Source organism: Myxocyprinus asiaticus, chromosome 8 (assembly GCF_019703515.2).
Source record: "Myxocyprinus asiaticus isolate MX2 ecotype Aquarium Trade chromosome 8, UBuf_Myxa_2, whole genome shotgun sequence".
Classification (NCBI taxonomy): domain Eukaryota; kingdom Metazoa; phylum Chordata; class Actinopteri; order Cypriniformes; family Catostomidae; genus Myxocyprinus; species Myxocyprinus asiaticus.
The window spans coordinates 12,079,583-12,138,527 of record NC_059351.1 but is presented as its reverse complement, the minus strand read 5'-3'; the positions used below and the strand labels follow the sequence as shown (position 1 = coordinate 12,138,527).

The window sequence follows — 58,945 nt, the reverse complement described above, 5'->3', positions numbered from 1 at the left end:
CATGGAACATTCGAACACACTTATGACCAAAATATGATGATTGAACATTTCAAACTCGTTTATGATGCCTGGAAAATGCTTTCAGCATTCTAAATTCTGTTCAAACGTTTATGCGTCTAGATGATGCCCAAAAATGCTGTGGAACTTTCAGACAGCTTTATGATCACCAAAATTCTGTTTAAACGTTTCAGATGTGCTTATGATGATCAAACAATGTTCCATATGTCCTTTTGATGCCCAGAAATTTTGTCCAACATTCCAAAACTGTCTATGATGCCCCAAGATGCAGTCATTCCAAACGTGTTTATTATGATCATGCCCAAAAGTGCTTCCGACTTTTAAATGCACTAATGATGCTGGTAAACGTTCAAACTTACTTATGATGCCCAAAATACTGTTGAACGTTCCAAATGCACTAATGGTGCCCGCAAAATTTTGTTGAACATACAAATGCGCTTATGATGGCCAAATATGCTGATCGAACATTACGCATTGGCTTATGATGCCTCAAAGATGCTTTCAGCACTCCAAATGCTGTTTGAATGTTCGTGCACCTATGATGACCAAAATTAAGTTCCAATGTTCCAAATTTGTTTATGATGTTAAAAAAAATGCTATCAAATATGACAAATGCTTTTATTATGCTTAAAAATGTTGTCAAAAATTCAAAATGTGTATATGATGCCCAAAAATGCTTTCAAACCCACTAATGATGCCCAAAATGCTGTTGAACGTTTCAAAAGTGCGTATGATGCTCAAACTGTCTAGGTATGCAACTCACTAGGTTTTGAGACACAACCCATGTGACAGATGACAGATGACATTTGCCTTGTCTGTTTCAGAGGTCGGTCATAATGAAATGGTTGTGAAATGAAATAGTTATTTTCAAAAGTGACTGATAGTGCTGATCTCTAATTGCCTCCCACCCCCCTCCTCTCTCTCTCTCTCTCTCTCTCTCTCTCTCTCTCTCTCTCTCTCTCTCTCTCTCTCACACACCATTCAGCTGCTGGGGGTGGCATTCCTATCTGTGGCTCTTTGGGCCTGGAGTGAGAAGGTGAGGGAAGCTTTCTTACATTGCACTAAATATATGAATCTGACATGTCATCAAAATGAGTCAGGTGAGATCTTGGACTCATTAACATGAAATCAAGTTGCATTCTTTCTCTCAGATTTGTCCCCATTTGTCTTTCCATCAGGGAGTTCTCTCTAACATCTCCTCCATCACAGATCTGGGTGGGTTTGACCCAGTGTGGCTGTTTCTCGTGGTCGGTGGGGTGATGTTCGTGCTGGGCTTCGCTGGATGTATCGGAGCGTTGAGAGAAAACTCCTTCCTACTCAAGTTTGTAAGTGCTTTTTTTGTCTTTACTAAAGCTTCGAGCAGTGCAACCCAGCAATATAATAATTGCAGTATTAAGAGATTTGTTTAGGCTTTGTACTTTAAACACTGTAGTTATATTTACTTAAATTTCACTAGGTTTGAATTGTGCTTGCACATACCTGAAATGCGTACTGTGAGTGCATTGTGCATTAAGTTTCATTACTTACATTGAGCGTTTCAATAAATCCCTCTCCCCACTATTATGAGAGGCCCACTTCCTATGTAGGGCTACAGAGACTTCTTAAAACATCTGAAAACACCAGATGAGCAGTGATGTCACTGTGGAATTATTTATTGCGGTCACATCGGCAAGTCAGTTGCTCACTGTACAAGTATTAGGATTTTTGTGTGCCATTAGAAATGAACCTTGTGAGGCAATGTTCAGTTTGTTTTGAGAGAAAATTGTGACATCTCTAAAGAATGCAAATTTGTCTGTAAATGTGTCGAGAGGGATGTTGGCAGGGTTAAGAATTCTTTCTTATAAAAACAGAGAAGATCAGCTTGGTTTAATCTAAGATCTACATTTAGGGTAGATATTATCCAGTATGAGTTGTGTAATCAAAGCTCTGCTGTCCTTTTCAGTTTTCCGTCTTTCTGGGAATCATATTTTTCCTGGAGTTGACTGCAGGAGTCTTGGCATTTGTCTTTAAAGACTGGATCAAGGACCAGCTCAAGTTCTTCATCAACAACAATATTAGAGCCTACAGAGACGACATTGACTTGCAGAATCTCATCGACTTCACGCAAGATTATGTAAGAGTATACACACTCACACATATCAGACCACAACCTGCTCTTCAAAGCCACTGTCAAAGTGTCTGCTTAAAGGAATAGTTCACCCAAAAATGAAAAGTCTTTCATCATTTACTCACCCTCATGCCATCCCAGATGTGTATGACTTTCTATCTTCTGCTGAACACAAACGAAGATTTTTAAAAGAATATCTCAGCTCTGTAGGTCCATACAATGCAAGTGAATGGTGGCCAGAACATTGAAGCTCCAAAAAGCGCATAAAGGCAGCATAAAAGTAATCCATACGACTCCAGTGGTTAAATCCATAAGTTCAGAAGCAAAATAATAGGTATGGGTGAGAAACAGAACAATAATTATGTCCATTTTTACTCTAAATTCTCCTTCCTGCCCAGTAGGTGGCAATATGCACTAAGAATGTGAATCGCCAAAAACTAAAGAATGATGTGAAAGTGAAAGTGGAGATTTATAGTAAAAAAATGACTTAAATATTGATCTGTTTCTTACCCACACCCATCGTATTGCTTCCGAATACATAGATTAAACCACTGGAGTGTTTCACTGTACATATTGCCATTGCAGTCTCTATTGAGACTTCACTTGCATTGAATGGGCGTACAGAGTATTCTAAAAAATACACATCTGGGATGGCATGAGGGTGAGTAAATGATGCGAGAATTTTCATTTTTGTGCGAACTATCCCTTTAAAGATATAGTTCACTCAAAAATGAAAATGTAGTCATCATTTACCTATCCAAACTCAACTTTCTTCCTTTTGTGGAACAAAAAAGGTGGAAGAATGTTCATGCTACCGTTTCCCATAATAATAAAAGCGTAGTGACTAAGTTTAAATATGCGCATGCATAAATGAGATTTTAGAGCTACGACAGAGGGTAAGATTTTTAGTGAATAACAAGTTCAATTTCAGTCTGCTCCTCACAAAACGCTTCAGAAGACTTATGTTGCGTGCAAGTCATAAGGTCTACTTTGATGTGCTTTTTTTTTTTTTTTTTTGTAATTTCAGTGCTTGACAGCTCTTTGGCACTGTATGCTTTCATTGTATGTGAAAGAACAGCATCAACATTCATCAGATTTGGAATGACAAGAAGATGAGCAAACAATTACAGAATTTTCAATTTTGGGTGAACTTTTCCCTTAATACCTAAATTCTCAGCCTGAAATTTGCTAGAATATGCAATGATTTTAAACATTTGGTTGGTTCACTGTGTGTGTGAATATGTAATGCATATACTGTATGTTTCTGCAGTGGGAGTGTTGTGGAGCATTTGGGCCTGAAGACTGGAATCTGAATATCTACTTTAACTGTACTGACACTAATCTGAGTAGAGAGAAATGTGGGGTTCCCTTTTCCTGCTGCACCAAGGATCCTGCTGTGAGTAAACACACACACACACACAATACACACTTTATATACGCATGTAGTCACACAGACAAGCATCTCCCAGCCACGTCACCATCTTGAATGTGTTATTGTCTTCTTCCAGAAGACCTGGGAACATAAACAGGATGTAATGTTGATCCTCCACAGACAGAACACACCCATATACGTTTCAGTTTCAGTGGTTCTCAAATGGTTTTGCTTCAGAAGACAGATTTTTACATTGGACATAAAATACAACATAGTAGCAATATTGTTTACTGTACAAAAGTAAAGAAAATTACTTTTAGAAGTTAGTAATGCTTATAAGTTAGTAATGCTCAAACTTTGTTTTCTGTCTAAATGACTGTTGAATTTAGCTTGTTTCATGCCCTGGGCAGCTAATAATTAGTCTCACAAAACAAATAGTCTGGGTTGTACTTTATTTTACCTTTAATTCTTTAACCTGTCCACATCTGTGCGCATCTGTGTCAGGATCCTGTCACCTTTGTCAGTCTGGTTTATTGTGGTGACAGGATCCTGACACGTATGTTCTATGTTTCTGTGTGATCGCACGGCTTTGGTTGTTTTCCTGGCCGTGTGCTCCTGTCTAGGCCTGGTTTCATGTTCAGAGCATGGTGTCTGGATTCTGACTATTCGATCTGGTTCGGTCTTGTTTCTGAGTTGGGATCTGGACACTCATGCTGCATGTCTTGTCTTTTTGTTTGAGCACATGGCTAATGGTGGCTTCATTGCCATGTGCTCTCCTGTCTCTCGTCCTGACCCCGCCCCCTTGTTACCTCGTTATTAGTTCATTTGCTTCACATGCTTTTCTTTTTACCGTCCTCGTTTTCTTTCCTATTTAACCCCATTGTGTTTTTTGTCTTGTGCCAGTTAGTTGTGGATGTTTCCCTGTTATCGGTGGTCTGTCCGTCTCTCTTGTCCGTCTCTCTGTCTGTCTGTCTGTCTGTCTGTCTTGTCTGTCTGTCTTGTCTGCCTGTCTTGTCTGTGCCACAGGAGATTGCTGTTTTGAGCCCGGACCTCAAGGCTCCCCTTCTCCAGCCCTGCCACCAAGTTCCTGTGTCTGTGGAATGTCGTTTTTCCCCTACGGGGTGGTTTCTGTTGTGTTTTTGTTTATTTTTCATATTAATAAAGCCCATCTACTCTGCTTTTGAGTCCTCGCCCTCTCAACCCAATCTTGACAGAACGAACTGGCCAAACAGAGGACTCGGCAGAAAATGGGCATCTTCCTTTTTCCATCTCCCACCACCGCTTACTCCATCCGGCAGTGTATGGCCCAGCTCATCCACCTCCATGAGGTCCGTCAGGGGGAGGCTGATGTGAGGGACTTTGCCTGTGATTTTCTCATCGCAGTGGACAAGCTGGACTATAATGAGACTGATTTGAAAGAGGTTTTCAACATCTGCCTCAATCAGCCTCTCAGCCAGCAGGAGATGGTATAGCTGGGGAATCTGGGATTCTGGGATTTAGTTTACCACATTTTTCATCGTGGGGAGCCCGAAATTCTGCTCCAGGAAGAGCTCCCCCATGTGGACTTTCCCACTCTCCTACACTTGGTCAGCCAGGTCCCCAGCCCTCCAATGACCCGTTTTAAGAGACGGAGGAGGAAGAACGGTCCCAGCTCATTCTTAAGCGCAGATGATCGCCAGGAGGCGGGGGAGCCGTTTGCTGTCCGCCAGGAGGCGGAAGGGCCCGTTGCACACCGCCAGGAGGCGGATGGGACCGCTGCTGACCGCCAGGAGGCGGTGGGGCCCGAGGTCATCAAATAGCCTGTCCAGTTTGCTGTGGCCGTCGACGAGCCTTTCCTGTTCTTTGTGGCCGACGACGTGCTTATTCTGTTCCCTGAGACTGTCGATGAGATTTTCATGTTCCCTGAAACTATAGTTGGTTACATTTTTATTATTTGCATTTAGCATTGGTTTTCCCTGCTGTCCATGACCCTATAAAAACAGACTTGCAATCAATTTTTAGGTTGCGACCCACAAGTTGACAACCAATTTCTCTTTTTTTTTATTTCCCCAAAAAGGGTCAAATCCTACATTTTGATAATGTTTTTCAAAGAACTAAATTCTTGCTTTCTCCCTGTTTTTTTTTTCCCAAAGGAGGATGTAATCAACACACAGTGTGGATATGACATTCGAGCGAAAAGTGTAAGTATACTTTAAGTATCACTGTTTAAAAAAAATATATAAATAAATAAAGTGAGTGCATATCTGGGGTAGTGCATATAAGAAAAGGCTTAAAGGGATATTTCATCCAAATAAAAATTATTCTGTCATAATCATCATGATCACATTGTTCCAAACGCATATGACTTTCTTCAGTGGAAAACAGAAAAGGATGTTAGGAAGAATGTTAGCTTCAGTCACCATTAACTTTCATTGTATGGAGAAAAAAAAAAGAGGCAATGAAAGTAAATTGTCTGGTGACTGAGGCTCACATTCTACCTAACATCTTCTCTTGTGTTCCACTGAAAAAGGTAAGTCGGAAGGGTTTGAAGCAACATTAGGGGGAGTAAATGATGACCATTTTTTATTTTTTTGGGTGAACTATCTCTTTAAAGAAAGACATTTGAGAAAATTCACACTAAATATGTGTAAGATAGAGATTGGAAGGGCTGAGGAACTTTCAGATCTTTTTAGACCATTTCAAGTGTTTCTAGTTTACATTACTCACTACTAAAATATGTTCGTAGTCAGCAGAAAAACTGTTAAGAGCAGGTGTCTGTAAGAGCACACAAACATATTGTACACTCCACATTCAGTATGTCTGCCATTTGACTTTTGGTAGTAAAAATTATCAATTTTGATGTTTTTGTGTTTTAAGGACAATGAACAGAATATGTTTATACATACAAAAGGATGTGTACCGCAGTTTGAAAAATGGCTACAGGAGAATCTAACAGTAGTTGCTGGAATCTTCATAGGAATTGCACTTCTGCAGGTGAATAAACAACATCGCTGAAGCACACAGCAATGTGTTTGTGTGTGTCTGTCTGTATGAAGTGTAAGCCTCACAATAAAAAAATAAATAAAATCTATAGGGAATTTCCAACGGAAAGGAATTTTGAAAAGTTAGTCAACATTAAAATACCTTCAAAAGATTTATTTGATTTACAAATACTACATTGAATAGTTCATTTAAAAATAACAAATTCTGTAATAATTTATTTAACCTCATGTCGTTCCAAACCTGTAAAAAAAAAAAAAAATATTTTACCACAATGACCAGAATGTCTGTGAACTCTTCTCCACTACCATAGCTGTAAAATCTCTTTTACATTTGAATATTATTCATTAATTTCACCTCATTTTAAGGACTCAGCAGTTTTGCCCATATTAGGGGTGTTCTTAAAGGATTAGTTCACTCAAAAAATGAAAATTCTCTCATCATTTACTCACCCTCATGCCATCACAAATAAGTATGACTTTCTTCTTCTGCAGAACACAAACGAAGATTTTTAGAAGAATATCTCAGTTCTGTAGGTCCATACAATGCAAGTGAATATTGACCAGAACTCAGAAGGTCCAAAAAGCACATAAAGGCAGTGTAAAAGTAATCCACATGACTCCAGTGGTTAAATCCATGTCTTCTGAGGCAATATAATGGGTGTGAGTGAGAAACAGATCAATATTTAAGTGGGTGTTTTTTTTTGTTGTTTTTTTTAAAAATGTAAATCTACACTTTCACTTTCACATTTAGCCACCTACTGGTCTGTTCAAAGATGGAGATTTATAATAGTAAAAAAAGGACCTGTTCCTCACCCTAACCAATCATATCAGTTCTTTTGGACCTTCCTAGTTCTGGTCACCATTTGCTTTTATTGTGAAGACCAACAGAGTTGAAATATTCTTTTAAAAATCTTCGCTTGTGTTCTACAGAAGTCATAGTCATACACATCTGGGATGGCATGAGGGTGAGTAAATGATGAGAGAATTTTCATTTTTTAGTGAACTATCCCTTTAATAGATTTGAATACTTATGGAAGACTAACATTAATTAAAGTCCAGAAAGTCACCTATTATTATTATTATTATTATTATTAAAGATGTGCCATATAATATGTGATAATGCGTAACTTTGTGTTTCTTTGTAGCCCTCTGTGACAGATACACTAACCTTTCTTTTGATTCTAGATATTTGGGATCTGCCTGGCTCAGAATCTCCTGAGTGACATTGAGGCGGTCAGAGAGAGCTGGTAAGAAACACCTCTCAAACAACAAGAGCCTTGTACTTGAGTCAAGTTTAAAGAGACAAAGTATGAAAGAATGAGAAGGCCGTGAGCTGTTCTACTCTATGCAAAAGGCGGGGTTTGTTACAGAAATATACAGCTAACTTTGCCATGTTTGATAAAGAAGACTCCAGTTTGTAGCTTTTTTGTTTGCTATTTATTGAAACCATCATTTATTGTTAACTTATTTGTTTAAATCACTGTAACACTTTACAATAAATTTCTATGTGTTAACATTAGTTATAAATGCATTATGTATCATTTAATATAAATGAACAATATTTTTTACAGCATTAATTAATGGTAATTAATACTGTTGTTCATTGTTAGTTAATGTTAGTTCATAATGCATTAGCTAATATTTACATATTCAGCTTTAATATGAAAAATGCTAACGTATATAGAAAGTAACATTAACCAAGATTAATAAATGCCATAAAAGTATTGTACATCGTGAGTTCAACTTTAAACTTGCGATAACTAATGTTAAGCTACGCAACCTTATTGTAAAGAGTTACCAAAATCACTTATTGTTTTTGAATTTCACATTTCAAATTTGAATGAATTGAATTTTGAATAAAATTTGTAAAATATTTATGCTGTGTCTACTATAGTCAATAGGATGCCCAGATTTAGGTTCACAGGATAGAGACAAGAAGAGAAAAGAGAAAACGATTATCAGTTTGATTGTAATAGTAGACTAGGCAGGAGGTTTAGGAGGTGTCATCTTGCCAACATTTGTATCTCTTTTTCATCCACCAGTTTGTTCACCTAAAATGCTTGAGCCGTTCCGCAGACAGAGCCTCCATCTTTCTGTCACTCAGCAACAGAACTGGCACATTGTCATCAGAGTATCCAAGCAACCAGTGAGGGAGTCACAACCAAATTCACATACCTCCTTTTTTACAATGTACAACGACATCTTAATGTTTCCATGATAATGGTGTACAACGTTAGATTTGTATTATTTTGAATTCACCTCTAATCCTTTTTCTAATCCTTAAACATCACACAAACAGTACTGACATGCTGACCCAACACGCAACTGATTTTTGTTTTTTTTTAATACTTGTTTGTCTATGTACATGTGCATCAGATGAATGTCTTTGACACCTTGAACGTTGCATTTTTAAAACCTGTCAAGTTGAAAATAGTTAAAGTTCTAAAAAGTATGTCTGGAGACCCCTGTGTTCAGTTCAATTCGATTGCACAAGAACTCATCCTGTGTGTAGAACAGCCCCTTACAAATTTCTGCCTAATTGCAACTGATGCAGAAGACGCAATTGTGATAAAGGTGTTGCAAGTCATAAGTTTCCATGTTTGTAGGCAAATACAAACACACTCGCTCAGTATTTAAAGGTTTTGTATACCCAAATGGTGTGTGTGTGTATGTGTGTGTGTGTATATATATATATATATATATATATATATATATATATATATATATATATATATATAATTTTTTTTTTTTTGGAAATTCTGCATTGATTGTGTGGAAAATCAGCAGAATTATGCAAAATGAATTCAAATATGGTCAAATGTGTTCAACGCTGTTGAGATTATTATACTTGTATTGGTAGCTGAAAGCGTTATCAACTCAGTTTGTTACAATTTTGTGAATGACGGGCGTTCACATTCTGCGGAGCTTTTAGTAGAATTCTGTGGCCGCGGTAATTCATTGAGACCACTTGTTTATTTTTTATTCACATTGTCACATTGTGTGTGTATATTACCTGTTAATGGATTTTATAAAAACACAGTTGCTTTTGAATCTAAGAGAAAATGCACTGCACGCGTATTGGAAAAACACTACATTTTCCCAGTGTTAAAATATTTTTGTGAATAGCTATGTTTATCTGTACTGGGCTTTGAAATTATAGCCACTGTGTAAGTAATGGTGACACTAGCACTAAAAATTAGCACTGAGATTTTGCTGGATTGACGGCTTTGAATCAAATTGGTTAAAACAGAATGAAACCCACTAAAGTTGGCATTTGAGTGAATCTCACAAAGCCTACCAAAAATATGACACAAAATAAGAAATTATTTTTACATAAAGAAAATAAAGCCTATCATGGTGCCATTAAGACTTTTGGTATTGTGACATTATCTTTATGACAACTAAACTCATTACATCACTGTAATGCTAAAAGCAATTATATAATATTTAAGTTATAAAGTATTTGTGCATCATGGTCGTATGTGTTGTACTGTATTTTATTTTATTTTATCCTTTTTTTTTTTTTTTTTATTCAAAAAAGAAACATTTTGTCCACACAGGATGATTTTTTATTACAGTAATGAGAATCTATCATTGAGAATGACCACTGGAAATAATGAGAATTACAAACAAACTCAGATGTAAAATATCTGATCGCATTACGGTAATGAGAATAAAGGGGGAAAATGAGCTAAAAATGCCCCATTTACACGTGTGTGTGTGTGTGTGTGTGTGTGTGTGTGTGTGTGTGTGTATATGTATATACAGTATCGGTCAAAAGTTTTGAAACACTTGACTGAAATGTTTCTCATGATCTTAAAAATCTTTTGATCTGAAGGCGTATGATTTAATGTTTGAAATTGGTTTTATAGACAAAAATATAATTGTGCCAACATATTAATTTATTTCATTATAAAACTAAAATTTAATTAAAAAAAAAAACGTTTTTGAAATTGATGACTTGGACCAAATAATAAAGAAAAGCAGCCAATAAGTGCCCAACATAGATGGGAACTCCTTCAATACTGTTTAAAAAGCATCCCAGGGTGATACCTCAAGAAGTTGGTTGAGAAAATGTCAAGAGTACATGTCTGCAAATTCTAGGCAAAGGGTGACTACTTTGAAGATGCTAAAATATAACACAGCTTTGATTTATTTTGGATCTTGTTTAGTCACAACATAATTCCCATAGTTCCATTTATGTTATTCCATAGTTTTGATGACTTTACTATTATTCTAAAATGTAAAAAAAAATTATAATAAAGAATGTGTAAGTGTTTCAAAACTTTTGACCGGTAGTGTATGTGTGTGCATATATATACTATATATACACATATTAACTATATATACACATATTAACGTTTTTGTGATATTCATTTTAATCTTGATTTATTTGTGAAATCATGCTATTTGAGTCATTGCCAGAAAGATTGTTTTTCTTTGATTGTGAAACAAATCTCTGCAGCCTGTTAGATAGTGGTTTTGTGACTTTTTATTTAATTTATTGTGTAAAAACAGGGTTTGTGAGATTAATTGAAACACAAGCTGAATTGAAGAATCCATGTGGTTGTGATAATGCCTTTCTCACTTTCAATATGTGTATAATATATTATATTTGTTTTCACTTGACTGAAGTTTAGGACAGCTTGTGTACACAGGGTGTCCAAAAAAATCGCAAAGACTGCAATTATACTGGCTTCCAGTGCTTTTGCAGCATGTGCACAGCTAAACTGGAGAACAGGGAAGTTTTATTATTTAGTATTACAAAGCTGCAGGTCAAAACCAACCCAATTTTTATTTATTTTTTTGTCTGGCACTTTTAATCTAGCCTGAATTTCAGCCCAGTGTCTGCAGCTCCGTTTAACCAAAAAAAATGGCATATTTTCTCATAAAAAAGAACTTCACATGTTCTAGTAATAACAACATGTTATGTTGTAAAAATGTCATTTTGTGATTAAAAACTGGAATATTGTTATGTTCTGGCTTGTATGATGTAAGTATCTTCTTATTACTATAAATTAGTTATTGTTAAAAAATATAATGGAAGGAAAAACGTACTGTATGTGGCAGCAATGCGCCACTGTACTTATTTAGAGAATTGTGTAAATTGTGTTTTATTTTGAGCATGTTGATACTAGGCTGGTTGGGCAGAGCTTTCTTTTGTTTTTGATAGCACTAATTTCCCTTTGTTTCTGTGTAATTTTCAAATATTAATTTAGAATTATCTTATTTAACAGGTGTAATAAATAATTTACGTCATTTCCCGAGATGGTGGTATTGGAAACCATAACTTTTTGTATGTGCGGTATGCCTGGGTAAATGCCTGTGACTCTTTTCTAGTACCTTGTGTATTCACTTTTCACTATTAACATATAATGTGATGACATTCCATCGATTGTTTATATTATAATAGCATCGCCAACCTGTGTCCAATATTATACATTTTATAAAGTGTTAATTTTTAAATTTTATGTGTGGAAGTGGAATATTTCTGTAACACTTTACAATAAAGTTCAATTCGTTAACATTAGTTAATGCATAACAAACAATGAACAATATATTCTTTACAGCATTTATTAATCTTTGTTAATGTTAGTTAATAAAAAATATAATTGTTCATTGTCAGTTCATGTTGGTTCATTGTGCATTAAATAATGTTAACAAATACAACCTTAATTTAAAAAAAGTATTTGTACATGTTGAAGCTAACCAACCAAGATTAATAAATGCTGTAAAAATGTTGTTCATTGTTACTTTGTGTTACCTAAATTAACAAATGGAACAACAGACTTTGTTTATTCATCACATATACATATAAGCAATAAAAATATATTTTATTGAAATGTCATTTATTGTCTCAAATATAAAAGCATTGTTAAAATACTTTATGAGATGACATAACCGGACAGTGCATTTAAAAAAGTAGAATATTCTATAAAGACCTTGGTTGGGGGCCTGGGTAGCTCAGCAAGTATTGACGCTGACTACCACCCCTGGAGTCGCGAGTTCGAATCCAGGGTGTTCTGAGTGACTCCAGCCAGGTCTCCTAAGCAACCAAATTGGCCCGGTTGCTAGGGAGGGTAGAGTCACATGGGGTAACCTCCTCGCGGTCACGATTAGTAGTTCTCGCTCTCAATGGGGCACGTGAGAAGTTGTGCGTGGATCGTGGAGAGTAGAATGAGCCTCCACATGCTGTGAGTCTCCGCAGTGTCATGCACAGTGAGCCACGTGATAAGATGCGCAGATTGATTGTCTCAGAACCGGAAGCAACTGAGACTTGTCCTCCGCCACCCGGATTGAGGTGAGTAACCGCGCCACCACGAGGACCTAGTAAGTAGTGGGAATTGGGCATGCCAGATTTGGGAGAAAAGGGGATCAAATTTAAATAAAACAATAATAATAATAAAAATAAAAAACATAAAGACCTTTTTAATTGAAGATGTCAGTTTTTAAATTGTAGCCAACTTTTTAAAGGTAAAATATTTCCCAAAATTATAACTGAGCAGTGGGTTAAAAATGGTTTGTATTAGACCTTGGAAATCGATTTAACCAATACATTTGCAGAAAATGTTAGCATAACAATGAGTAAGCAATTTGTAATGATCACAAATTGTTGCTACACCTTATAGCAGGCTAACTCATTCATTAATTTGGAGGTTTAAACTGTGGACAATAGATGGCGCTAGAGGTGTCCAACAGTACATGGCATCTACTGATATGTTGATGAAGGTCAGTATTTATTGTGAATATTACTGCAGATAAGACTATACGATAAATATGTACATAACATGTTCCTTGCTTTATGGAAATTCTCACCGTATTACAAACAATTTTTCAGTTATGATGTACTCAGTGATTTCTGTAACACACATGACACATGCTGACAGATAAACCTTTGTCTGTGACTTCATGTCCCATGGTAAAGTAGACTGCATTAATTTCAGTCTATAAACAAAACATAGATCTTGGCTCATTTTCTCTTCACCTATGTTTATCTCAAGAAGTAAAATTATGTATTTCACCGAAGTATGATAAAAACATTTAGCGCTCAATACCACCAGCTATCTTTGAAGTGTAAATATGAAACAGTTAATATTGTAACGTTATTACAGTATCATATACCCACACACATGCATACACAGGCATCTTTATTAAATTCCAGGCGTGTGTCCATCTGGAGACCTTGTAGGGAATGAAACTGCCATGCCTAAATCACCTTAAGTGCTTTTGCTTATACAACCCCCTTCTTCCTTTTGGATGCAGCATGGGTAATCTGAGCAGATTAGGATCTACTGTATCTTCTTAATCCCACCACGATTAAAATAGGATTAGATCTCATCTTCTGGACTCAGTATCACAGAACTGTTCTCTCTCTCTCTCTCTCTCTCTCTCTCTCTCTCTCTCTCTCTCTCTCTCTCTCTCTCTCTCTCTCTCTCTCTCTCTGTCTCTCTCTCAATTCAATTCAATTCAATTCAATTTAATTCAATTCAGTTCAAATGAGCTTTACTGGCATGACTATATACAATGTACAATGATGCCAAAGCATTCATTAACAAAACGAAAAACAAAAGCAAACATGTATTATATACATTAAAAATTCAAACAATAAAATATTATTAATAAGAATAATAATAAGCATAAAGATAAGTGCACAAAATTTAAAGAAAAGTAACTACAGAGAACAGTGAGTAACAGTTAATTAAACTGACACTTTCAGTCTTTAGTAAGGGGTCACCCTCTCTTCCTCAGATCATGACAAGGAGACACATACTCTGCTGCAAAATCTATACATTCAGCTTTCTCTCCAAGAACATATGAAAGTTTCTCAGCATTGCTCACTCTACTGAATTCAGGCAGAATCTGACCTATAACTTTAAAATATGTGTGTCTGATGGCCTCATATTTACTGTACTCAGTGAGGAAGTAAATTTCATCCTCTATGACTCCTTGAGTGCAGTGTGAACACAGTCTGTCCTCTCTGGGTCTCCAGTTCTGTCTGTGCCGACCGTTCTCTACAGCCAAACTGTGCTCACTCACACGATACTTCGTCAGAAGCTTCCTGTGATGGTAGTCTTTAATTTTGATCAGATATTATGCCAATTTATATTCTGTCTTAATTGTTTGGGAATAGGATAATTTGTTTATTTCTTTGAGCTTGCTTGGCCAATGATGAATATATTCAGCAGGTCGTCTGCATACAGAAGACATTTGATTTCTCTGTCCTCTAGATTGAGTTAAAGTTGGACTTAGGCTGCAGCCTTGACGAACTCCCTTATTTTGGCTGAAATATTCACTTCTTCTGTTATTTATTTTAATACAGCATTTGTTGTCTTTGTACATGTCCTTTATTAAATCATAAACTTTTCCTCCTATTCCACTCTGAATTAGTTTTAGGAATAGCCCATTATGCCAAACCGAATCAGAATCAGAATGAGCTTTATTGCCAAGTGTTCTCACATACACAAGGAATAGTTTTGGTGATAGCAGAAACAGAACATTACAGTGAGACACAGAATATAAAACAAGGGAAGAGTACAAATAACAAACAAATAATAGGACATAAAACAGAATGGCGTATGTACATGTGCAAGTGGTAATGTATGAGCAAGGTAGGGGTATGTACAGTTATTGAATTAAATATGTGAATTTACATATGTACATGAGGTATGTATTTACATTATTGCACTATGGGGGAGTCCTAAGGCAGTTAAATTGTTCATGTGGAAAATGGCCTGAGGGTAAAAACTGTTCTTGTGCCTGGATGTCCTGGTGCTCAGTGCTCTGTAGCAGTGTTAACAGTTCAAAGAGGGAGTGGGCAGGGTGTGTGGGGTCCAGAGTGATTCTACATGCACGTTTCCTCACTCTGGAGACGTACAGGTCTTGGAGAGTGGGCAGGGGGGCACCAATAATCCTCTCAGCAGTCCTGACTGTCCGTTGTAGTTTCCTTCTGTCTGATTTGGTGGCTGAACCAAACCAGACAGTTATAGATGTGCGGGGGTATTTCCACTATCATCTTCACTGTTTTGAGCGTGTTCAGCTCAAGGTTGTTGTGACCGCACCAGACAGCCTGAAGTTCAACCTCCCATCTGTATGCAGACTCGTCACAATAATGTACAGATTTTGCGGATGAGGCCAATGACCGTGGTCCTTTGCAGTGCAGTCATTCGTGTACAGGGAGAAGAGCAGTGGAGAGAGAACACATCCCTGAGGAGCACCAGTGCTAATAGTGAGGGTCCCGAATGTGAGTTTCCTCAGTCTCACTAGCTGCTGCCTATTTGTCAGAAAGCTGGTGATCCATCGACAGATAGGGGTGGGCACGGAGAGCTGGGTCAGTTTGGTTGAGAGAAGATCAGGCATGATGGTATTGAAGGCTGAACAAAAGTCCACAAATAGGATACTTGCATAAGTCCCAGGTCTGTCGATGTGTTGCAGGATATAATGCAGACCCATATTGACAGCATCATCCACAGACCTGTTTGCTCGGTAGGCAAACTGAAGGGGGTCTAGCAGGGGTCCAGTAATGTCCTTCAGGTGGGCCAAAACCAGTCTCTCAAACAACTACATGACCACAGACGTGAGAGCGACAGGTGTGTAGTCATTAAGTCCTGTGATTTTGGGTTTTTTGGGGACCGGAATGATGGTGGAGCGTTTGAAGCAGCAGGGAACTTCACACTGCTCCAGTGATCTATTGAAGATCTGTGTGAAGATGGGGGCCAGTTGGTCAGCGCAGACTTTCAGACAGGCAGGTGAAACATTGTCTGGGCCTGAAGCTTTCCTAGTCTTTTGTTTCCGAAAGACCTGGCACACATCTTCCTCACAGATCATAAGTGCAGATTGAGTAGCATGAGGGGGGAGGAGGGGGGTTCCAGGAGGTGTTGGTGTGTTTGTGAAGTGAAGATCAGAGCGGGGGAGGGGTGTGAGACTGGGCTTTTCAAACCTGCAGTAAAACACATTCAGTTCATCAGCCATTAGTTGACTATCTACAGAGCGAGGGGGAGGTGTCTTGTACTTAGTGATGCTTTTCAGGCCTTTCCACACAGATGCAGGATCGCTGGCTGAAAACTGATTTTCAGCTTTTCAGGGTAGCTTCTTTTAGCCACTCTGATTTCCTTAGTGTGTTTCTGGCCTGGATGTACAACATTCTATCCCCACTTCTGTAAGCATCCTCTTTGGCATGATGAAGTTGTCTTGAGTTTTCCTGTAAACCCTGGTTTATCATTATTGATGATAAAAATGTCCTAGTAGGGATGCACATATCCTCACAGAAATTGATATATGATGTCACAGTATCAGTGAACTCGTCCAGGTCCAGGTCCAGGTCTTCAAAAACACTCCAATCAGTGCAGTCAAAGCAGGCTTGTAGTTCCAGCTCTGCTTCACTAGTCCATCTCTTTACAGTCCTTACTACAGGCTTAGTTGATTTAAGTTTCTGCTTGTAGGTCGGAAGAAGATGAACCAGACAGTGATCAGAGAGTCCTAAAGCTGCACGTGGTACAGAGCGATATGCATCCTTTAATGTTGTGTAGTAGTTGTCCAGTATATTTCTGTTTCTGGTGGGGCATGTGGTGTGTTGTTTGTCCCAGAATAATAATAAGTGAGTCTGGGTGTTGTTTCCCAGTGTCTGTGATGTGATCAGCCAGCTGTTGCAATGCTGCGTTCACGCATGCTTGTGGCGGGATATAAACACTTACCAGAATGAACGAGGAAAACTCCCGCAGCGAGTAGAAAGGCTTATAGTTGATGAAGAGCACTTCAAAATTAGGGCAGCGCATCTTCAGCGCTGTTACATATGTACACCAACTTTCGTTGATGTAAAAGCATGTTCCACCGCCTCTCGTTTTCCACGATGATTCTGCAACGCGATCCACTCTGAACAGCTGGAAGCCTGTCTGGGATGGTTTATTCAACCAGGTTTCCATGAAACAGAGCAGCGGAGTTAGAAAAGTCCTTATTTGTTTGAGTAAGCAGAAGCAGTTCATCTGTTTTGTTGGCGAGGGAGTGGATATTCGCCAGATGAATACTCGGCAGCGGAATCCAAAAGCTGTGTTGACAAAGCTTCACAAGTGCGCCGGCTTGCTTCCCTCGCTTGCGTGTTTTAGATCGCTTTGGATCGCGCCTCCAACAAAGATGTCTAACAAAACGGCTGAATAATCAAACACTGGCAAAAAATTATCAGGTATGCTCTGCCGAACATGACAAAAATGCTAGAGAGCTCCACACCGAAGCAGCCATCTGCGGCGCCATCTTGCTATAATATGATCAAATGAATCAAATGCCTTTTAAAATCAATGAAACAACCAAATATCTTCCCCTGCTTTGTTTGGCGGACATATAGTATTTGTTTATAAGTGTGTGCGGTGTGTAGATATGATCAGTTGTTCTCTGTTTTGACATTAATCCAATTTGACAATTATGTAAAATCTTGTGTTCTTGGAAATATTGGGTTAATCTGTCATTTATAATGCAACAGAATAGTTTGTCAAGGTTGTCTACCTTTGCTTTGAGAGTGCTGTGCCAGGCTTATGACTGATCAGTGAAGAAGAGCAGGTTACACCGGATTCTGCTGGGTTCTGGTCCACTGTTATCAGACAGTAGTATCTCTGGGTTCTCTCTCATGATCATCTCTTTCATCTTCTTCTTATCTTTGTTTGATTTAACTTCTGCTGGATATATTATATCTAGCTCCTCTTCATTTCTGAAAAATGCTACTGTCATAGGCAGGCCCAAGCTGTGATCAACTGTTTTAACTGCCATGGAATGTTAGCCTGGCTAGCAGTTAGCATGATGTTTAAGTTATATATAATTTTTATGTGATCTTAAAGTTTCTTAGAGGTCTTACCTTAAAAATATTCTGCCTCTATTGATCTTAATTTAGTATCCAATCATTTAAGTAGTGTTGGAGTCATAAAAACATACATTCTCTGGCAAAAATTGAAGTTACAGCAGGAGCTGATATTTTTTGCTGCTAACTGCTATCGGAACTCTCTCCCTTATATGGACTAAAGGCACAGCATTAGGGGGTCACTGTGTTTTGACCTCTCATAATCAGGGGTCAATGTTCAAGCAGTAACATAACAATGCTGCCAAAATCAGATATTCTGCACATACCGTGTGCACAAGCTGCACTGGCATAGCCTTTAAATGTGGGTTTGGATTTAAGCGATACAATATCGATCAGGTTATAGGTTAAGGCCTTAATGATCATGTGGCTCAATGGGTTTTCACAAAAATGGTGATCACGACCCGATTTTAGAGTTCCCTGACCTGCAAAATGCCAATTTAATCCCTGCTTTTACACTAAAATATTTAGTAATTTTAATGGAAAATGAATAAAAAAATAAAATAAAATAAAAAAATGCTACACTAAAAACCTTTTAATTGGTTACCTCTAAGTTATCTTACCATATATGGTTAAGAATTATATTTAAAAAGACAATACATGTAATTGTACTCTAAAAAGTAAAAAGTTTATATATATATATATATATATATATATATATATATATATATATATATATATATATATATGATATTGATACTCTATATGATATTATGTGCATTTGAGTGTTTATGTTATGTAACATTTTTATGTTAATATTTTTTGCATTATATTAGTGTCATGTGGATTTGATGGTTTCATTTTTGTGTGAATAACACTAGGCACTTTAATATATAATTATGTTCATGGTTCAAAGGAATTGCCTTCTGTTGTACCACCTGGTCATTTAAAAATAAATATGAAACAAAATGAGAAATCTTTAGAAAAACCTTTAAAAAACAAAATGTGTCCAATTTGGTTTCATACATCTTTTAAAAACATCTCTATCATAAAAAAAAAAAAAAAGATTTAATGACTTTTAATGAAAATATCATGTGGTGTAACCATTAAGTGAAATGTATTAAATTACTTTCCTTGCACCTTGAATACATGAGAGCAGGGGCGGACTGGGACTAAAAATTGGCCCTGGACTTTCTGGCCCAGAGCGGCCCACCAAACCTGGCCTGCAACACACCACACCATAACACACAGGCTCATTGATTTTATTTTCTGGCTCAATTTCAAATTTTTGTGTGAAAAAAACAAAATAAAATAAATTTCTATTGACTGCAAGTCATGACAATGGACCCCACCAGTGCAAAAATTGTCATAATTTTTTAAACATATAAAAACACCGTAAATGTGATGAGTGGATTTTCTTTTAGAGAAAGCACTAAAAATAAGCACTTTATAGATCAGACAAATAACATGTCCGAAAACTTTTTTTCCAACATACAGATGTTAGGTTAAAATATACATGAACATACAAGGTAAAGTGTGTATTTTAGGTGCTGTGACAAGTCAGCATTTCTTCAAAGTTTTTAAAGATCTTTATCACCTTTCAACTTTTTTCTAAGTACAAATAAACTATTGTCTTAGTTAATATGAGGTTGTGGAAACAACAAGTATAATAATAATAATAATAATATATGATATATGTATTTATAGCTATACAAGATCATAAAATGTGGTTTAAAATAGTTAGATGAAGAAAGTGTCACAGCAGGACACTAATGACAATGCTTTAAATGTCATGTTAATGACATACATAACTATGTTAATGTTTATTTTAAAATATCAGTGAATTTTTTTTTGGCCAGAATATGTACATATAAAATATACAAAAATAAATATATGTAAAAAATAAATAAATAAACATACCTCTTAAAGTGTAGAGCTTTGCAGATATTTTGCAAATTAATTGCTCATATTTTGACTCTATATGAGTTTGTTACATCTTTATATCTGCAGTGTTTTAATTCCGTCCCCAGATTATTCTTTTTTATTTTTATTTTTATTTTTATTTTTTATTTACTTTTTTTTTCACCCCAATTTGGAATTCTCAATGCGCTCTAAGTCCTCGTGGTGGCGTAGTGACCTCAATCCGGTGGCGGAGGACGAATCTCAGTTGCCTCCGCATCTGAGACCGTCAACCCGCGCATCTTATCACGCAGCTTGTTGTGCGCATTACCGCGGAGACATAGCACATGTGGAGGCTTCACGCTATTCTCCGCGGCGTCTATGCACAACTCACCACACGCACCACCGAGAGTGAGAACCACACATTATAGTGACCACGAGGAGGTTACCCCATGTGACTCTACCCTTCCTAGCAATATATACACTGCAATACCTAAAGTTTGGAATAATGTACAAATTTTGCTTTTATGGAAAGAAATTGGTACTTTTATTCACCAAAGTGGCATCCAACTGATCACAATGTATAGTCAGGACATTAATAATGTGAAAAATTACGATTACAATTCAAAAAAAAAAATCAGAACCTCTTAAACTACTTCAACGAGTTCTCATCAAAAAATCCTCCACGTGCAGCAATGAAAGCTTTGCAGATCCTTGGCATTCTAGCTGTCAGTTTGTCCAGATACTCAGGTGACATTTCACCCCACGCTTCCTGTAGCACTTGCCATAGATGTGGCTGTCTTGTCGGGCACTTCTCACGCACCTTACAGTCTATCAGATCCAACAAAAGCTCAATGGGGTTAAGATCATAACACTCTTTTCCAATTATCTGTTGTCCAATGTCTGTGTTTTTTTGCCGGATGCTGAGCGGATGCTGAGGCGCATAGTGCACAGAGGTCGCCAACTTTCTGCAGAGTCAATCGCTACAGACCTCCAAAGTTCATGTGGCCTTCAGATTAGCTCAAGAACAGTGCATAGAGAGCTTCATGGAATGGGTTTCCATGGCCGAGCAGCTGCATCCAAGCCATACATCACCAAGTGCAATGCAAAGCGTTGGCTGCAGTGGTGTAAAGCACGCCACCACTGGACTCTAGAGCAGTGGAGACGCGTTCTCTGGAGTGACGAATCACGCTTCTCCATCTGGCAATCTGATGGACGAGTCTGGGTTTGGCGGTTGCCAGGAGAACGGTACTTGTCTGACTGCATTGTGCCAACTGTGAAGTTTGGTGGATGGGGGATTATGGTGTGGGGTTGTTTTTCAGGAGCTGGGCTTGGCCCCTTAGTTCCAGTGAAAGGAACTCTGAATGCTTCAGCATACCAAGAGATTTTGGACAATTCCATGCTCCCAACTTTGTGGGAACAGTTTGGGGATGGCCCCTTCCTGTTCCAACATGACTGTGCACCAGTGCACAAAGCAAGGTCCATAAAGACATGGATGACCGAGTTTGGTGTGGAAGAACTTGACTGGCCTGCACAGAGTCCTGACCTCAACCCGATAGAGCACCTTTGGGATGAATTAGAGCGAAGACTGCGAGCCAGGCCTTCTCGTCCAACATCAGTGTCTGACCTCACAAATGCGCTTCTGGAAGAATGGTCAAAAATTCCCATAAACACACTCTTAAACCTTTTGGAAAGCCTTCCCAGAAGAGTTGAAGCTGTTATAGCTGCAAAGGGTGGGCCGACGTCATATTAAACCCTATGGATTAAGAATGGGATGTCACTTAAGTTCATATGCGTCTAAAGGCAGATGAGCGAATACTTTTGGCAATATAGTGTATATATATTTACACTACCGGTCAAAAGTTTTGAAACACTTACTCATTCTTTATTATAATTTATTTTCCTTCACATTTTAGAACAATAATAAAGTCATCAAAACTATTGAATAACATAAATGGAACTATGGGAATTATGTTGTGACTAAACAAAATCCAAAATAAATAAAAACTGTGTTATATTTTAGAATCTTCAAAGTAGTCACCCTTTGCCTAGAATTTGCAGACATGTACTCTTGACATTTTTTCAACCAACTTCTTGAGATATCACCCTGGGATTTTTTTTAAACAGTATTGAAGGAGTTCCAATCTATGTTGGGCACTTATTGGCTGCTTTTCTTTATTATTTGGTCCAAGTCATCAATTTCAAAAACTATATATATATATATATATATATATATATATATATATATATATATATATATATATATATATATATATATATATATGTGACAAATCTCCAGAATCACAGGAGAATATTTCAACCTGCAGAACAGAGTTAGCCTCAGGTCAGGTATGTTTGCACAACCTACTTAATTTTCCATACAACCACAATGTCCAGACTCCTAGCCCATTTCCTGGAAGATTGTGTGGTTGATTGGAGGTGGAATTAGTCAATAGTTAAGCTGAAATGTCCTCTATGCAGGGCAGGGTCAGGTTCAGTTGCATCCAGCATGCCACGCTCATATGCTATTTAAAGCCCAGTGAAGGCTTTTGCCTTGCAGGCCTAATCTGCTCTTCACAAAGATGCAATAATCTATGGCTTCAATCTTTGTTGCTGGACAGCAGCTAGAGGTCCAGCGAGGGGGAGGGGGTAACCGCTGCCTCAGGACCATGTGATATTGGTGTATCTCGTCCTTGCGTGAAGGGCCACGGCTCTCTGACATGCATATTTCTCTAGGAACATGTAGGCCCCTGAGAGCAGCAATGAAAGTTTATCTGAAAGGGAGGGACACATTGGAAGGGGAGATTGCATAATACTTGCCATGGCTTAAGAGTCTCTGTGGCTAAAGGTAATCTTGAACTTGCAACAGAGATGACAAAAGGGTGAGATCACAGCTAAAGATTATGTTTTTGTTAATCACAGAAAGAGAATCATTTGAGCTAATTTAACATGTCTTATTTAGTTGGGTTTACTCAATTCAATTAGGTTACCTTTACTTGGAGAATTGAAATTGAGATTACCTGGTTGTTTCATTTTTTAAGAAAACTCAAATTAACACCTGGAACCACTGTCCATGATTCAATCAAGTTCAGCCAAAGAGTTATTTTTTTAGTGTGATAGTGTGTAGAGTGTAGTGAGTAATGCTGGAACACAATCTCACAGAGAGAGGTTGATTTAATTGTGTTTGAAATTCCCCTTAAAAAAACTGATGAGCAAGGATTATGGAGTATAGAGGTAGGCAAATAATGTACAGGCTATGTTCTTAGAGTAGAAAGGTTTTCATCTATACAATTTAACCATCAAATTGCTTCCTTTGAGTTATCTTCTAATCAATGGGTCTATAGACAATTTAACATTTCAAAAATACTCTACACTTTTTTAAAATATAATTTTGATAATTATTTTATCATTATTATGACTGCAGGTCCATTTAAAACAAACATATTAAGGCAAAAGATGATTAAAATGGTGAAAACTTGAAGTGAAAAACCAATATATTGATTAAAGTCCATGGACAGGTTATGTGTCAACTATACCTATAAACAGTATATATTCTTTACAGCATGGCAGGTTATGTACCTGACTTGTCAAGGACAGAGCAAATGGGTAAGGGATGGGGCGAGGAAGGAGAGAGAGAGAGAGAGAGAGAGAGAGAGAGAGAGAGAGAGAGAGAGAGAGAGAGAGATCAGACCTCCCCTTTGACCTGTGGCAGCAGCAGCAGCAGTATTCTTGGTCCATTACAGTGAAACAGCAAGGTTGGTGTCCATCATTCTGTGGGATTCTTATGGAAGATTCACCATACAGGGTCAACTATCAGATGCAAAGGTACATTTATTTATTAAATGATGTACTTTTGTTTTTCTTTGTTGCCGTCTTTTGTTATTTTGTCTACATGAAATGTTAATGTACAAAGTCAATAAAGCCAATTTCAGGAGAAATCTACACAAAAATAAATAAGATGATTATGTTAAATTAAAACGATGAAACGTATTTCAGATCAGAGATTTTCTGTAAATATGTCTTTAAATGAAGGTGACCAATTCAAACAGCGCTCACTGATGTGTGCATTCAGCAGGTCACTGGTTTCTTAATGCTCATCTCATCAGTCATGCAGTTGTGTTCATATACGTGCTGTATGTGTGATATATATTTAAAATACAAAATATAAGTAACTGTATTCCACTACAGTTACAATTGAAATCATTGGTAATTAGAATACAGTTACATTCAAAAAGTATTTTGATTACTGAAGAGATTACTTTGCATTTTATTGTCATTTGTTTCATTTAATATTCAGTCCTTTCAGATAAAAAACATTTATACATATAAATGATGCGATCCAAAGTGCATTTGAACAGCGGTGAAACACTTTCTTATGAAGTGTTACATTCATACGAGCAGACAGAGAAGTACGTTTGAAGAAAGTTTGGAGCAGAAGAAATAGAAATAATCCTTGTGTAAATTGTCAACTTTACGCTAAGCTAAAATGCTATTTCTAGCCATTTTACATGCACGTTACCAGGCACGGTCATAATCTTTATCAAGAAAATTCACATTAGATCATAATTTCTTTTTTTCTAGTAAGATCTTTGATATTAGGGCAAAAATCATATGCTTGATAATAATTTTTGTATTGTTTTCCTGTAAAAAAATATCTAAAAATCCTTAAAACAAGATCAATTTGATTTATCTTGTTTTAGAAACAACACTGCATAAGATATTTAGGTTTTTCAGAGAATGTATTTTTAACGTGTATTTTGTCTTACAGTACTGGCAGAGTTTTTATAGTCAAAACAAGTTAAAAAATCTACCAGTGCTGAAGAAGTAATCCAAAGTATTTAGAATACATTACTGACCTTGAGTAATCTAACGGAATACGTTACAAATGACATTTTACAGCATGTATTCTGTAACCTGTAGTGGAATACATTTAAAAAAGTAACCCTCCCAACACTGTATATATATATATATATATATATATATATATATATATATATATATATATATATATATATATATATATATATATATATATATATATATATATTAATAAATTAGGAGTTTGCAGTGGATAAGGAAATGCAGTGAGAATGTTGCTTTGTTAAAATTGTCAGGTTCAAGTGTCCCAGATTAGAACTACAGTTCAATGGCATTATTATGTTGCAAAAGAGATCTAGTTATGTGTGCCAAACCTAAATTAAAACTAAAATGAATCTGCCGTCTGAAATAGACTAATAAACCTTAACTAATAAGACTGAGAATGTTTGTTCAAATGAAATAAGTGTTCAAATTCTGCTGTTTATGTCATCTCATCAATATACTGAAATATGATTTGTGGTTTGCTCTAATCATAGACATACAGTGATACATGTAATTCTTATTATAGACATTATTAAATACATAGATGTAATTCTTATCATAGACAAAGTGATACTTTTGGCAATAATATTTTTGAATAGACTCTCAGTAATGTATTATTTAACAGCTTTAAATCAATAGCCATATGGAACAGGTGTGGGATGAATCTTAGAAACAGCCCTGTCCTCCTATGCCACTGCTAACAGACACACACTGGAAGTTAATAGGTTACAGTAAGTTGACTGACAGCCAGCTTCCTGATTGGCTGAGGAAGCATCTATTATGTTAATCCTTTGGCATGAGAACTAAAAATGTTGTTAGGAGTATTTTATTACAGGAATTTTCTAACCATGCAATATAATTACTAAACTGACTTTTTGGTATCACCGAACTGATATTTTGGTATCACAGATAGATAGGCTAATGATGGTATTTGTGATTTATTTTATTTATTTATTTTCAAAATTATGAAGTAAATCAAATCAACGGTGGTCCCTAAATAATATTTGGACACTTAGGCCACACTTTAAAATGTATGAATGTCATTGCATTACAAAAATATCAAACCAACTGTCATTTATTTTAAAGACATGAAAATATTTGGACACTTTCGACTTGTCAAATGTCAATCTGTGTGAACTTGAAGATAACTAAAATACCCATGGGAACAGTTGGGAAAAATATATTTTAAAAAATTGCTAAGAAGCGTTTACTTAGTTTTGAAAAAGGTCTAGCATCATTTGTTTGCAGATGTCCCCTGGTTTGATATTTTGTTAATAATGCAATACAGTTCATACATTTTTAAGGCCAAAGGTTCCAAGTGTACTTTTTGGGGTCCCCTTTATCTTTTTAAAGGAAATTTACAGGGAAAAACATAGGCTGATTCTTTATTATAGTCCAAGACTAATCTAAACTTGTTCTCTGTCTCTTGTTCACACGCTCACGTTTCAGAGATTATTATGAGGAAACCATTAGAGACTGTGGACCCTGTGAGGAATCTGGAGTGTGTTGTTCCTGTCAGGTTTAAGTTGAGTGGGCTTGTAACCATGCCCAGTGCTCCATAGACTAAAGACCTTTGGACCCTGACCTGCCCATCAACCATGGTTCCCATGCTCCCCAGCCCCAAACTGGGATCAGATTCCACCCCTCTGGAGCGGAACTGCAAACGCCACAGAGTGCAGCATGTCAGGAGGAAACTGCGTCCTTCGCGGATATTTGGTTTTATTGTTAGCATCTCTGCCCTCTCACTGTTCCTGTCTTGGAGTGCCTTCACTTTTACATTGGGCCCATTCTCAAGATGGATGCCACTCACCTCACTCACCAACCATGAGGGACTAGCAGAGCCAGTGCCACCTAGAACTGTCCTTTCTTTTGAGGAAGAGCACAATGTTTTGGCGGATGTGCCCGTTGCCATGGCGTCATCTGACGAGCAACATCAAGGGGATTACCCTGAGGATCTTTTCACACTGGAGGAGAGAAGACAAGGGGCTGTGGTGCTGCATATGTTCGGCATGATCTACATGTTCATCGCCCTCGCCATCGTATGTGACGAGTTCTTCGTCCCTGCGCTCACCGTTATCACAGAAAGACTTGAGATCTCGGATGACGTGGCTGGTGCCACCTTCATGGCCGCTGGAGGTTCAGCTCCTGAGCTCTTCACTTCTGTGATCGGTGTGTTCATCTCGCACAGTAACGTGGGCATTGGAACCATCGTGGGTTCTGCTGTCTTCAATATCTTGTTTGTGATCGGGATGTGCGCACTGTTTTCACGTGAGGTTCTAAACCTCACCTGGTGGCCTCTATTTAGAGATGTCACCTTTTATATTATTGGACTAATTATGCTAATCGTCTTCTTCCTGGATAACTACATTACCTATGTTGAGAGCATTGGACTGCTGCTCTGCTACGCTACCTATGTCACGTTCATGAAGTACAATGTGACTGTAGAGACTTTTATCAAAAGCAGACTAAACATGAACCAAGTGGACGACACTGAAACTCCACCTAAGGTGAGTTGTTATTCCAGGTGTGCTGTCTGCTTGCCAGGTGAGTGAGAACCAGGGTTGGGCAAAATTCAGAATTTGAAATTCAGTGGAATTTACTGAATTGCAATTAAAAGAAATTCAACACACAACAGAGAAATGTTATTAGTTCAACTTTTGTGATAAAGCATAAATAATTACATAATTTTAAAACTATGTATGCCTATTTATTCCCTGATTTGTATAATACACTTTTCTCAACTGATTAGTTATATTTCCCTAAAATAAGTTCAATACTATCTAAACTATTTTGATTATATATTAATGTTTGGCTCTCTTTAGAAGACTTTGATGTAAATTAAGGTTAGGGAAATTAAGTGTTCTTCCACCATGGTCCATAAAAAAATATCGAAAACACACATACATTAACCAACATGATCACACAGGAAGGCATGGCGTTCCAGTATCCTAGCATCGAACACATTATGCCGACTCACTGACAAGCACCATCTCCAATCAGACATTTTGTACATTGGCTCAAACTTGTTTACCTTCTCTTGTGGTGCATCCAGAAGCATGTTGCATCAGTAGTGTGGGAGACCTGGGTTCGGATCCCATGTTGAAACCAGGAAATAATCGTGTTCATATAATTAGTGACGAGCATGGTTCGGAGGTTGCATTTGTCTCTATAACAGAACATTTTTACTCCACTGTTGGTTAGGTTTAGTTTTGGGGTTTAGGTTGGGGAGTAGGGTTTATAAAAAATGCATTCCTCTTCACTGTATTACGTCCTGTACAGTACAGCTGAAATCAACTCGCCTTTGGTACCCCTCTGTGGACATTTCACCCAGAAAATGGAGCTCACACTGCTTTTGCTAGGGAACAGCTTGTCACTTAATGAATTGACTGCCTGTCTGCTAATCTTCAACATGCTTTACACTAAACAGTCCCTTTGGAATGAACTATGTGTAAAGTTTACTATGAAAAAATTGCTTTTTTATTTAGAAGACACGGACAGTTTGTGACAGGTTGGTGTCAGTTTACGGCTCTCCCCATTGATTTAAATGGTATCTGCAAATGGTTACTTACTGTCGTAACATGCTAGTTTAGCGTTACGCTCTCTCCTATGATAGAGCTGAGGAGGTTGTTATCTCAATAAATAAAAGAATCTCTACATATGCTCAACAACACTTACCGGTTTGGCCACTGGGGGCAGTGTTTCAAATTTTGGTAAGCAGAGACCTACTTTTTGTAGCTCCAAAAATCACAGTCAGCATAAACATCATCCATACGACTACAGCTGTTAAATTAATGTCTTCTAAAGCGACACGATCATTTGTACTTTTTTTTTATGTTATTCGCGAGAACTGAGACACATGAGTCACACCTGGAAGAGCAGCGCCGTTTACAAGTGAGAAGGAGGAATGCTGTACAGTAGCTTGTTTGGTTTTGGTTTAGATCTGTATTTATCTGTTTCTTTACTCACAGTGGTGCTTTTGTGTGCTTATCCTGGATTTCTCAACCAAGTGGAGAACATGAGATTACCTCTGTATCATGGCAATGCGAATACGACCACTTAAACTCCACCCTCTCGTAAAGCTTACTAGAAGCGATGATTTAGAGTTAAAAAGTATTTAAATATTTATCTTTTCACACCAAAAGTGATCGTATCGCTTTAGAAGACATTATTTTAACCGCTTGAGTTGTATCGATGACGTTTATGCTGACCGTCTGTGATTTTTGGAGCTTCAAAAGAAAAATCTCTATTCAATTGAATTTCAAGGACCTACTGAGCTAAGATATTTTTCTAATATTCTTCAAATGTGTTCTAGTGAAGAAAGAAAGTTATACACACCTGGGATATCATGAGGGTGAGTTAATAATGGATCTATCCCTTTAAGTCCAAATTTCTATATGTGCCATTTCAAACATTGATTATTAATATAATCTATAATACCCCGTATGTAAGATAACATGTTAATGGGTACATGTACATTGTTCTGCAATTACTGCCACAAATTCAATTCAAATGAAAGTGTTGAATTGGAATTTAAAAGGTATTCTCAATACAGTTCTGAATTGCGTCCAACACTGGTGAGAATGTTCATTGTGTGTGTGTGTGTGTGTGTGTGTGTGGGCAGGTTTAAGTGGTTTACAAGGACTTTTTTTAGGTTACAAACTGGTAATTACAAGGGTATTATGCTATAAATGTGGCTTATGAGGACATTTCTAGTGTCCCCATAATTCAAACGATGTTTTACTGAAAATGTAAAAATGCAGAATGTTTTTTGTGAGGGTTAGGTTTAGGGGTAGGGACACCCGCGCACGCACGCGCGTGTGTGTGTGTGTGTGTGTGTGTGTGTGTGTGTGTGTGTAAATAATGCTGTTTTTGGGATGCCCAATGGGAGCAAAATCCCATGGTTGGGTCATAGAGTCAGTGTTCCCAAGGAAAAGAACACAGGCAACAGTTTTATCACCTCTCTGAGTGGGATTAGGCATTATATCAGGTGTCACCTGGACAGAGCATACCACACATTCAGCTGAGTAAGACCAGAACCTCTGCTGTACAAAACAAGATAGAGACAGCAAAATAAGACAGAGAAGAGACAGAGAAAGCAAGAGGGCAAGAATGAGTGTTGTACACTGTAAAAAGTAGTAACCTGCGATTGTTATGTTAAGGAGCAATTTCTACCTGTTTATGGGTGTTTTACCTATGTTCAGGAATCAGTAGCATTGAATCAGCAGGTCATATGGGTGTTCTTACAAAGGAGTAATAGACCAAAGGCAACATCTGGTTGGACTTATTTAAAAAGCTACTTATTTCAAACTGAATTTTCATAGAAGAATGTATTTTCAAACGTGTTAAGGCTTAATTGTTTTAATAAGCATGAACAGGGACAATAAGCATAAATGTACAGTAAATGCAGCCCAGTTTTATATTTCCAATAGATCCTGATTCCATTTTCTGGAATGTTGTTTGCAGATGCAGTTTGTCTCATATGGAACACATGTGAATTATTAGACACCGCTCTTCTGAGTTTGGCTTCTTAGCGATGCACCATGGAGACATGTAAATGCATTTGGGGCTGACACCTCAATATATTGGGTACATATTCTGGCTAGCAGTATGTTGAAAATTCTCCTGAAATCGGTGCATTAGCAAAGAAAATATTTTTAAAACGTACCACTTTTAACTTGTGCATTAGTAATACATTTAGCACAATTTAAATAAATGTTAGTCCCATTAGGCAAGTACACTAAAAAAAAGTGATACCTGCAATTGTTACCTTACTGGTCTATTTTTTCTTTATCTAACCCATAAAAATTACTTTCTTTGGTGTAACCTATGTAATTTGTCAGGTTGATTTGGTCATTTGATTTAGCCAAACGTGCTTCATGTGTGGAAACTTTTACATTTACAGGATTTATCTATTTAAATTTACTTACTTTATAAGTCATAATTATTATTTAACATCACTGAATCAACCTAAATACATTAGGTAACACCAACAAAATGTATTTTAAGGGTTAGATAAGGTAGAAATAGCTCCTTAAGGTAACAGTTGAAGGCTACTACTTTTCACAGTGTAGATAATTTAAAAGAAAATAAAGGGTATCTAATAAATACAGTAAGAAGAAGAAAGCACTTCAGAGGATTTGGTACATAGGTGTCTTTTGCCAATATATACTGTACTTACATTAAAAAAATAAGCATTTGATACATGTACTTGTTGTGTACACGTTGTTCTGTGAAAATGATTGTTGCATTTGGTGCTACCGAAAGTGGGGTACAGGGGTTAGGATTAGGTTTTATCAGGTAACCTGAAAAATGTGCTTCATGTGAAAAACATCTAAATTAACTGGTTTTATTCCATTTAATGTTATTTCATCTTGACAATTATATGGCAAATGTGGTTACACCAACAAATGTAATTTTTATGGGTTAAATGAAATAGAAATAAAACTTTGAGGTAACAGTTGCAGGTGACCACTTTATTTCAGTGTAACAACATATGTACAAAATAAATGCATTGTATCAAATGCTTATTTTTAATGTAAGTACATATCATGGAACCAACTTAGGGTTGAACTTATGTTTTAGAAAGAATTCAAATTAAGTTATACTGGGAGAGATGGAACAAGGTTGGGATAGAGGTGTAGAGAGAATGGCAGAAGCAGTTTGGCTAAGAGATGAAGAGATAGAGGGGGTGGATGGAGAAGATGTACATGTGCTCTTTGCTGTTCCTTTAGCTGAAGCTCGGGATAATCCAATAAGATTGTGATCCTTTTAGTACTTCTAAGTATAGACAGGTGTCCTGTTCTTTTTTAAACTGCAATCAAATATGGAGCATTGTGGGGGAAACCTGCAGTTTTTTTATATCATGTTTTAAGAATTCCTTTTGCTGTCAGGACTTTGTGTTAATCATCGGTTAATGAAGATGTTCTGAAAGACTGCTGATATCTTAATTTCTGCTCATGGTTTATGACTCCCAGCCTGAAATCCTTTGTAATCCCAAATCAACTGCTTACAAGGGGTGACGACAACCAAAGTAAAAAGACTCTTAGTGCTTACAGGAATGACCAGCCTGCTGAAAAATACTTTTGAAGGAGTGGTGAATATTATTAACAACAACCCCTTTCAAAGTCTATCCCACAATAGATAATTTCTTGAAAAAGGGGGATATTTTGAAATTATGAAAAATATAAAAATAAATAAAAATAAATGTCATAATTAGTGAAAACATCTTTGCTTAGTAGTACAGATTAGTTGTTTTGTTATTTCCCAGCTATTTTAAGGGAATTAATATAAGCATTATAGCATTATAGCATACCTTCTGCTTTGTAAAAATAAGACTATATATATATATATATATATATATATATATGATTATATATATCAGAATGCTCAGAATCTTCACAGGTGTTCATTTAAATTGGTATTTAATTCCAAATAAGAAAAGTAGAGGAGAGTGGGAGAACCTGGTGTCATGTGTTATTTGACTTAACTTGTGAATCCTTAAATGCCTTTGTCTCTAAAATTGGTTACCTGTAACGTTAAGCTTCTTTAGCATACTTGCCTACCTTCTCTGTTTAACTGCATGCCCCCTGCAAAAAGACTTGATGCAATGACTTGACACGAGAGTTCCCAAGTGACCTATATCAAGTCTGATCAACAAAATTAGCAACACACAACCCTTGAAAAGCAAATGTATTAAAAGGTTTTAACTAAAAAGTTTATCAAACTGAAATATAATCAAATCAATATTCAGTGCTATCTATAAGTCTGAGACCACTAGTGAAAATGTTTATATTCTATTAAATTTGTTCCTACAATTTTGTATGTATTTAAGAATTTGTCCCACCTGTACTGTAGAAATTCAATAGCAACTTAGTCCCCACATTGTAGGTCAAGAACACTTTTCTATTGCACTTCTTAACAGGGTTCAACTCAGAAGTACTAAAGTACTAAAGAAGTACTTTAGTACTTAATATCCCCTTTTCTCCCCAATTTTGGAATGGCCAATTCCCACTACTTACTAGGTCCTCATGGTGGCGCAGTTACTCGCCTCAATCTGGGTGGCAGAGGACAAGTCTCAGTTACCTCCGCTTCTGAGACCGTCAATCCGTGCATTTGCTTGCTAATTACCACGCGACCCATTGAGAGCGAGAACCACTTAATCATGACCACGAGGAGGTTAACCCATGTGACTCTACCCTCTGTAGCAACTGGGCCAATTTGGTTGCTTAGGAGACCTGGCTGGAGTCACTCAGCACACCCTGGATTCAAACTCGTGACTCCAGGGGTGGTAGTCAGCGTCAATACTCACTGAGCTACCCAGGCCCCTAAAGATAGTTCTTTAATGGTGGCATTGCAATCTGGATTTAGAATTCTAATTGGTCCAACTAATTGTTAAACTGCTACAAAGATAATTAGCTGCTAGCTGGTAAGACTGGCCTTGATCCCAATGAATTTCTTTTTTGCAGCTGTGACTTGTGTAAGGGTATGTGTCAAATGAAACCAAATGAGATTACAAAGTTATGTAATTTGTTAAATATGCTTCGGCTTTGCAAAAAGGCTGGAAACGTTTCTGTTGTTTTTTCACCTGCAGTCAATTTAGTCATGCATAAAGTTGCACTCATTATATGGGAGCAGATTTTATGGTTTCACAAGGTTAGTTGTTGATTTTCTAACATTTTCACATGATCTTGACAAACGGTCCTGTTGGAAGTTAAGGTACTGAATAGTGGGTACATGGCCTGCTTGTAAGAAATCATTGTACAGTTGAAGTCAGAAGTTCACATTTTTTTAACCACTCCACAGATTTAATGTTAGCAAACTATAGTTTTGGCAAGTCATCTAGGACATCTACTTTGTGCGTGACATAAGTAATTTTTATAACAAATGTTTACAGACAGATTGTTTCACTTTTAATTGACTACATCACAATTCCAGTGGGTCAGAAGTTTACATACACTAAGTTAACTGTGCCTTTAAGCAGCTTGGAAAATTCCAGAAAATAATGTCAAGCCTTTAGGCAATTAGCCAATTAGCTTCTGATAGGCTAATTGGAGTCAGTTGGAGGTGTACCTGTGGATGTATTTTAAGGCCTACCTTCAAACTCAGTGCCTCATCATGGGATTGACATCATGGGAAAATCAAAAGAAACCAGCCAAGACCTCAGAAAAAAAATTGTGGACCTCCACAAGGTTCTTCCTTCGGAGCAATTTCCAAATTCCTGAAGGTACCATGTTCATCTGTACAAACAATAGTATGCAAGTATAAACACCATGGGACCACGCAGCCATTATACCACTCAGGAAGGAGATGCATTCTGTCTCCTAGAGATGAACGTATTTTGGTGCGAAAAGTGCAAATCAATCCCAGAACAACAGCTAAGGACTTTGTGAAGATGCTGGAGGAAAAAGATAGACAAGTATCTATATCCACAGTAAAACGAGTCCTATATTGAAATAACCTGAAAGGCTGCTCAGCAAGGAAGAAGCTACTGCTCCAAAACCACCATAAAAAGCCAGACTACAGTTTGCAAGTGCACATGGGGACAAATATCGTACTTTTTGGAGAAATGTCCTCTGGTCTGATGAAACAAAAATTGAACTGTTTGGCCATAATAACCATCATTATGTTTGGAGGAAAAAGGGTGAGGCTTGCAAGCCGAAAAACACATCCCAACCATGAAGCATGGGGGTGGCAGCATCATGTTGTGAGGGTGCTTTGCTGCAGGAGGGACTGGTGCACTTCACAAAATAGATGGCATCTTGAGGAAGGGAAATTATGTGGATACATTGAAGCAACATCTCAAGACATCAGCCAGGAAGTTAAAGCTCGGTCACAAATGGGTCTTCCAAATGGACAATGACCCCAAGCATACCTCCAAAATTGTGGCAAAATGGCTTAAGGACAACAAAGTCAAGGTATTGGAGTGGCCATCACAAAGCCCTGACCTCAATCCGATAGAAAATTTGTGGGCAGAACTGAAAAAGCATGTGCGAGCAAGGAGGCCTACAAACCTGACTCAGTTACATCAGTTCTTTCTGGAGGAATGGGCCAAAATTCCAGCAACTTATTGTGAGAAGCTTGTGGAAGGCTACCCAAAAAGTCTGACCCAAGTTAAACAATTTAAAGGTAATGCTTCCAAATACTAACAAAGTGTATGTAAACTTCTGACCCAATGGGAATGTGATGAAAGAAATAAAAGCTAAAATAAATCATTCTCTCTACTATTATTCTGACATTTCACATTCTTAAAATAGTGATTCTAACTGACCTAAGACAGGGAATCTTTTTTACGATTAAATGTCAGGAATTGTGAAAAATTTAGTTTAAATGTATTTGGCTAAAATTTGTATGTAAACTTCTGACTTCAACTGTATGTTAACTTTCATATAGTCGCACACACTGCATGAATGACCAGCATCGGTATGTGTTATAGTTTGTGTTTGAGTGTACAAGGTCTTGATCTTCAGACTACTGGTCCAAATCTTTGTGTCTTTGTACTTCCAGTTTGAATGTTTGATTTGATACACAATATATTAATACTTAAGAGTATGCTATGATAAGGATTTCTATTTATCTAATTTTAACTATTATTAAGCACTGTGTAATGTAATGAAATATAATCTTTTGATCATACAGTAAATGCTTGAGGACTCTGTATAAAGATCGGTTGATGACTGACAGGGTATTGGGCTGGCCTAAAGATGTTAATGCTGCAGTCTTGTTATTATTACAGCATAAGGATAAATTACACTTACATTATTTCCCAATGTTTAGGAAATGATAATTATTGTACTAACTCAAATAGGTATAGAAGTAGAGGGAATTTAAGCAGATGTTACAAAATGTGTAGGGTCTGGGAGTCAATGATTATATTAAAGATTTTCATATGATTATACTGTGTAACATTTTTTTTTTCTTCACATTTAAAGAGTGTGGTTATTGCACAAAATAAATAAATCAATCAATCAATCAATCAAATTTTTGGTGTTCTGGGTGGTTGCCATGATGTTGTTAGGTAGTTTCTAAGGTGTTCTGAGAAGGTTTTAGCCTGTTAACCAGTGTATTCTGTGTGATTGCTAGGGTGTTTTCTATGTGGTTGCGTAGTGCTGGCTTACTGATTAAGTCAAAAGTGCTCCTGGATTGCTCCCTAGATATGGCATGGGTCCCTCCTTCAGTGTTAATCAATTAGATTTATTTTCAGATCACTTAGAAAAGTAATAGCACATCTCAGTTAATAAGCTGCATGATTTGTAGCATTATTCATGTCTGCAGCACGAACGTATGACTTTATTTATTCCGTGGAACAGAAATGGTGTTATCTAGAAGAAAGTTTATAGGGATAGTTCACCCAAAAATGAAAATTCTCTCATCATTTATTCATTCCTAGTGCCATCCCATGTGTATGACTTTCTTCTGCAAAACACAAACAAAGATTTTTAGAGGAGTATCTTAGCTCTGTAGGTCAGTTCAATGCAAGTGAATGGTGGCCAGAACTTTGAAGCTCTAGTAGTTTAATCCATGTTTTCCGAAGCAATACAATAGGTGTGGATGAGAAAAATCAGTATTTAAGTTCTTTTTACTATAAATTCTTCTCCCTACACATTAGGTGGCGATATGAACGAATAATGCGAATCGGCAAAAATAAAGGTAGAAGAATGTGAAAGTAGAAATTTATAGTAAAAAAAGGACTTAAATATTGATCTGTTTCTCACCCACACCTTTTATATCGCTTCAAAAGACATGGATTTAACCACTAGAGTCATGTGGATTACTTTTATGTGGCCTTTATATGCTTTTTTGACCATCAAAATTCTGGCCACCATTGACTTGCATTGTATGGACCTAGAGAGCTGAAATATTCTTCTAAAAACTTTGTTAATTGTGGCAGAGTGTGCAAGAGACAGACACAGTGGGTGTGGCGTCAAGCCTCGGAGAGGCATTTATTGGAAACAATAATAAAGGTAAAAATGTCCAAAAGGGGTAAGAAAGTGTCCAAGGGGGAACAGTGTTCATAATAAAGGGGGAATCTGGCATCCTCGCGGTGAACGGGGCTCCGTGAAAGGGGCGGGTAGGGTCCATAGGATAGCCCAGGCACGGGCTGGGTCAGTCGGCCGCTCACGCTCCCCTCCAAAGTCCACGGCGCATGGGGCGGTGGCGTCACTGCTGGCCTGTCTTCCCAGGCCCGCGGCAAGCAAGAGGGGAAGGCGGCCCGGCATCTAGCCCGTCGGCGGCAATGTGAGCAGTTCACCCCCGACGACTCATTACGGCGTCCGGGGGTCCAAAGAACGCATCAAACACATCTGGGATGGCATGAGGGTGAGTAAATGATAAAATAATTTAAATTTTTGGGTGACTATCCCTTTAAGCTGTTTAATTCCATACAATGGGTGCTTTCCATTCAAAAGTGTTCATCCATAACCCCTACTCCCTTTGAAGACTTTACCATCCACTGTGAGAGTGCTAAATAAAAATAAATGTTAAAAAAAACAGCCTGGACATTCTGCTAGATATCTCCTTTTGTGTTCCATGGAAGAAAGAATGACAGGTTTGGAATGACATGAGGGTGTGAAAATGATGACAGAACTTTCATTTTTGGGTGAACTGTCCCTTAAAAATCAGACTATAAAGCGGGTTGGCCTAGCAGCAGGAGGTCCGTTAGTGTCAGACAGCAACAAAATGCCGGTCTCCTGACAGCTAACCTCTGCTTTAAAACTTACTGAGCACGCAGAGCTCAGCTTGGTTTCCACAGGTAACGCTGGCCATAGGCCAGAGCTTATCTTCCACCCGCAAAAGAACCAAAGCTGGGGAGGGAAGAACGTGAACAGAGAGCCAATGGCAGAGCTAACTAATCACTAACAAAACTTTCTTAAGCTCTCTACTGGGCTGATTAGGCTTAATTAAGGCTGTTTGTGTGTCACTACTGAGCCAACCAGTATTCTCATGACGTCATTGCTGGTGCTGCCACCTCACTGGGCAATTTATGAACTGCTGATATGAACCATTTAGGAGCATTTAAAAGAATAACCTGAAACCAACCAGAAAATTCTTTAATTATTTTCACAAACTCTTGTTTTTCCAAAACTGCATGACTTTCTTTCTTCTGCGGAACACAAAAGGAGATGTTAGGTAGAATGTTAAGCACTGACTGCTTTAGTTGCCATTCAGTTTCACTGTATGGAAAACTAGAGTAGCATCAACATTCTTCAAAATTTCTCCATGTGTTCCTCGAAAGAGAGAAATAAGTTCATATATAGTCATGCGTGTTTGGAACGACATGAGGAAATTATGTCAGAATTTTCAGTTTTGGCTATACTAACCCTATAAGCTCAGTTCTCAAATCCTTTGAGCCTCAAGACTCTGATATACAGTAGTTCAACAAAATATTTTATTACTCAAATATAATTGACAGTTTGGGGCTCCAAAAAAGGTCTGAAATGTAATAGTTCTTATTCAGAATCATTGCTGTGTCTGGAACACAGCATTGTAAATTTGTGTACATCAGTGTATTCAGATCATACATTTTTCACATTAGCTCAATAATTTTAGATTAGAATGTGGTTGTTTTACTGGTTTATTATAATGACATAAAACAACAATTTTATTTCTATCTGTTTTTAATAAGTAATGTAATGAAACTCTTAAAAACCAGAAAGTGCTTTTTAAAAGTAGTTAATAGAGTGTCATGCTTTATGTTTATCTGTGATTATAGCAGCATACAGTGATCAGCCAAGGAATATGATGCATTGCTTGTGGCTGGAGCCACTTTTAATCAGATTTGGATCAGATTCTGCCCGGCTCTGTTGTAAGGGCTGATTTAAATCTTTGAGTTTTGGTTTCAATGTCTTCTTAGAAACCTTGAGATCGGCTGTTTAGATGCAGACTGAGGACCAGATTTACAATAGCTCCTAGTTGTCCTTAGTTTTTCATATATAATTTTGTTTTTAGCTGTGCTGTATAACAGCTTAACCTTCTTGGGACTTGGGAACAGATTGATCTTGAGCTTTTCTAAAGAGAGGCCCTGAACATCGCTTCATTGTCTAACTCCATTTCTGTCAGTTCTTTCACTAAGAATTTCCTATAGGCAATCAATAAAAGATTTTATAAAGCAGCCCCAATTATACTTACATAATTTGTTTGCTTTACAATTTAAGGAAATATTGATTGATTTAACAGCTGATTCTTTCAGTTTGTTTGCTGCTTGTATGTACTGTTCAATAATTATGACACTATAGCAATTAAGATGAGTCATATCTACAGTTGCAATCAAAATTATTCAACCGCCCTGACCAGCGATACATTCTTGTGATGTGAATTAAAACACATCAACTAAAACCTCAAAGTAAACAGTCAAAGTAAGTTTTTAATACACATTTGAGTGATTTTGAGAACAAAGAGTTCATTTTACCCAAATTTTAAAACAAAAAATAACTAATTCTCTCCACAAATGTCATGTCAAAAATATTCAACCCCCAAAGTCAATCATTTGTGGAGCATCCTTTATCCTTAATAACAGCAAATAAATGTTTCAGGTAAGTGTTCTCAGGCTTCGGACACCTCTCTATTAGAATTTTTATACATTTCTCATGAGCAAAGGCTTCCAGCTCATTGACATTCTTTGGTTTCTGTGCTGCCACTGCTTCCTTGAAATCCTAACAAAGGTTTGCAATGGGATTTTAATGATGGACTGAAAGGGCCATTTAAGGACATTCCACGACCTATCCCTGAACCAGATTTTGGACAACTTGGATGTATCCTTGGTGTTATTGTCTTGCTGGAAAGTCCAGTGATCACCGAGCTTCAATTTACACACTGAAGGCATCACATTTTTCATGACAAAATGGCCTGATACCTGAAAGAATCCATGGTGTCAGTCACATAGTCAGGATAACCGTTTCCTGCAGCCTCAAAACACCCCCATAACAGGACTGACCCACCTCCATGCTTGACTGTGGGGATGGTGTTGTTCTTGTCATCACCTTGTCATCTTACTCCAGATGTACTGCTAAAACTCATGGGTCTAAAACTCATTTTCAGTTTAGCGTCATACGTCTATAAAACCTTCTTCCAGGACTCCACAGGTCTTTCCTAATTACTTCTTGAATATTCAAGTCAACATTTCCCTTGGTGAAGTTTTGCTTTCTTCCACACCCCAAGAAGGTTGCTGTTGTACCATATTTAAAAAAATGTATGAATGGTGCTGCTAACTTTGTCTATTGGAAACTGAAGTGCCTTGGAAATGTACTTTTAGCCATGACCTTTCTTGTGTAATGAAATAACACTAATAAGAAATATTAGGTTATATATTCACACTATGACTTTGAATGTGTCACTCAACCGATATAGATGTAATGTTTAAAAATTCTGGGTCATCAGAAAAGCTTACCTTACCGTATTGGGGGGGGTTGAATAATTTCGATTGCAACTGTATTTTATAGGCGAGTGAAATAGTATAAATTTGTTAAAATATTTATAGGGTGAATATACCATATTTTAAAATCTAACATTATTGTTTTTTTAATTAGTGTAATCTAATTTAGTAAAATACATATTTACCACAAGTAAATGTAGTATACATACAGACATAGTATTTCCATTATAAAACAAAATTAAAATGCTACTTGCCAATGTATCATACTTTACTGTACAATAGATAGTTTTAATGTACTACACCTTTATATAATGGGTAACACCAATATAATAAATGCATTAAATTAACATTAGTAAATGCATTAGATATCATGAACTAACAATGAACAATGACTTTTTTCAGCATTTATTCATCTTGGTTTATGTTAATTTATAGTTTGTGTTCATTCATATAGCATAAACTAATGTTAACATATACAACTTTTGTGTATTATGTATTTATTTTCTTTATTTTTGGATATGTAAAAATTAACATTGATCAAGATTAATAAATGTTTTAAAGTATTGTTCATTATTATTACATGTTACCTAATGTAGGTAACTAATGTTAACGAATACAACCTTATTGTAAAGTGTTCCCATGTTATGTTTGAGGGAGATAACTTTATCAGGCATTAAAAACTAAACATTTTCTGTTTCGGTTCGTTCTGAGCAGAAACAATATTTTTTCATCCTGGTTCGAATGTTCCACAGCCTCCTTTCCGATCGGTAACCAGTTAGAGTGAAAGAAAAGAAAGATTAATAATGTACTCTGAAAGTACTCTGTGCTAAGGGTGGTTGATATACCAGTTGCAGTTTTGCCAGATCTGGCAAAAGAAACAAGGACAAAATAAGGAACTTGCCTTACCCAAAATAAGCAAAAATAAGCATTTTTCTTATTCCCCATGAGGGGGAATTCTCAGCATAGAAATCATTACAAGCACAGTATATAGTAGTGTATATAAAATAACGTCTTTTCAATAAATGTATTTGTACTATTAAATATATCCCCAAAATGATTACAAATATTTCAAATATACATCAGGCCATCTAAAATCAATTAATAGCCTAAATCTCTCTCTCCTGCATACACGCACACACTGCATGGGCACGTTTGGACTAAACGGCATATTATGCAGGACAAATTATTTTAATTATTTATTTAATTGGGCTATAGGAAGTGGTGTAGTTTCCAAAAATGTACTGTGATAAACCATTTAGTCTTTGGTTTCTTTAAATAATTATCGTAACGAAATTAACCAGTTATTAACCTGTTACCCGCATTTTAAATAACTTTTTCACTCCGGAACAATTAAAAGGGATCTTGTTCCCATTTTTGGTTACAGTCTGCAAAAAATATTTTTGTCTTTTTTGATTTTCATTTTTGTTCCTTGAAACGTTTTAGTCCCTGATCTTGATAAACTGTCCCAACAATTTTGGAACCCTCTATACCATAATGGACAATATATAACCACTGGTGGTTCTGCTCTTGCTAATTGAAGGACACAATGATACCATAATATAATAGAGGGAATCAAGTATATACTTGCTTATGTACATGTCATTCAGCAGACACTTTATCAAAAAAGCACTGTTCCCACAAAATACATAGATTAGTGACCAAACAGGAGTGATGCCACCTATTAATACAACTGTGCAATCTCAGTTAATGTTTAATTCAAGAGTTTTTCCTCGTTTGTTTTAATTTCTGAGCAAGGTGTGGGGATGCTACACATTCAACAGTTTTAAAAGAATAACCGAAACGGAACTGGCCAATTAAATGTATATTTCTCTCTCTTTGTTAGATATACTAATCTCACAATTATAAATAAATATACACAAACACACAAAAGAACCTAAAAATTATTTCACAATAAATATGTTAGAAATTCCCTTCTGTTAGGGAATAAAAATCATACCACACATGAATATCAGATTGAGGCAGTTCAAATGAGAAACATGGAGCAGACAGTCAAACACTGTGCCATCACGTAACTGCTTTCTGACTACTGACTTGTTTTGGGAATTAATGGTTTTGGTTTTGCTTTTCAATTGTGAATCACTAAATTCTGTCTCTCTCTTTTACCTCAAGGTTAACAGTACAGGAGATGATGAGAATAAACTTTCAGTAAGTAATGTCCTCAACATTTGACTTCTTTATCTACACTTTCACTTTTCACAAATCAACACAAAATACAAAATAACAGACAACACAATATGGCAGAGTGGCCATGTTAAGATGCAATATAATTTCTCAAGGCCTCTGATTTCTTATTTTTTCCCCCTGCAGGCTAAACACCGCCTCCAGAGAGGAGGAAGCTCCGCATCTCTACACAACACTCTAATGAGAAACAGCATCTTCCAGCTAATGATCCACACACTTGACCCTCTCAGTGAAGGTAATGTGCCAATTCAAATTGTATTAACACACACAAACACACACACACAAAACACATGACAGACTCACTTTGTATGTATGCTCCAGGGAAGTTTAAGGAGAAGGCGTCTATTCTACACAAGATTGCAAGAAAGAAGGGGGAAGATGATACAAATGGTGTTGGTAAGTTTAAACTCTTGCTTTTATTTTAAACATGAAAACCCATTGTACTTCCATAATATTATTCGTGGAACAGGATATTTAACAAGGACTTTGACTTAATTTAATTGACTGAATAGTAAAAAGTGGAAAATTTGGAAAAGAATACATTTTGATGAAAGATTATAAAGACAAATATATACTTAATATTTACACCTTGCATTACATTCACTGCTCCCTTACTCATCCTTGCATTTTCTGTCACGTTACTTTCCAGTAGATAAGAACCTTGCCAACAGCACTAATGTGGAGGTGGAGGTCACTCCGCCCATGAATGGCAGAGCTGGACCTGAGGTGATGTCATTATACTCACTCACCTCTTAGAGTACTGTAAAACCAAATCACATTGCATACATTCAACATATTACCTCATAGTGTTCATTTAAATCCTTAAATTCAAGGAAAACTGACATTTGTTTGGTTCTTATCTCAAAAGGCAGAGGAGGAGGAGGATGATGAAGACCAGCCTCTGAGCTTGGCATGGCCAGAGACGGCAAGGAAGCAAGCAACATACCTCTTAATATTCCCCATCGTCTTTCCATTGTGGCTGACACTGCCAGATGTCCGCAGAAATGTACGATTAAAATTTTTTTTTTACATTTGATGTCATATGATGTCATCATATATCACACAGACTTCTGTATGGAGCAGCCATATTTAAAGGAACAGTTCCCCCAACAATGAAAATTATGTCATTATTTACAGCCTCTAATGTCGCTTCAAACCCAAATGACTTTATCTTATTTGGAACACCAACATTTTTTTTAAATCTTCAAACAACTTTTTGCCTTACAAAAGCCGTCACTGGGGTGGTACCCTTGTTTTAGGTACATAAAGGTACCCTTAAAGGAATAGTTCACCCAAAAATGAAAATGATCTTATCATTTACTCACCCTCAGGCCATCCCAGATGTGTATGACTTTCTTTCTTCTGTAGAAAACACTTTTTTTATTTTATTTTTTTTAAGAATATCTCAGCTCTGTAGGTCCATATGATGCAAGTAAAAGCATATAAAGGCAGCATAAAAGTAATCCATAAGACTCCAGTGGTCAAATCTATATCTGCAGAAGTGATATAAAAGGTGTGGGTTAGACACAGATCAATATTTAAGTTCTTTTTTTAATATAAATTTCCACTTTCACTTCCACATTGTTCATTATTTATTTTTTGGCATTTTCGCATTCTTCATGAATTTCGCCACCTTGTGGTCAGGGCTGGTCAAAGGTGGAGATTTATAGTAAGAAAGGACTTAAATAATGATCTGTTTCACACCCACACCCATCATATTGTTTCTGAAGACATGGATATAATGACTGGAGTTTTTGGATTAATTTTAAGCTGCTGTTATGTGCTTTTTAGAGCTTCAAAATTCTGACCACCATTTACTTGCATTGTATGGACCTATACAGCCAAGATATTAGTCTAAAAATCTTCATTTGTGTTCTGCAGATGAAAGAATGTTATTCACATATGGGATACCCACATATGGGTGAGTAAATGATTAGATAATTTTCATTATTGCTTGAACAGTTTCTTTAAGGAAACATTAAGATACATTTTATTAGTTCCCAGATGGAAAAATATTTACCTTTAAAGGTGTTCTTCTAAATAATTTAGAATTTAGAATGTTAACTAGAGGTATGGTACAAAAAAGGTCCACTTGGGGGTACCACCAGTGGTGTAGTAGTGTCTGAAGAGGTGGGTATACTGTGAATATATGAAATGAATAGGTGTCATTAATGTTCCTTTCATTAGGCTACTATGAAGATTGTTAATACTTTATAATTGCTCTAATTAATAAACTAATACATACATAGTATGCAAAAAATTGTTAAGCATTGTATAGCTAATATGAGTGTAGTAATGTGCACATTAACACATTATCTTGTATTACCATATATTGCCTACATAAGAATAGATGGTTATTTATTTATTTATTTATTTGTGTACTATAATGTGCTTTTCTGTGTATAGTTAAATTGATTTCCTACTTAGAAATATAAATTAAAATTATTTGATATCACGAGAAAAAGGCACCACCGACAGCAGTAAAAGGCAAAAAAGAAAAAAAAAGACAATTGATGTAAAAAATTACGGGACACAGTTGTCCAGCATCTGTGAAGAGAATCAAAAACTAGCATGGGTGCTATAACATGCAGTATTTTCACAAAGTTTAATTGCATAAGTTAAATTATATGTACTCATATATATATATATATATCTATATATATATATCTATCTATATATATATATATATATATATATATATATATATATATATATATATATATATATATATATATATATATACTGTATATATAAACTTTGTTTACTGGACTTTGTATGACATTAAGTGATATACGAAAACTATTTATGTCATTATTTTTGAAGACATCCTCACAATGCAATAGTACTGTGTGTATGTATATGTATATATATGTATATATATGTATATATATATATATATATATATATATATATATATATATATATATATATATATATATATATATATATATATATATATATACACACACACACACACACACAATTCACTCAACGGTGCTGTGGCATCGCGTTAGATGGAAAGTTCTGGATCAAAAGACTAGTCATTGTTCTGGTGGCCATACGTATCATCACTTATTTCAGGTGGGCATATGCAAAATCCTAATAAAGATAGGTGGGTATACATACATGCATGCCTGCATATACCCTAGACTACACTACTGGGTACCACCCCAGTGATGACTGTTGTACCTTAAACAGTACCTTTCTTTTTCTGAGAATATATAATGAAATTGAAAAGTGAATCATTTTTGGGTGAACTATTCCTTTAATACAATATTTGATTAACAACAGAAAGCACACTTATTGTGTCATTATAGTTATGCTACATTTCAGTAGCACTAGTGACATTATTGTAATATTTTAATAACATGAGTGAATGTTCCATCCTCACTCTTCCCTCTTCTCTTCCTTCCATCTTTCCCATGGCTTTCCTAAGACTTCAAAGAAGTTCTTTGCCATTACATTTTTGGGATCTATTAGTTGGATTGCTGTTTTCTCCTACCTGATGGTGTGGTGGGCTCATCAGGTAAACAGGCACACACACCTAAAACTCGCAAATTCATCCCTCAGTTACACATTACCAGCATCAATTTATCAAAAGTTGAGGTCATTTATTTTTTGTGGCTGTGTGAAGACAGTTACTCATAATTCAAAAATTTTGAGCAGTATTGTTTTTATCATTTAAATCCTAAGAAAACTTACAAGGTTTGCTTGTAAATTGCACTTGTGCTTATTTTCCATAAAAATAAATAACACTTGGTTTAATATTTTATTGTTTCATGTTATGTCGAGTGTAGCTTACTGTATGTGTCAAAATACTGAAGTGTCCAATACTGGATTCAGCATTTTCAGTGCCTGCAGGAAAAATTTCACAAGTGTCTACATAATATTTTTCCGTTTAACTCTAGCACATAAACTCTATGTTGATACTTCAAATGTCACGAAAAACTGGTTTGGAAACATTTTTATTCGAGAAAATAGGCATTAACGCAAAAATGTTGTCTGAGAATTTACCCCAATTGTTAGCCTTTGTTAATCATGACAACAAGATACATCCTTGAAAGCCAATTTATTGTACGTGAAGCATTACTCGCACTGTTATGGATTGGTCTTAAAGGCATACCTGCACAGATCCGATGCTGCAAACACATCTGCGTCATGACACTTCCAGAAGTGCCAACACAAATATCTCGTATCATGCTCCTGTCATCGACAGGTGCATGGAGAACAAATGAATGGCCGCTCTTTGCGAATAATTTAATCGTGGTTGTCATCCGTTTATTTATTAAAGTTGCTTTTCCACACCATTCAAAATAATAAAGGGCAGTCACGGAATTAGCCCACAATACAAAAACATAATTTCTATGCACAATAAATTAAAAATAAATACACAATACTAGGAGAAAAGCATCAGTGTACTTTTTTGGAACACTAACATATAGCCCAATTCTATAAAATTATTGTTTAGCTTACTTTCGAAAAAATGGCAGCAAATTTCCCTGTATTCAATTAATTACCAAATGAATAAAGAATAAAATAATTACCAAATGAAAAAAAAAATATTTTTTAGACCTATATATGCCTTTTCTTTACACAAATTTAAATTAGCCTTACCCTGTTCTGTAGACGAAAAAAGTCAGTTGAATGACTGCACTTTTTTCAAGAGAACTATTTGTCCAATGCTAATTCGCTTTCAGAAAATTAGCTTTTGAATATTTTAAATCTAACCCTCTTTACCTCGGATCGCATTTGCTGAGCTTTTTCAGAAAATTTAAATTTCATTATGACACTATAATTAATTTTAGATGACAATTAAGTTCAGTTGGTCGTTAAAAGTTGCTGGACAAATATGCGGGAAATAATGCAGTTGTGATGACAATGCTTTAGATTAGATGATTGTTCAAAATAGCCTATTGAATATCAGGAATGTATCATATATATAAACCCTGATATTACACCGCATCAATTGTTCTTTAATAGCTGCATATACACATCGATGGATGGTCCTTATACTGAGACCGGAAGTTTCCCCACTACTTGGTGCAGGTTGCCAGATTGAAAAGGGCAATGACGATTTGCTTTCGGGTCGGAACCAGTGGCAACCTGCGATTGCCACAACATCAGGACCAATATTACAGTCATATCAGAAGGACAACTGTTCCTTTTGATTGCAATTCCTCCTCTTCTACATTTACATTTATTCATTTGACAGACTTAGAATTAGAATTAGGGACATCTGGGAGGCAAAAGGTACACAATTAGCGATATATACACACATTTCTGCATGGAAACGGCTTTAGGGCAGATTTCTTTTGCGATAAACCAAAACTTATGCGACAAAGTGTTTGTTTTTTTTAAGCTTGATGTCATCATGCACACCATTTTTATCGATAAAAGGCCATTTGAATGGAAACAGGCAGAAGACGGCAAATTTCGCAAAACATTTTCCACATTTTCACTTTGTCGATAACAAAACAGCGTGAAATGTGGATGGAAACTAGGCTTATGTCATGTTGGGTTTCTCCATTTCTTTCAACTGAGTTTTTTGTGACTACACAATTTCCTCAAGCCTCACTTTTTTAATGTTCAGACATTAGACTGCTATCCCTGTGTGGGATACTGTATTTTCAAAAAAGAATAGAAAGTGTATAGAAAGTGAATGAAGAGTTTTATCTTCCATGTGCGGTATTCACAGGTGAAGGTTGATCTCTCCTGTAACACTGCTGTAAATCTGTAACTCAGAGCAGCACAATAAAACCAGCCAAATCCTAAAGCCAATTAGCTATTCTTGTCATTTCCCTGAGAACAAACAGTTCACTAGCACTGCATCAGCTCCCTCTGTAGAAACTCCCTTTAGTGAACCCAAGTAGCTCTGCAGTCAAACAATCAAAAGTGTTCCGCAGAAAGTCTAGAATCAACCTTAATAACAGATTTTAATGGAGTACAGATTTGACTGGATCTGACATTCTGCTAGTTGTATCATAATATTCATTGTTTTTCCTCCCCTTTTTCTCCCTAATTTGGAATGCCCAATTCCCAGTGCGCTCTAAATCCTTGTGGTGGCGTAGTGACTCGCCTCGGTCACTGAAGTGCGCCAAACAAATATCACTCCTTACGCAAAGTGCAAGAGACTTGACACACTCAACTGATTCCTGCAGAGTCTAGCATTAGCACATATTGCTAAGCTAATACTACCTTTAGGAAAAGCTTTCATGTCTGGAGTGTGCCTATTATACCTTAAATTGATGATGAGCTCACTAGGTTTTGGAACTAATGTGTAGAAGGAGGTCAATGAATGAGTTTGGTTTCCATTGGATCCCATTGTGATATACTGGTGTGTGCATTTGCAGTTTAGAAGGTGATTATACAGTATGTTTGCATGTGTGTGTTAGTGGGTGTAATACCATGCTCACTGAAAATGCAATGCAAATTTCTCCTGCAGGTTGGCGAGACTATTGGAATCACGGAGGAGATCATGGGTCTGACCATTCTAGCAGCTGGTACCTCCATTCCAGATCTCATCACCAGTGTTATTGTTGCACGGAAGGGTCTGGGAGACATGGCCGTGTCCAGCTCAGTTGGCTCCAACATATTCGACATTACTGTGGGGTAAGAGATCCTCATCATCGATACAATAATATTCATCATTGACTACCTGAAGCATCATTTGAATGCCTAATCTTGTTGTGTTTGTTTACCATCCCCAGCCTGCCATTTCCATGGTTACTGTTTTCAATGATCAACAACCTGATTCCAGTGACAGTGAGCAGCAATGGTCTGTTCTGCGCCATCGTACTGCTCTTTCTTATGCTACTCTTCGTCATTATCTCCATTGCCATATGTAAGTGGAGGATGAGCAAGTTCCTGGGTTTCCTCATGTTCATCCTGTACTTTGTCTTCTTGGTGGTCAGCGTAATGCTGGAGGACAAGATCATCGTCTGCCCAGTCTCCATCTAATTCCTTTTCCTTTATGTCCTTTTCCTTATCTTGGGTCACAGTCCATTCCTTCTCACTTAAAGCTCAGGGCATTCTAACTATAACATGGAAACTTGGATGTAGCAATGTGTCCACAAATCCACTGAAGTCTGAGTAGCATTTTCTGTAGCAATATTCTACAATATTCTACATGCATTCACAAAGGCAGTACATAGAGACTTGATGTACTGTAGATTTAGCCATTTTTTAATATGCTGCATGCAGAGGCTGGACTTGAACAGAGGGACTTTAAGACCTCCATCCAAGCAGGAGGCGGACATCTATGGAGAATGTCTATAGACTAAGGAAGACCTATGGTGCAAATATGTAATAAAAGTGTGATGAGGCAGGCGAGGAATGAGGCTCTAAATGCAGCTTTAGTAACACAAAAATACTCAGAATATAAGGAAACAAAACACAGAGACCCAAGCACAGAGCATCAAACAATACATGCGAAGACTGACGAAGAAACCAGTGGAAACAAGGGCTTAAATACACAAGGGCAAACAAAGGAAGAAGGAACACCTGGGGAAAACAATCAGGGGAAAACCGATCAAGAAATAAAACTACAAAGGACTACAAAACTAACACAGGAAACAGGAATGGGGAACTAAACAAGGATTTCAAAATAAAAGTCTAAGCACAGAAACAGGGAATACGTGACAAAAAGAAATAAATACCAACCTATACAACAAAAGAACAAAATACTGGTACTATACTGGATTCTGGTACTGCACTTTAAAGCTCATGATATTAAAAGCCTTGTATTGCTCAATAACTGACAAAGAAACAAAGAAAGCAACAAAGCTCCATATTTGCTTTGTCTGAACATTGGTCCTTTCTGATTGTTACTTAAGCATTTTCTTTCTGAGTATATCATATAATTTATTAAATAGACTTGTAGACATAGTGTTCAGAAGTCTAGGCCTACAAATAATCAGTATCCAACTCACAGATTTGGAGCATTCATTGAATTATTGAATATAATCGATCACATTATATATATATATATATATATATATATATATATATATATATATATATATATATATATATATATATATATTGTAAATGCAATATTTTTTATGTTTATTCTCTCTGCCTGATGTTTAATTTGATGTGATTTATTTAGCAATTCCAGTGAATGGTGAATGACATCCTCTGCTTTAGGAGAACTAATTTCTCTCTCTCTCTCTCTCTCTCTCTCTCTCTCTCTCTCTCTCTCTCTCTCTCTCTCTCTCTCCCTAATTTCCCTAATTTCACAAACCATAATTTCTTATTTTTTAGCAATATTCCTGAACTTTTACTCACTGTACTGTTTTTGTAGCTGCCAGCAGGTTTAAATGTGAATAGATCTGTACATTGCACTCAGCCTGAACTTTGTAACAATCATTCATACTTGCCTGCATCTCTTATTTCTGTCTTGGATGAGATTGGATGATTGGATGACATTTTAAATTGAAAGTACTCTATTGGTGCTCACAAAATGAATGGAGCACCCAACAGCTTTGCAGTTGACCATTAGTCTTAGTTAAAAATACATACTATATGTATCTATCAATTTATAAATAGTGTATATACATAAGTGATGGACAACATAAAATGATTTATAAGCACGCACACAAGGAGAATTACTTAAAACAATCAAGTAGGTCCATTTGAATACGGGTGTTTCTTTAACTTCATGTACTTTTAGCACTGTTCATTTCTAGAAAGTAAAGTTTCTTTAAAATGTTTTACACTCTCAATAATTTTTTTTATTTGTCTGCTAACAATGTCCAACCGTGTGTGTACTGTACATACATCGCAGAAGATTTGTCTTTTTCTGTAAGTCGTGAAAATTACCCCTACATTGTAATTCCACCACATCTCAAATTCTTTTTTGCGTTTAATAGAATTCCGTGGTGGAAATGACAGTGATGAAAATGACATGAAACTTTTTTTTTTTCACACTTTTTGCATAAATTGTCAAAATCACATATTGATTGGAAATGACACCCAATAAAAGTACTCTGCTCACCAGTGATATTTACCTTGAATTGTTTTTGTTTTCTCAAACATCATATACATCTCATATTTCATCTCAAGCATTCTCTTCACTGACACTTTTGTTGGCTTGGTAAACACTAACTTTTGTAAAAATAAAGAAATAAATATTAGGGAGAAAATTGTTTGGTGTGGGACAGTCCTAATTTTTGAAAAAACAATAGAAATCATTTTCACACAAATATTGAAATGGTTAGTTTGTTTCACATTTTGTTTAGATTATCTAGTTTTCATAATTTGTATTTTTAGAATGGATTTTTATTGTTTAATTTTAAAAGTCTGGGTCTGAGACAAGACTAAAACAGTACGATCTATACATAAAAGACAAGCATGAAAAATATGGAAAAAAAAATAATGTCTGGTAAAAAGTTTCTAATTTGGTTTTAATGAAACCTTCAAATAATGAAAAGAAAAAAAAAGTTGAAATGTGTAAATTTTTAATGAAAATCAACCCTTGACATTGGAAATAGCCCGAAGTGAAAGGAACACCAATTTATGGAATTCTTAACTTAACTGAAATTATTTTTTAATTTGAATTGAAATGCAAGTTTTGCAACCACTTTGAAGCAAGCAGGAATGAATATATTTTACTTATTTTCCACGAGCTGGATGAGATGTGGTCTTTGCAATAAATCTTTCCAGGTTATTTTACAAAGAATGCTTAAAAATAAATAAATAAATAAATAAATAAATAAATAAATAAATAAAAAGGATTTTTTTTTTTTTTTTTTTTGTTTTTTTGGGGGGGGGGAAAAAAAAAAAAATCCTTGTTTTTGTTGCCAGTGGAGAGGCTTCTAAACAGGATCCACAAGCTTGTAATTCCATTAAGCTAATATTGATTTCCACTGAGCTAAAAGGCAAAAAATAAATAAATAAATAAATAAAATTAATAATGACCAATCTAAGGCTTTCTAGGTTAAACCAATGATCTCTGGATTTTGCTTATATATAACCAATACATACTTTATTAGGATCTGTGTAACAGGTGTCATCACAGTTATACAATGAATTTCAGACAAAACAATATTGGACATTTAATCTTATGGCTTTCTAAAAGATTAGTGTGCTGATGAGTGTTGTTTTTGTAAGGGAGCAGGCCTATTATATTTTGCACACACTAAAATGTACCTTTACAGGTGAACAATCCATGTGTACCAAAATGACATGTTAACAACAGCACAATGTATAATATAAACCCAAACTAAACATTAATTGGTCTGTTTTCATCTTCTGAAATACAGAAATATTAATCGTGAATAGCAAAATTATGTTGCTAATGGACATTAGTTTACTTACAAATGTTCTGTTTGACAAATAAACTAAAAAAATTATAAATAGTTCAAAAACATCTGTTTCAGTAGTACTGAGGCATTGTTATTAATTAAGAAAATACCAAATTATATGTTTCAGCTATATCAATTTGTCTCTCAACACTTGAAGTGACAGTGTCCAATGACAAGATGAGTAGTATTCAGCTGGTCACATGATTCCAAAATGGCAGCCCCCACGAGGGTGCCCCTGCCCCATGTAGAATAAAAAAGCTTTTATAAGGTTACTGATATGACTAGTCCTCATCTCATGTGAGTGGTCATGATTTTATACATAAGTTTCAAAAATATAATTAATTTCTTTAGGAGTAAAACTTTTTTAAGCGGGGGAAAAAAATACTGAGTGTACCTTTAAGAAACCTGTCAGTAGATGGCGAAAATTAACTGCATCACCAGAAACACGGAAGAGGAAGTGTGTTAAGAATAATGTTGCGTTGATGAAGAGTGGCCAATTTCACTTTGATAACATCATCTTTACCTTCAGTTATTGTTAAAAACCACGTACAGGACTTCAGTGACGCACTTCAGACCATCTAACACAAGGATAAAGAAGATATTTTCACTTCATGTTCGGAAAAATGAAGAGCGCTGGAGTTTCATTGCTGCAATTCTTGCTTATTGTGCCTCACATCAACTGCTGGACTAATGGTAAATAACGTTTTATGCGAAACATAGAGGAGCTACATAAACAGTACGAATTAAGGGATCTCAGTAAAGATAGATTGGAAAGTTTTGTTCTTCATGTGAGATAAGTTAGTATAGTATCTTAGGATCGAAGGTGTTTGACAAATTAGTTTGGAAACAGCTTTATTGGGTGTTGTAAAGCTAGGAATTAAGATCTCTGTAGTATGAACATCTTTTTTGTTTTAACATAATTTATATTATTTGTTAGATACATTTCACTGTGTCCTGTATAATGTGGATATCCGGGGATTTTTGTGGTACGAAATGTTTTGGGGGCGTGGCCAGTATGATAATCTAAACATGTGATATTTTATTTATATAACAACATCAACATAATACTAATATGTAAAATAAAATATTATTATTATTATTATTATTATTATTATTATTTTATTTTTTTATGTAAAATCCTGGGCTTTTTCGTGATTTTTTTTTTTTTTTTTAGGGGCGTGTGGTCATACTTATTATTAATAATAATAATAATAATTGTTTATATATAATAGGTTGTAATAATATGAAGTTGAATAAGAAATGTGATCAAAACAGTTTAAGAATATATAAAAAAATATTTGTTTCTATTAGTGATTAGTGTACGAGTAATCGATTAAGCGAGTACTCATTTGGCACCAGCTAGTCGACTATTAAAAACACTACTCCAATATTGCAAATTGACTTGATTATGAAATGATAAAATATTTCACAAATGATAAAAATGCGATAGTCTTTTTGTAGGCTTATAGTTTATATATGTGCATTACCCTAATGCTGTCAGCATTGGTTTCTATCTAAGCTCCGGGTGAGTGCAAAGGTGTTTTACTATTATTATTTTTCATTTTTATTAATGCATGTTGTTCATTTAAATTTATTTTTTTTTTTTTTAAATAATTTTACCCCCTTTTTCTCCTAATTTGGAATGCCCTATTCCCACTACTTAGTAGGTACTCGTGGTGGCGCAGTTACTCACCTCAGTCCGGATGGCGGAGGACAAGTCTCAGTCGCCTCCACTTCTGAGACAGTCAATCCGTGCATCTTATCATGTGGCTCGCTGTGCATGACACCGCGGAGACTCGCAGCATGTGGAGGCTCATGCTACTCTCTGCGATCCATGCATAATTTACCTCGTGCCCCATTGAGAGCGAGAACCCCTAATCATGACCACGAGGAGGTTACCCCATGTGACTCTACCCTCCCTAGCAACCGGGCCAGTTTGATTGCTTAGGAGACCTGGCTGGAGTCACTCAGCACACCCTGGATTCTAACTCGCGACTCCAGGGGTGGTAGTCAGCGTCATTACTCGCTGAGCTACCCAGGCACCCCCCCCGTTCATTACATTTTTTCCCCAAGAAAAGTTTGTTGAAGTTAGATTATTCTGAAACCGTTCTTTAGTAACTTCTATGAATAAAACAAAATATCAAGTTCACGTACATGTTATTTTTAACTCTTTAATTTGAATGTACGAGAAATCGATTGCTTGTTTTTTGTCAGTTAGAGTGTTCCTTGACTAGAAAAAAATTACTCGATAATGCCCATCCCTAGTTTATATCAAACACTACTTTTTCTTCTTGAGGAGGTTAAATGCAAGGAAACCCATTGTTATGTGAACCTGCACTTAAAAAAGTATATTTGACTTACTGTATTTTTAAGATTCACGCAATTCATTTTCATAACAAAATTCCATCATATTGAACTGCGTAATATTTAACTAAATTAATTAATAAAACGTAAAATATTTATGCATTTTTTAGCTTGTTGAAGTTTACGCAATTCAATTTGATGGAATTTTGTTATGAAATTGAAATGTGTAAATCTTAAATGTTTTTTTTTATTTATATTTTTTTAATTTTTTTTAATTTTTTGCAGTTTGATTGTTTTTGATTGTGTATCTCCAATTCTGCAACAGATGCCGTGTTGCTGAATGATGTTCAGGTGCTTACCCTCTACAAAGGTCGCTACACCACCGCACGACGCTCCAGTCCGGTTCCTCAGCTGCAGTGTGTCGGGGGGTCAGCTGGATGTGTCTCATTCGTACCAGAGGTGGTCCAGTGTTATAACAGAGGATCAGATGGCATAGACACACAGGTAAGGGCAACAAAATTGCCTCACTGCTGATTACATTACAAACCTAATAAAAAAAAATTGTGACAGTGTGTAAAAATAAATAAATAATTTGCATCAGAGAGTCGGTGAACGGATTGAAAAAAAAATACGTTTATCATTTTTGTGTGAACCATTCATAGTATTTTTCTCTCTGTCTCTAGTGGGAATGTAAGACTGACATGGATAATGCGTACAGGTTTGGCCGTGTGGAAGTCTCCTGTGAAGGTTACAGCAGTCCTAATGATGCGTATGTCCTGAAGGGCTCATGCAGTCTGGAATACACACTGGAGCTCACAGCAAAGGGGAAGCAGCAGAACACTCATGGCTCCTGGGGCTCTTCTGGCTTTTCAGACTTTGCCTCTAGCTTCTTCCAAGGCTCTAATCAGAAACAGCAGCAGAGAGGTGGCCAGTATCAGCAGTCTAACGGCCCATCAGATGATGGAGTGAGTGGGCTTATTGTGGTAGCTTTCATTTTGCTGTTAGCATATGGTGTGTACAAGATGTTTCTGTGCAGCCCTACCCAGGGCCACCAAGGTTACAATGGCGATGGCACCCAAGGTTCCAGTGGGTCCTGGGATAACAGCCATGGCATGGGACCACCACCCCCTGGATTTAAGCCAGATTACACAGGTAATAATAAAACGGAGAAAGATCCCCATTCTTACAAAAAGCCAACATCAGTTTGGTGCATTAAAGCTGAAGTGTGTAATGTCTGCACCACATATTGAAAACCTGTTCACTGAAACGGTAACCAAAACGTTTGCATAATATTCATCTGTAAGGAGTGTATAAGATTTAGTTTTCCCCTTATCTGTGTCAATCTGCAGACCATTCTAGCTCAAGGCCTGGGTATGGCTTTTCTGACTCATACACCAGACCTCAAAATTCTTGGACCGGTTCCACTGGTGGAAATAGATCTGGAGGTGGTGGATTCTGGACTGGAATGGGCACAGGTGGAATTCTGGGATACCTGTTTGGGAGTCAGAGGTAAGTGAGAGCTATGTATTCCACCTTTCGTTACAGACCCCGTTTACACCTGATATTTAACATCTGATTCGGGTTATCCAGTAACAACTGGACAGTGCTAAACATTCAACCAAAACATCTTCACTTGACTTTTGTATAGACGGCAACCACCCATAGGCTCCACGGGACCATCCTTCTTCAGCAGACCCTCTCCTCCACCACCACCACCAACAAGCTCAGGAACACGCACTGCCTCAGGTAAATTACAGATTGCTTGGTCTGAACTCGAGTTTGTTTCCTCCCCCCTCTCCCTGCACAGCTAGTCTCTGTTCACATCATATTATTTGGGTCTCAACCACGGTCCGATTACGTCATCAACATGAGCATAAGCTGCAGCTGTTTACCACTTAACAACTCCAGAAGACATCAGCTTTACTGTGTTATTGAAGTGTTGTCTCTTTGGATTTACCACCAAGGTTTAACATGCATAGAACAGCATTTGCATTTGTCTACCATGGATGCATTCACTTTGTGCAAAGATGTGGAAAATGTTAGGTTGTATCTGCCGTGATATATGAAGAATATAAGATGCTCTCTGAAGCCGATTTACTTGGTCACAAGCAAGTATGAGAAATGCATTATATCATAATAACTGAGATCCGGAAGATGCAAAGATGTTAATTATATTGTCAATAGCTGTTCACTTATGCAATATAGGAGGATTGCATTTATATCAGCAGCAAACCGTACCAGAGTTCACATGCACCTCACTCCAGACCACCTTTTCAAGCAGAAGCATGTTCGGAAAACAGCATTCACGTCAACCTAATGAACCATACTTTGACGTCAAACAAACCTAAGTGCTAGGGGTGAAAGCACCCTAAAACTCTATAAACTCTGTTATAGATGCAAGATGTGTTTTTAATCTAAACTTCCATAAAGTGTTTTCATATCAAAGCACACTCATATCATTTCAGTCCTACAATGTCATTATGATTATAGTCTTCTGTAGCCAGACTTTAACTGTAGCAAAAGGTCTGAGGCTGAGACTATTATAGATTAGGCTGCATGTCAATCAAAAATGTGTTCAAATGATGAGATCTATTAAAGGTGTTTTCTGGTGCAGGTTTTGGAGGAACTAAAAAAAGATGATTCAAGACCAGCTCCTAGATGGACATCCACACTCAACATCAGTTCACAGATGGTCATGACTGCTTTGCACAGAATTAAACCTTTTTAGGCCTGTTATGATTCTTACATTACTGTGATGTTGCTAGACTAGAACAAGCATGTTATTGATATGGATTACCGATAGTTTGTTGCTGTTCTCTCAAACTCATTAAAAACACCCTGCCTTCTTTTGTACTGAGGTTAACTCTGAATTAATTCAATAAAAATTAGCTGTGTCTGCAAGACACACATGAGAAATGTCTATCAATGATTTACCGAAAGAAAATCTTGGTTAGTTCACGGTTTGAAATCAAAAGGACTTTGAATAAAATATAGCTATAATTGATTTAAGTGAACATAATTTTCTATAAATGTTTTACAGTATATTGTACCTTAAAATGTATGTTGATGCACATTTATATGTGCAAAACTAAAATATTATTAGGTGCTTGGTTTTTAATACCATCACTTGTGTGTGTGTGTGTGTGTGTGTGTGTGTGTGTGTGTGTGTGTGTGACATTCATTTGCTAGTACTGGACATTACTTTAGACATGCTGTAGTAAGTTAAAACATATGTTAAAATGTGTATGGTGATCTGGAGAGGTTAAGTTGAAGCATGAGATGCTCCTATAATAAAAAGCTTACTCTGTCCAGCTCTATGTTGTGTTTTAAATTAAAGTAATGTTCTGGTGAAGTTTTGGTTATCACCTTTTTCAATAATATTATGTAGTAAAGGTTATAAACATGAAAGATACTAATTTAATTCAGTGAATAATATGTAATAAACAGTTTTGAGTTGTTTATTACAAGAGAGTGTAAATGCATTAAGGTTACAGATTAAGAAAAGTGTGAAAATAGTCATTAAAGTTTACACAAGGAATACAGGTAAAAACGAAAAAACACAGTTAGATTGTACACAGCAAACACTTATTAATGTTTTAGTTTTTTCAAATTGTTTCTGGTTGCATGTCATCTTATTACGATTGCGTTCCATCTTAGTGGTTGCACTCTTTTTTTCGGATTGCACTCTTCATCTTTTTCTGGTTGCACTCTTCCTGCTTCATGCAATTCAATGCAACTTCAATTTTCAAGGA

General features: G+C 36.5%; 3 protein-coding genes across 6 annotated transcripts in view; all 3 read left to right on the top strand.

The window, feature by feature from the left end:
* Nucleotides 1-9,155, top strand: part of tspan5b (tetraspanin 5b) — a 10,553-nt gene extending 1,398 nt beyond the window's left edge. The window contains exons 2-10 of one of the 3 annotated variants that reach the window (XM_051705163.1): nt 785-844; nt 1,004-1,054; nt 1,197-1,343; nt 1,961-2,131; nt 3,396-3,521; nt 5,630-5,677; nt 6,354-6,470; nt 7,664-7,725; nt 8,521-9,155. In XM_051705163.1, the coding sequence (XP_051561123.1) occupies nt 818-844; nt 1,004-1,054; nt 1,197-1,343; nt 1,961-2,131; nt 3,396-3,521; nt 5,630-5,677; nt 6,354-6,470; nt 7,664-7,725; nt 8,521-8,533 (762 nt within the window). In that variant the 5' untranslated portion in view covers nt 785-817 and the 3' untranslated portion in view covers nt 8,534-9,155. Of the gene's footprint in view, nt 1-768; nt 845-1,003; nt 1,055-1,196; nt 1,344-1,960; nt 2,132-3,395; nt 3,522-5,629; nt 5,678-6,353; nt 6,471-7,663; nt 7,726-8,520 lie in introns of all 3 variants that reach the window. The other 2 variants (XM_051705164.1, XM_051705162.1) reach the window with 2 other exon arrangements.
* Nucleotides 9,156-23,851: 14,696 nt separating this feature from the next.
* On the top strand, nt 23,852-50,547 carry slc24a2 (solute carrier family 24 member 2). Of its 2 annotated transcripts, none has more exons than XM_051705133.1 (10): nt 23,852-23,981; nt 26,466-27,523; nt 42,514-42,549; nt 42,712-42,820; nt 42,907-42,981; nt 43,238-43,311; nt 43,454-43,591; nt 46,022-46,111; nt 49,028-49,194; nt 49,293-50,547. In XM_051705133.1, exons 2-10 carry the CDS (start codon nt 26,615-26,617, stop codon nt 49,540-49,542), a joined length of 1,848 nt encoding a protein of 615 aa, XP_051561093.1. In that variant the 5' UTR covers nt 23,852-23,981; nt 26,466-26,614; the 3' UTR covers nt 49,543-50,547. The 2 variants fall into 2 exon arrangements, with proteins under 2 accessions (XP_051561093.1, XP_051561091.1); XM_051705131.1 differs by having other exon boundaries at nt 43,235-43,311.
* A 2,774-nt stretch (nt 50,548-53,321) lies between these two features.
* On the top strand, nt 53,322-58,109 carry saraf (store-operated calcium entry-associated regulatory factor). The gene is made up of 6 exons (XM_051705153.1): nt 53,322-53,582; nt 55,519-55,697; nt 55,877-56,345; nt 56,543-56,702; nt 56,842-56,939; nt 57,808-58,109. The coding sequence occupies exons 1-6, from the start codon at nt 53,501-53,503 to the stop codon at nt 57,831-57,833; spliced, it is 1,014 nt and encodes a 337-aa protein (XP_051561113.1). The 5' UTR covers nt 53,322-53,500; the 3' UTR covers nt 57,834-58,109.
* The last annotated feature ends 836 nt before the right edge of the window (nt 58,110-58,945 follow it).

Excerpts from the sequence above, each read along its gene's own strand:
- slc24a2 (XM_051705131.1), top strand. The coding sequence starts at position 26,615 with ATGGTTCCCATGCTCCCCAGCCCCAAACTGGGATCAGATTCCACCCCT. Across the intron at positions 42,821-42,906 it reads ACTTGACCCTCTCAGTGAAG|GGAAGTTTAAGGAGAAGGCG; the intron begins GTAATGTGCCAA and ends TGTATGCTCCAG. Across the intron at positions 43,312-43,453 it reads ATGGCAGAGCTGGACCTGAG|GCAGAGGAGGAGGAGGATGA; the intron begins GTGATGTCATTA and ends TTATCTCAAAAG.
- saraf (XM_051705153.1), top strand. The coding sequence starts at position 53,501 with ATGTTCGGAAAAATGAAGAGCGCTGGAGTTTCATTGCTGCAATTCTTG. Across the intron at positions 55,698-55,876 it reads CAGATGGCATAGACACACAG|TGGGAATGTAAGACTGACAT; the intron begins GTAAGGGCAACA and ends CTCTGTCTCTAG. Across the intron at positions 56,346-56,542 it reads ATTTAAGCCAGATTACACAG|ACCATTCTAGCTCAAGGCCT; the intron begins GTAATAATAAAA and ends GTCAATCTGCAG.